Source organism: Primulina tabacum, chromosome 5 (assembly GCF_025594145.1).
Source record: "Primulina tabacum isolate GXHZ01 chromosome 5, ASM2559414v2, whole genome shotgun sequence".
Classification (NCBI taxonomy): domain Eukaryota; kingdom Viridiplantae; phylum Streptophyta; class Magnoliopsida; order Lamiales; family Gesneriaceae; genus Primulina; species Primulina tabacum.
The window spans coordinates 34,038,744-34,110,832 of record NC_134554.1 but is presented as its reverse complement, the minus strand read 5'-3'; the positions used below and the strand labels follow the sequence as shown (position 1 = coordinate 34,110,832).

The 72,089-nt window shown below is 35.4% G+C and overlaps 3 protein-coding genes and 1 non-coding gene across 8 annotated transcripts; 3 read left to right on the top strand and 1 right to left on the bottom strand.

The window, feature by feature from the left end:
• The first annotated feature begins 12,604 nt into the window (after positions 1 to 12,604).
• Positions 12,605 to 15,471, top strand: LOC142547445 (F-box protein At3g12350-like). Its single transcript, XM_075655752.1, has 2 exons — positions 12,605 to 13,660; positions 14,840 to 15,471. The coding sequence occupies exons 1-2, from the start codon at positions 12,809 to 12,811 to the stop codon at positions 15,314 to 15,316; spliced, it is 1,329 nt and encodes a 442-aa protein (XP_075511867.1). The 5' UTR covers positions 12,605 to 12,808; the 3' UTR covers positions 15,317 to 15,471.
• Positions 15,472 to 15,657: 186 nt separating this feature from the next.
• LOC142547447 (LIM domain-containing protein WLIM1-like) lies at positions 15,658 to 17,574 on the bottom strand. Its single transcript, XM_075655753.1, has 5 exons — positions 17,308 to 17,574; positions 16,849 to 16,945; positions 16,713 to 16,756; positions 16,169 to 16,258; positions 15,658 to 16,070 (listed from the first exon to the last, which is right to left on the bottom strand). The coding sequence occupies exons 1-5, from the start codon at positions 17,440 to 17,442 to the stop codon at positions 15,894 to 15,896; spliced, it is 543 nt and encodes a 180-aa protein (XP_075511868.1). The 5' UTR covers positions 17,443 to 17,574; the 3' UTR covers positions 15,658 to 15,893.
• Positions 17,575 to 31,404: 13,830 nt separating this feature from the next.
• TRNAP-UGG (transfer RNA proline (anticodon UGG)) lies at positions 31,405 to 31,476 on the top strand. Its single transcript has one exon. It is a non-coding gene; the product is annotated as a tRNA-Pro (tRNA).
• LOC142547444 (GPN-loop GTPase QQT1-like) lies at positions 31,435 to 38,489 on the top strand. Of its 5 annotated transcripts, none has more exons than XM_075655748.1 (10): positions 31,435 to 31,765; positions 31,921 to 31,965; positions 32,073 to 32,152; positions 32,861 to 32,935; positions 35,385 to 35,465; positions 35,822 to 35,925; positions 36,078 to 36,234; positions 36,339 to 36,426; positions 37,086 to 37,110; positions 37,732 to 38,489. In XM_075655748.1, the coding sequence occupies exons 1-10, from the start codon at positions 31,674 to 31,676 to the stop codon at positions 37,951 to 37,953; spliced, it is 969 nt and encodes a 322-aa protein (XP_075511863.1). In that variant the 5' UTR covers positions 31,435 to 31,673; the 3' UTR covers positions 37,954 to 38,489. The 5 variants fall into 5 exon arrangements, with proteins under 5 accessions (XP_075511863.1, XP_075511866.1, XP_075511865.1 ...); XM_075655751.1 differs by having other exon boundaries at positions 31,436 to 31,765; positions 32,861 to 32,903; positions 37,086 to 37,158; XM_075655747.1 differs by having other exon boundaries at positions 31,437 to 31,765; positions 37,086 to 37,158.
• The last annotated feature ends 33,600 nt before the right edge of the window (positions 38,490 to 72,089 follow it).

The window sequence follows — 72,089 nt, the reverse complement described above, 5'->3', positions numbered from 1 at the left end:
ACGACTCTCATGCCTTCTTTGGTGCTTGACCAACCATGTTTGCATCAGGTTCAGTTCAACTGGTACAGTTGGTCTGGTTTAGTTTAACTGGTCTGGTTCAACTGGTCTTCAGCTGGTCTGGTTCAGTTCAACTGGTCTGGCTCAGTTCAACTGGTTCGGTTCAGTTCAGCTTCAGCTGGTATGCTGAAATCAGCCTAGCTGATTTCATTTTGTGCAGAACCAGTAGATTCATCGTCATTTATCAGCATCTTAGCTTCGATTCAGACTATGACTTCTGAAGATGATTTGTAGATCATCATCTTATATTTTCAACGCATACTGAATCGCTTCATTTCGATAACCGAGCTGAGAAATATGACCAAAATACCGCAACTACTCAAGCCCAACTGATTGTTTTTTTCTTGTGATCAGTTCGGTAATTCAACGATCGGTTATACCATGATAACATCGATCAGTTATACCATGATAACATCTTATTTCGCTCAACTGACGTGAAATACGACTTGTTCCAAATTGAGTTTTCTGATCAGTCAAGTTGGCGGATTATCATTTGAATCAACCAGTTGAGAGATATCTTAAAAACACCAAAGCTCGCTAGAAATTCAGTTTGTGCAGATGTAACATACCGTACTTTTTACTACTAAAATTTGCGGAAGAATTAAAAATTTTCTGAAATACGAAAATAAAAGCAATACGGTCGTCACTACATCTTCCATTCACCATTAAAAATTTGCTGACAAAATGCTTGTTTCAAACATCGTAACCCACATCAAATCAGAGTATTTTAAACTGCATAAAAATCGTAAAAATAACGTGGGCTGATCCTCTAGTTTAGCATCCCGCTCAGTCCAAGCCTGCTCCTTGGTCCCTACCTCCTGTCTCCTCATAAACATCCTCTATAATGGCCTGAAAATTCATGTTTGAAAAGTTGCGGAAAAATTTAAAAATTTTCTTTTTAAAATAATTAAGATGCCTCATTCACAAAATAAAATGATAAATCAAGTTTATTATTCAAATTCGCAGCGGAAGAAATCATTACTCGCCAAAATAACAAGTTAAAGTATCCAACAACTGATAAAAATTGTTTGAACATAAAAATGGCAAGTGATGTAAATGAGGTCCTCGGGTTCCACTACTGCCGACCCAAGCTAGCTCACTGGTCCCCGCCCTCGGCCCCGACATCATCAGTACCTACAACAATCAAGTCTAGTGAGCCTAAAGACTCAGCATGCATATATCGTAAATAACGAGTAAATAATGTAATAAAGTTGCATGGGAGTAAAAATATCATGTCATGAGGCATAAAGTGAAAATAACTTGTCATGAAGCAATTATAATACGTGCATAACTGAACTGAAAATCACAGTGAAAATGTTTGCTCCTTGGAGCCCTGTAATGAAATAACATGTAATAATTTTCTGGTGAGATTATGGTCTACGCAAGTGGCCCCTGCACTGAACTGAACTGAACTGACCGGTAACTGGCGACCGGACCGGTAACTGGCGACCGGGTGAAGTAATGAACGTCTGATCAGACTAATGCCACAATATACTGGGTGGTACATAACTGAACTGACCGGTAACTGACGACCGGATAATATAATGCTCCCATGATAGTGAAATGGCCACAAGCAATATCGCATAAATCTCAAAAATGAATATTTTCTATTTTATGCACGTAATATAATTACATGGCATAATGAAATATCCTATATTATTTTACCACATGGATTGGATCGTTCCCAGGCTCACTGGGACCTAAATTTATCATGAAAAATATGCAAATGGTTTTCTTGACCAAACTTTGTAATTGAATCCAAAAACGAGACAATTACGCCCAACGACTTCGTATTTAATCATGACTCCGAGCCAACCCGAACTAACACCGAACCATCATTTATTCATGATTAAAATACACTTAAAATGATGAAATAATGCTCCTAAAATGACAAGGGCCGAAATTTTGGTGAATAGAGGCCAAAACATGAAACGCTCTTTCGAGAGTCAATTTGGCACATCGCACCGTAATTTCTCGTACGACCTCAAAAATTATCCGAATCATAAACGGCCAAAAACATGACCTTCCTAACTCAATGAGGCAATGTCCTAGTCCAAGGCCATAGGCCAAAAGCCAACCAAGAACTCGAACGAGCCACTGAACCGAAGCAGCAAGTTGCTGTCCACAAAAATACAGCAGCTGTGCTTTGGTTTCCTTGCTTCGTTTGCGAGGCTAATGGCCATTGGGGCTTGAACCACCGATCCAGAACCTCTTACCAACATCCTAGGGTATGGTTTGAACCATGGCTAAGGGCTAAAGAGCCAACCAAGATCCACACCAACACCCACAACCGAGAGGACACATGCAGAATTTAAAAAGGGTCGAAGGGGCTGTTCTTGTTGTTTGATTTAAAAACCGATTCCACCATGGACCAAGCCTCGAAAGGGCGACTTGATCACGTCTTAGACATCACAAAGGGAGGTTCTAATCATGGCTATAGCCCTTAGGGCAGCCAAGATCAGATCCATTTCCTTTTGACATCAAACAATAAAATCGAATGCAATTGGGACATGTTTGGGGAGTTGCTGTCATTTCGATTTCCAGCAAGCATGGGGGCTGAACTAATGGACCAACGTGGTCCTAATCCATCCTAGAAAATGTCTAGATGTAGCCTTGGGAGCGTGGAATCGAACCATCTACCTGTACTCACAAAAACAAGCAAACCGTGAAGCATGTAAGAAAAACAAAATTCTGCACTTCATTTTCGAAAATGGTATAAAAAAAATTGGTTTTTGAGCTTAAATAAATCATGATTATGATGTTTCAAAATACTACTATGGCTTGATTGAAGAGTTAAAAAAAATATAAACATGCATGGTTTCGTTTTGAAAAGAAAACGAACGAAACGCACGACGCGGCGCGGAGGAGATGGAGCGCTTTGCTACGTTGCTTGCTACTCAATTTTCTCTCCTAATTCTTGCTATGATGCTCACGTTTTTTACACTGAAAAGCTCTCAAAATTTTGGTGACGGGGGGAGAGGAATGATGGTTAGGAGAGTGAGGGAGATCCAATAATAAAGGGATACAAATGGTATGACCAAGTCTCCCTCTTTTGAATTTTGAATTTGTTTGCTATGAAATGATTTTTTTTTTCTTTTGGGGGGGGGAATGGATGAGTGGCCGATTATTCCCATGCTAAACTAGTCTAGGATAATGATATAATATTAAATAAATGGTGGTAAATAAATGAAGGGATTATCATGTTAAGAAATGACAAGGAATGGGTCAAAGGGGTGAGTTGTCAAAGAATTGTTGTATCTCCAAGGGGGTGGGACCGAAATTTAACAATTAAATAGAGGGGAAGTATTGTTTAGCTAGTAAATTTTTAAACCTTAAGAGCCTTACCTAACCTTTAATTAATTTAGTGAATTAACACCTCAATTAACGAACCTAAATGAACTTATTTCCTACTCACCTCAAGTTACTAAAATAATTCCTTAAACCTCCTTTTAACTTAAATCAACTTATTAGCTAGCTAAAATAAACTCTGGGAATGATTTCTTAATCTTAAATTCTATCTCAAAACTCCAACTCCAGTCCGACCTCATTGAATTAACTGAAAAGATAAAAAAATTAAACTACTGCATAAAATAATTAACTTTAAAGAAAAGCATTTAAATACTCATGCAATAAAATCATTTTAATTTAAAATACTAGAATTATGCATGGCTTATACGTAGTCTAATTTACGGGTTCTACATCCTCACCTGCATCGATCAAGTCTAGTGAGTCTAAAGACTCAACACGTATAAACTGGAAATAACGAGTATTACGTAATAAAATCACATGCAACTTTAAAATAGGACATACATACTTGAAACTTGAACTTGCACTAAACTAAACATACGTACATTACATAGACGTGCCATAACAGTGAAAACTTTTCATAAACATGCTTGCATACTGGTACATACTTGAACATACATGAACTTCATAATTTTGCGTAGAGAATGTTTCAAAGCAAGTGACACATATCATAATCGCCTGATCAGACTAAACCACAGTACTGGGATGACAAGGACGTATCCACTGCCACATACATGAGATCCCCGTTCATAATTTAACGGGCTGATTGGTCCACGTTCATGATTTAACGTTTTCCAATCACGATCTAAACCCGTTCATGATTTGACGGGGTGGAGAGTTCCTCGGCCACGTTCACCGACTTCCAAACCCATTCATAGATTGGTCAAGGAAATTTAGCATATCTCAAAAATTTAAAAATATTTTCTTGCACGTTGAACGTACTTACTTGACGTTGAGGGATTCGGTGGACTTCGATCGGGGTCGTTGCTGCACATACTAATCATGAATTTACATGCTTAACTTGCATTGATTAGACGTAGGTACACATGCTCACCACCAAACTCCATCAACACTTAAGGCGTTCTATGACACTCGGGAATTGACCTCATTTAAATCAATGTACTAAACCATCACAAGAAATCCCAAAACAAACGATTAATTTTTCCCCAATATATGAGGTACACGGACGCCGGGACTGGGTCCGTGTATGGGTCCGTGTATGTGCGCAAAGAAGGTACCAACAAAAGGAAAGGACACGGACTCCGTGCCATGGTCCGGCTCCGAGTCCGTGTAGACTCGATAGAAATACACTACGAAGGATATAAAGGCACGGACCCCGTGCCCTTGTCCGTGTGGGGGTTCGTGTACTCTCGCAAAAAGGATAGTCAAGAAGAAACAAAGACACGGACCCCGTGCCAGGGTCCGTGTACTCTCGTTGGACGCGAACTCACGAAAATCTTGTACATGTCCTGCTTACATTCTAGACTGGTTCGTACGGACCATGAACCGACACCTCGAGACACATCTTAACATGCCATAACATCAAACCAACTTCCTACAAGCACCCAAAGCAATGACGTCCACCTTACGACACATACAATTCAAAAACGTGGCAATTGACACCAAATCGGTTCCTATAACTTCTAGTGTATTCGAGTGCCTATCAACACCGAACGACATGTCAAATAACAACCCAACATCATACTGATCATACCTAGACGTAGCAACGATCACCCGTTGATTCCCAACGAAGCCTGCAACAATAAAATCTCAAAAACGCATCAATACATAATTTTCTGAAAAACGCAGTTTGAGCAGTCCCACGAAAAACGTCATAACTCACTCAATTTTTATCCAAATATTTCAAATTTACTGTCAAATCGAAGGTATCAAAAATTTATACAATTTTTGTGTTGAAAGTTTTCTCAGAATCACGACCGAAAAGTCTCAGTATTTAAAAAGACAGTAAAAACGAGTTTTCAGATCTAGAAACTATTTCAAAACTGATCCAAACCAATTTTCGCTCAAACGACGAACGTCACACATAAAATTTTACGCATAAAAATAACACGACACATAATATGATGAGATCGATACAGAAATAACAGAATATACGTGCCTTTTGATGATGAACTTTACCGAAACGGCGATACCGAAGCGGAGAAAGAAGCGAGGTTGATCCGGGACGAGCGTGGCACTAAATTCTTTGAAGAAAACTCGACTAAATCTCGCAGGATTTCCTGAAAAAGGGGCGGCTGCTATTCTTCTCTTAGAACCCTAGTTTTGTTAGCTCAAACATAATAAAACTGATTTGTAAATATGTGTGTGTGTGTGTTTGAGGCGTGCGAAAACGTTTTTGTGTGTGTGTGTTTGTGTAGCGTGAGTTTTGAAATAATTAGGGACTAAAATTTGCTCATTTAGAAATAATCAATTTAATTAAAATGCTAATACACCTCTAACTATAACCAATTCCTTAATTAAAATTAAACACACACTCATTTATAAAATTCTCTAATATGCAAGATAAAATAAGCAATGCTAACTTAAAAGTTTTAAAACTCTAAATCCCTAAATTAATAATTTAGGCTTTAAAATACTAAAACTTAATAAATTATCTAAAACGCCTCATTCTTGACTAAAAATTAAAATACCCCAATTTTAAAGTACCCAAAAATCGTCACCGGTCTTTTCCTCGATCCCGCCTCGAGTAATCGCCTGAAACATGAAACTCGAAAACTTTTTAACGTGCATCTCATAAACATAATTAATTTAAAATAATGCATTTAAATAAATCATGCATGGCTAAAACTCAATTTAAACTTAAATAAATTCTTTAATAATTAAATAAATGCATGAGTTATATGTGTATTGAATTTGGGCACTACAGCAGAATTCGATTTCAGTTTGTTTATTGTATTAACAACTTCACACTTGATTATATATGTTAGAAACACAATAACAAGTTTTGTTAACATCAAAATCAAGATTGCGAACTTGAAAAGTTCCAACAACCAGTTTCCAGTTGTTTCACTTACAGACCGAGGAAAAATGTCAGTTCACCCATCATACTCATCTCGAATTTTTCCTGCATTAACTTGGAAAATTTCTCACATAATTTAGGGTTAGTTGACCCAAAAATAATATCATCAACATATATTTGCACAAGTAAAATGTGATCATTTTTTGAAAATTTGAATATAGTCTTATCAATTGATCCAACAGTAAAATCATGATCAGTTAGGAATTTTGAAAGAGTTTCATATCAAGCTCTTGGAGCTTGTTTAAGACCATAAAAGGCTTTATTCAAAGGATAGACATGATCAGGAAGAGAGTGATTAACAAAACCTGGTGGTTGTTCAACATATACTTCTTCCTGCAACTGACCGTTCAGAAATGCACTTTTCACGTCCATCTGGTAGACTTTAAAATTCATGAATGAGGCATAAGCAAGGAACATTCTGATTGATTACAGTCTTGCAACTGGTGCATAAGTGTCATCGTAATATATTCTTCTTCTTGTCTATATCTTTGTGCTACAAACCTCGCTTTGTTGCGCACAACTGAACTATCTTCGTCAGTTTGTTTCTATATACCCACTTTGTACCTATAATGGTTTTAGAAACTAGTCTTAGAACTAAGTTCCAGATATTGTTATGGGTAAATTGATTTAGCTTTTCTTGCATGAAGTTTATCCAGTTAGGATCGGCAAGACCTTCATCAGTTTTCTTATGTTCCAATTGGGAAACGAAAGCTGAATGAATAAATAATTAAACATTTGATTCCGAGTTCTTACCGGGTCAGATGGATTACCTATCACCAATTCTGGTGGATGTGATTTCTTCCATCTGTACTCAGCATTTGTTGCATCCTATCTCAGCAACTGCTTCGGTTGGCAACTGAATATTTTCTTCAATTTCAGTTGCTGTTGTATCAGTTGGTAACTGAGTATTATCATTTTGCTCCACCAACTGATTATCAGTAACAATTTCTTGTTCAACTGATTGATCCAGCACTTCTGGTTCTGGTGTTTGAAGGATATTTCAATTAATGTGATTCTCTTCTTCATTATCATCCTCCAAAATAATATCTGTAAAGCGATCAACTAGTTCAACTGGATCAATTGGCTTATCAGTTAGCACAGATTCATCAAATACAACATGAATAGACTCTTCTACATTTAAAGTGTATTTGTTAAAAACTCTGTAAGCTTTACTAACTAATGAATACCCAAGAAATATTCCCTCTGCAGATCAAAAGCTTTTAAATGATTTTTGTCATTATCAAGAATAAAACATATGCAGCCGAATATTTTGAAATAAGAAACCACGCTTTTGAGTCCATGCCAGATCTCATACGATGTTTTTAAATGATTATTATTAATCATTGATCTGTTCTGAGTGTAACATGCAGTGTTTACAGCTTTTGCCCAAAACCTCTGAGAAATACCAGAATCAGCAAGCATTGTTCTAGCAGCTTCTTTAAGGGTCCGATTTCTTCTCTCAGCTACACCATTTTGCTGAGGAGTTATTGCTGCTGAGAGCTCACGCTTGATCCCAGTATTTTCTAAAAATTGGGAAAGATTTTGATTGATAAATTCAGTCCCTCGATCAGACCTTTTCGATCAATCCCAATTGATTTTTCATTTAATAATCTTTTGAAAAGCTTAACCAGTTGTGCAGCAGTTTAGTCTTTGGATTTAAGAAAGATAACCCAAGTAAATCTTGAAAAATCATCCATGACTACTAAGGTCTATTTCATTCCCCCTAAGCTTATGACTGGTATAGGACCAAAGAGATCCATATGTAGTAGTTCTAAGCATCGGGAAGATGATTTACAACCCTTGTTTTTAAATGAAGATCTTACTTGCTTACCAAACTGACATGCTGAACAAATTTTATCTTTTGAAAAATCTATTTTGGGCAAATCAATTACAAGATCATGGTTACTCAGATAGGCAATAGATTTAAAGTATAGGTGGTTCAACCTCTTATGCCACAACCAGTTTTTAGAAGATTTAGAGGCTATAAAACAAACTGGTGCATAAGGTTGATCAGTCCAACTGACTTTGTATGTATTCTCACAACGATTACCAGTTAGGATGACCTCATCAGTTGAGTCTCTAACTGAGCAAGTGTGTCTGTCGAACTGAACTGAGAATTTATTGTCGCATAACTGACTGATACTAATCAAGTTATACTTCAAACTCTCAACTAGTAAAACATCATTGATAGTAAAATTTTCATGGATAAGCTGTCCAGATACCAGGTGGATTTTTGTTTGTACATGTCACCTGCAATCATACATAATATATGATCTTGGTACCCACATCTATTTGGGTCCTAAACTGATCAGTCCTTTAGGAACCTAGACTTGGGCTAGTCTAACTGACTTTCCAGTTGTTGTGTTCCAAGTAGTTTTTCTCGACTTGTGTGTGCTTGATGTGTAGTGTGAAGATGAAGCAATATGAGCTTTAGCCTTTTTCAACTGGTTGTTCAGCCGATATCTTTTCTGAAGTGGCTTGCTGTTATAGTAATTGGAGTAGCCATTTAAATAGTTCAGGTATTTATTGTTGAACCTTTTTGGTGACCGACTTTGTAGGTCAGTTGAAATTTTTGGGCTATAACCAATACCATACCTTCTAGCCTTATTCTTATGTTCAATAGGCTGTACAACTGGTTTATTTGGCTTTGGTTGTTCTTGTACCACAACTGATTTTACAAAGTCAATATATTTCCCTTTGTTCATGCTCATTTTTGGCTGAATATCATTGGTGGAAGTTTCATCTTGGTTGCCAAACCCTAAACCAGTTTTATCAGTAACTAATTTTTGCTTATCTTGTATTTCAGCTAATACAATTGATGATTTATTCTATGCCTTAATAAGCTCAGTTTTCTTTGAATTCTCAAGTATTAACTACTGAATCATAGATTGATTCTTACTTCTTTCAGCATTCAGCTCAGCAATCTCCCGTTTAAGACTCAACAATTCAACTGATTCATCAGTTTCAGTTTTATCGTCTTTGGCATCAGTTTGCTTTGCTCTGACCTTATCAGAAGATAGGGCAAGCTTGTGATACTCATTGGTCATGTCATGAAGTGTAGAAATAAGTTCATCTCGTGTGAATTCAGTTGAACTAAAGTCAAATACATGTTGACTGGCTGACTCCAGTTTTGTGTCATCAGCCATTAGACACTTGACCTCTTCATCATCATCATTAGAGCAGCTCAAGCTTTCAGATTCTGAATCATCACTGTCAGATTCTGCCCATTTGGACTTGATTTCTCTTCTAGAAGCACCTCATGCTTCTTTCTGTATGATTTCTTGTCATCCTTAGTTTTTCTCTTGTGCTCGTAAGGTTTCTTTCTCTTTTCAGTTGAACCTCGACTATCCTCTTTGGCTTAGGACAGTCAGCAATGAAATGACCAGTTTTGCCACAGTTGTAGCAAGCATTGGGTTCTTTCTTTGAGTTATTTCTCTGATATTGCCTTTGGAAATTTCCTTGATTTCTTTTCATAAATCTTCCAAACTGTTTGACAAATAATGACATAGCGTCATTACTTAACTAATCAACAGATTTGTCAACTGAACCAGTTAGTTCCAGTTTGACAGCAGTTAGGGCAGTTGTAGCAGCTGGTGTAGAAGGTTTCCCTTCTCTGGTTTGCAACTCAAACTCGTAGGCTTTTAAATCAGCAAATAAATCATGAAGTTCGACCTTGTTCAGGTCCTTTGATTCTCGCATTGCCATGGTCTTAACATCTCATTTCTTGGGAAGACCTCTGACTACTTTAAGTGCTACCTCTTTATTTGAATACACCTTTCCGAGTGCATTCAGTTCGTTTACTATGCTGCGGATCCTTTCATCATATTCATGCATGATTCTCCAATCTTCATCTTGATATTGTCAAACTTTTGAACAGCAACAGATAGCTTATTCTCCTTGGTTTGCTCATTTCCTTCGCAGAGCTGAATCAGTTTTCTTCCAAATTTCCTTAGCAGTTTTGCACATTTTTATTTTGCTGAAGGTGGCTTTATCCAGCGTCTTGTACATAACATCTTTAGCCACGTTGTCCAAGTTGGTTTTTATCTTGTCTTCAGCTGTCCATTCATCCCGGGATTTTTCAATGCGGTGTGGTGCCTCATCAGTTATGACAATGGCAGTGTTTGCCTTCAATATTTTCATGGGTCCATCTATAATAACGTACCACATGTCATCGTTTTGTGCAGCTAAATGAGCATGCATTCTGATTTTTCAATCATCAAAATCTTCTCTAGAGAACATTTGAATTTTGTTGAATGAAGACATGGTAATCAATTTGTATATTGGAATATTCAAGAACAAGATTCAACTGTTCTGATACCACTTGATAGGATCGTTTAAGGGTGGAAGAGTGTTTAGAAGGGGAGGTTGAATAAACACTCACAATTTTCACAACCTTTTCGACTGATGAGTCAGTTTAGTGATAAACTGATACTCGGGAATCTTGTAAGTCAATATCAATCAGTTAACAATAAAAGTGCATAAATAAACTGACTGATAGATAGAATAAAAACTGAGATAAGAAGACAGAAGATTTTATGGATGTTCGGAGATTTCAAACACTCCTACGTCACCTCTTATATCACAAGGATAAGATATTCACAAAAAAACTTTGATTGATACAAAAATTTGTACAGACTCACTTCAGTTTTGGATTTAACAATGCCAAACTGAAACTCTTAGTTACAAAACAATTTACAGTGCTCAACTGGACTGAAATAATTTAGCACAACTGATCTCTTCAAGATCAAGTATTATAACAATAACGGTTTGTGCTTGTAAGCTTGAAGTATAATCTTGAATGCTATGAATGTATACAATAAGAGTGAGCAAAGATTTCAGCAGAGTAACAGTATATCAATTGGGTTGATTCAGATTCAGAGTTGAGATTCAGAGTGTTGTATGTGTTTCTCAGCTGCTCTTCTCTGCTATTTATAGGTTTTGCCTCCAACGGTAATATTAAATACGATTTGAAACTTTGTATCCGTTGTTTGCCACGTCAACATTCTTCTGACAATCGTACACTGCAACTTTTCTAACATGCGGCTATCCCTCTACTTGTTGCAGTCAGCTTTTGTGTAGTTGTTGGTTGAACGTCATTTTCCTTAACTGATGACGTGTATAGATGAAGGATCAGCAGATAGAATATAGCCGATAAGCTTACAACTGATTGTAGTAACTGATCAGTTCCAACTGATCAGTCAGTTGTCTGTATAGTTCAGTTTGCTAGTAGTAACTGATCAGTTCTAACTGATCAGTCAGTTGTCTGTATAGTTCAGTTTGCTAGTAGTAACTGATCAGTTCTAACTGATTAGTCAGTTGTCTTCGAGAAACTGCGCACTAATATTCAGTTATGGACAACCGATAGTTTGCATATTTTAGATCAGTTTCTATCAGTCTTCTTGATCAGTTAGTTCAATCTATTAAACGCTCAGTTTGTCAAACTTCCGAAATTCAGTTTCCAACAGACCCTATCAAGACCGGTCGCATTATTTGTTAGTGTTTTTTGGAAAAAAAAAAACTAAATTGTTTATTCACCTTCTCTAAATATATCACTGATCCTAACAAAATAAATGGTGGGCCGATCACTCCATGATCTTAACATGTAAGTCTACCGTCTGGCCCGTTTTGACTAGTCTTTAAATGGATCGCTAAAATCGTAACTCAACTCGACTTTCATAATTACAAGTTGGGACAACCCGACAAACCTAACTCAAGTGACATATTTAATATGAACGTCTAACTGACATTATTTATAAAGTAATATCCTTAGTGTTTTAGTTTTTTTCTAAAGAATTTATTTTCATCATAATCTATATTTTTTTTCAATATTTTTTTAAAAAAATTGAATATTAGAAACATCCAATTATTATATAAAAAATTGAATATTAGAAAAATCCAATTATTATATACATAAATTAATTATTTCTTAAGGCTTTAATTAATAGTTTTATCCATTATTTTGTGTGCATTGTATGGCTACACTTTCTTCTCTCACGTAATATTTTAAATTTCACAAAAAATTTGTGAGTTCGTCTTTTGAATCAATTTTTTATGATTGATATTCGACTTGATTCAATCCATAAAAAATTTTATTTTTTATGTGAATTTTATTATTTTTAATGACAATTTTTTTAAAAAAACAATTTCCGCTAGATAAATTTTAATCACAATTTTGGACCGGAAATCTAGTTTTGTAAACCTGCGTCTGCGAGTCACAAATGTGTGCGGGCCAAGTTATAGATTCGATGATTTGAAGGTGGAATGTGCCATTTTGGGATTTGGGGATAAAGTCCAAATTTCGGTGGAGTGTCCAGATTTCTCACCAGTAAATCTCCATTCTTCAGTTACCCAAGGCTAAAACCAAGAGTTATACCCCAAGAAAAAGTAAAATCGGAGAATTTAGAAATGGAAGCAATTCCCCCGTCATCATTCAGCGATTTCCCCGACGATGTGCAGCTCTGTATTCTCTCATTCCTCCACCCGTCAGAGCTGGCGGCGTTTGCCACTACGTCCAAACGGTATGTTACCCTGTGCCAGGACGACCAACGCCTTTGGCTCTCGATGTGCGACCGCCGATGGGGATCCCAAACCCAAATAACGAAATGGGGAAGTGGGAAAATCTCTTACAAACATCTCTACAGGTTTCTCGAAGAGTACGAGAATCTCATCGGATTCTGGCGCCGCTGCGGGGATGCCACCACATCATATCCACTGCTTGTGTTCTTTGAGTGGGGCCCGTTTTATGTCACCGGTTCTAGGATTTCGCCATCTAAAGATCGTGGATATGGTGTAATCAAGAAACCCTTTTTATGGATGAGTGTTACATCAGATGGGGAGCCCTTGAATTATCTCGATTTCAATGGGAAGTTTCCTATGACCCCGGGGAATATAGTGAATTCTGAAGAGTTGGGGCTTGTGGAGAATGAATTGATTCAGGTGAGTGTAAGTTTTACGGACAAATGCCATTTGGTTGTGGAGGAGAATTCAATGTTGTGGGGGTTCAACAGATTTTCTAGCTCGGAAAATGTGAAAGGGGAGGTGTGTGATGATGTGTTCGGGTCTCCACCGGATCGATTGGTGCATGAAATTTATCAATATTTTGCTAACAGGACGAGTCCCAGTGGGAATGGGGGGTCAAGAAGGCAGAGGAGGAGGGAGAAGAAGCAGGGAAAGGCGAGGAAATGGGAGCCAGAACATTTTGTGAAAATAGTTAATTTTTCACCTAAGCCATCCCGACCATTGCAAGGACTATGGAAGGTATTAACTCTTCCACAGAGAGGCTTATCTTTGTGGCTGATTTGTTGTATGTAAGGTGTGATGCATTTTGTTGATTTGGAACTGACCTTGTTAATTGTCATTAAGTTGTGGGATTGATCCATTTGTGTCTTGGGTTAGATTCTAGAATGAAAATTTAGCGGCATGTTGGACTATCAGCTATTTAGCTTGAGAGGCTTTTATTTTCAATTGCACTTGCACCGCGTCATAACCTAAGCTGTTGTGGCCCCTTTGATGCATTGTGCATGACAACGAAGCCTTGTATTGGTGTCCTTAAGGCTCAAAAGTCAAAACACCCTTTTAGAATCCCTTAAAATATAAGATTAGAAATTCCAAAATGAAATGCAGGATAAAGGGTTTTCATTTTCACTTCATCTGTAAAGAGTTATAGTAATAAATTTTCTTCACATTTTCTAATTCCTATGTGCAATCTTTATGGCACTTCGCTTCCATAAAATGTGTACGTCACTTTGCACAATGTGTCGTAGTGCATGTCATACTTCTAATAACTATGGTGATATGTGGCTAATGCCGGAGGAAAATCTTTTCCACATTGTTGTTTCCATGTATCCTAAGTTGCTCTATGTTGTCTCACATATGGGAATGCATTCCTGGATGTGTGTCGTTGCCTTGGTTTGTTGTTACACTTTCTTTTTGCACGAGTCTGGATAGAGTGTTCTTATCTCAAGTTGGAATCCTTCATATTTATCATTCAGTTGTTAACATTGATGCAGTTCTGTACTATTTTATTTTTTCAATTTGGTTACATTCTATTTTCTCAAATCAAATGAAAATGTTTCTTCTTTGTTGCATTTGATAATTATCTCGGTTTTTCGTTTACTTCAGCTGTTTAAGCTTTTCAAATGATTATGCAAACACATCATGTGACTCAAATCCGAGAACTAAGCCCTAAATATGAATACATTCATTACTGACTTCACATTTTAGCCTCACTTTTGAGTCGTTTGACTAATAGTCAACTCATGACTTACCATCAACTATGTGTTTCTCTTTGTTGCTAGAGACCTAACTTTCTTATATACTCATCATCTGTATTTGCCTATATTATTAACCAAAGTGCATATGCATGAATCTTATTTTCTACATTTTTAAGATGGTGGCAGTTAAGCTCATGGCTTTTTTTTGTGTTTCTTGTTTTAGGGTATATGTGAGGACTTGAGCTTAGATTTTTATCTGGTGACCTATGATGACATTGGGGCCATTGCTTGCCGTAAGGTTGGTGGGGAGACGTCAAGACCTCTTACGCATCACGCCCCAGTATTTTGGACTTCGAGTACTACTTTTGTCGAGTCTCCATTTTCCCCAAAAGAGGATCATATATACAATTGTCGCTTGCATCTTCGTCCAGCTGTTGAGAAAGATCAAAGTTATGACTATTCGCGATCTTCAGATGATAAAGCCGTCTCACGAATGCTTTATATCAACTCGAGTTATGACTTGGTTATTCCAGATTTAGCTGCGAATTCGATAAATTCTCAGCAGGTTGAGGGAAGAATTTGGCAATATGAAAATGGGACATTCGGTTTTGGGTTTCTTAGAGATAGTTACATCATAGACCTGAAACATGTTGCAAAAAATGGCCGACTTCTAGATACAGTAGATACTTCAAATTGTTGATATTTCATCTATCCCCCTTGTTGGGGTAAAATAGAACCTGTGGATCTTTACCTTAGGATTTCCTGTGTACGTTATATACTATTTGCATTGTGCTTCATTATAACATTTATCAATCAAAATTGGTACCATGATTCTTTTATGGTACTTGATATAGTTCCTCTGTGTCAAATTTCCTTTATATTTCATTTAATTAATCTTGAGCGATTATTTGCTCCCTCGTCCAACACACACAAACTTTTGGGAAATGTAATCTCTAACATGAAAAAAAATGCATGAAAAGTATGTGGTTTGTCATTTGCCAACATACAAATGGAAGAATCAGTCTTGATCTAAATCACACGTAAACCAAAACAACATTTGAACATTCCATAAACTCATGCAATGAACAAAGATTATCATTCAAGAAGCTTCACACACATAAAATTCGAAACTATGAGAATCCCACTGTATTATCAAGCGTATAACTCATTCTTGATTGCGAAAACCGAATCGCGTCGAGGAAGTTATAATCAATACTGATGAAGATAGGACACACGACAATATACGGGATACTTTCAGATCGGATTGTTGTCAGGAGCTACTCATGGTCACCTTCAAGCTGGCTCAAGTTGCCTTTCTCCTTGATAAGTTGAGTATGGTGGTGTTTGCAGTAAAGGCGCCCCTCGTGTGCTATATAATTGGATGGACTGATGACGCATCCTCCATGGCTGCACTTGAAACAGCTCTTGTGGTAAGCTATTCCATTCACAGTCACCTGTACAAATTTATGCTATGATCTCAATATATGGTTTATAAGGAATTAACACATTACTTCCCAACTCTTTTAGATACATCTAAACGACATATATTTACCTTCTCGGTTGGGTAGGCAGTTTTCTGGCAGGCCAGACATTTGTCTCTTGTTCCAGCAAACATACTTGAGACCTTATTTGCGTTTGGTTTCTGCAAAAAAAATGAAGATTCTTACCACATTATTTAGATTGAGAGTGCCAATCATCTAACAATATCCCAGGAAGAGTCAACCCCCCTTATCTTCTTGGGCAACATCGCGTGTGGCAAGTACTTGTTAGAACAAAATCTATAAGTGATGGTTCTGGAGCAATTCAAATATTTCAAAGCATTTCCAATCATTATGTCACATAGATCGCTACACAGGAGGACAAGATATGTTTTTCTCACAATTGCTCCAACTTATAACTAGCACAAGTCGAAGATGTGATCTTCCCTCTTGTACCAATCATAGCACCAAATGTTTATTGCCGTAATGAAAGCATCCCAAGAATTCCCACAAGACACCAGGTTCCAATTGTTTATTGACGGCCCAATACATATCTCCTTAGTTTCCGCCTATCTAACCTCAAGATTATCCTCGAAGCACATCAATAAGCCCTCTTACCTCGATGTCGCCAGGCTTCTCCGGTTTCACAATCTTAGGTGTTCCTGATCAACATAACTAACAGAGTATCAGTATTCTTTCCTTGCAAATCAGAAAAAATATAACTGGCTATATATATATATAAGTTTGTCATTACCTTCAAAGCTTTTGTCTAGACTGCCAGTTCTCTTGAAGAGCTGATCAAAGTGTGGCCTACAGTACAGAACTCCCTCAAAAGAATTGTAGTTCGCTAGCTGTAATTTTTCATGTTGCCACAAGAATCATTGTTAGCAATATAGCTGAATCTTTACTTCATCAATTCGAGAATTAGGTGCTCTGAACTTGATCTGCAGCAGATCCATTGAAGCAACTTTTATATCACAACTTTCAGATCAACAAAAACTCGGTTCCTTGATCCGAACAAATTACAGCTAAACAATATACTCAAAACATTACATGGGAATCGTTCTTTGTTAAAACTTGTGACTCTTCCAAATCAAAATCTTTAAGTTCCATCCCTAATCAAGATCAACCTACTTACAAAGATCTATATGTGAAACCTCATCTAAGGATCCAAGATTAGCATATCAAAGAGAACAAAAATCTAAACACACACCTTGAGAGTCCCTTTGCAGTGGTGGCATCTGAAGCAAGCTTTATGATAGATTCTATTATCTGCAGTTAACTTGTCCACAAGATACACAGTTTTGTCACATGCCATGCATTTTTGTGTAGTTCCTGCAAATGCCATGTCCGCAGCAAGATGTGTTGTTTGGTGCACTGTGAGTGTCCTGCTGGTGAAGTCTGAAGATAAGAGGAGGGAAGGGGACAGAGAAATATGAAGGGGATTGTGGAGACCAGTAAGCAATCAATTTGTCTTATTTTTCATGTTCCAACCACCTTTACTATATTCTTTTTTCTACTTTTTTTCCCTCTCATGTGCTGTAAAAATTATTTTCCTTTTGTTTCAAGATTCATTTTCTTGCCTCAAGAGTAATTTCCACTCCATTTTCAAACTATCAATATTGCTTTGAATTTAAATTTTCACCATTATTTCATGTTCCTATATTAGATTATTGCATAAAAAAAACACCATTCTAAAAATTTATAATCACTTAAATACTGTTTCACTGAAAAGAAAAGGGCATCTTCTAAAATTATGAGACATCAATTTTAAAATCTTGTGTTACAAGTGTCGCATTGCAATCTTTATGTGAATACTGACGTGAGCAACAACTAGAAATAATAGTTTCTTGTGTTGTGAAAAAGTAAAAATTTATGGTAAAAAGTAAAAATCTCAAACTCTCAAAATTTACCAAACTACACACTTTATAATATTTTTATCTCTACTCAATTGTGAATTTCTTCACAAATGGTGAGGCTATTTATAGAATTTTTTTACAAATAATCCAAAAATAAAATACATCATTACCTACATCATCACACACTAATTTTCAATATTTACAACTCTTATTTTCAACATTCAAATATTCAATACACACATTTTAAATATTATTTTTCAACACTCCCTCTTGTGATGATGATCATAATGATTGTATTCATTACGTGTTTTTATAGTGCCTCGTTAAAAACCTTACTAGGAAAAATCCATTGGGATAAAAACCATAGTAAAGGGAAAAGAGTGCAGTCACGTAAACTCCCCTTCATGTTGACATGAATAATTCTTCACAAATTTCGTAGATTGCGCATCCCAATATTATATATGTGATTTCTGAATATTGTCATAGGAAGTGCCTTTGTGAAGAGATCTGATGAGTTTTCACTTGATTGAATGTGACAAACATCAATACATTTATTCTTCTCAAGCTCCTTGGTGAATGTAAAGAACTTAGGAGGAATATGTTTAGTTCTGTCGCTTTTTATGTATCCTTCTTTCATTTGAGCAACATATGCAGCATTATCTTCATATAGTATCACAGGCTTCTCGTCGAATAATAATCCGCATGAGATTTGGATATGTTGGGTCATTGATTTAACCACACACATTCACGACTTGCTTCATGTAGTGCAATAATCTCGGCATTATTTGATAAAGTTGTTACGAGCGTTTGTTTCTGTGAACGCCAAGAAATTGCAGTGCCTCCACGAGTAAATACATATCCAGTTTGGGAACATGCCTTGTGTGGATCAGATAAGTATCCAGCATCGACATAACCAATTATACTTGGATTAGCATCTTTTGAATACAAAAGTCCCAAGTCTGTCGTTCCTCGTAGATAACGGAATATATGTTTAATTCCGTTACAGTGTCTCTTTGTTGGTTATGTGCTAAATCTTGCCAACAAATTTACGGCAAAAGATATATCAGGCCTTGTACAATTTGTAAGATACATAAGAGCACCGATAGCACTTAGATATGGTACTTCTGGACCAAGAATATCTTCATCATCTTCACATGGACGGAATGGATCCTTTTCTATGTTTAATGATCTAACAACCATTGGAGTACTTAAAGGATTTGATTTATCCATATTAAAACGTTTAAGAATCTTTTCTGTATAATTTGTCTGGTGAACAAACATTCCACATTCTTTTTGTTCAATTTGTAAACCCAGACAATACTTGGTTTTTTCAAAATCCCTCATTTCAAATTCTTCCTTCAAGTATGACACAACTTCTTGAATTTCCTTATTCGTTCCAATGATGTTTAAATCATCAACATATACGGCAAGAATTACGCATCCGGATGTTGTTTTCTTAATGAAAACACAAGGGCATATTGAATTATTTACATATCCCTTTTTCATCAAGTGATCACTTAGTCGATTATACCACATTCGACCGGATTGCTTTAACCCATATAATGATATTTGTAATTTCACAGAATAACATTCTCTGGGTTTTGAACTTTGTGCTTCAGGCATCTTAAATCCTTCAGGGATTTTCATATATATATTACTATCAAGTGATCCATATAAGTAAGCTGTAACAATATCCATAAGACGCATTTCTAAATTTTCAGATACTGCCAAGCTAATCAAATACCGAAACGTAATTGCATCCATCACGGGAGAATACGTTTCTTCATAATCAATTCCAGGCCTTTGAGAAAAACCTTGTGCAACAAGTCGAGCTTTATATCTTACTATTTCATTTTTCTCATTTCGCTTTCGAATAAAAACCCATTTGTATCCAACAGGTTTTACACCTTCAGGTGTAAGGACTATAGGTCCAAAAACATTACGTTTATTTAGCGAATCCAATTCAACCTGGATGGCTTCTTTCCATTTTATCCAATCATGCCGATTTTTACATTCACCAAAAGATTTTGGTTCATGATCTTCATTATCATTTATGATGTCGATTGCCACATTATAAGAAAATATATCATCAATTTCTTCTATATCTTTTCGGTTCCATATTTTTCCAGTATTAATGTAATTGATAGATATTTCACGATTCTCGTCAGTTTGTGTTTTTGACAGAACATTTTCATCATCATGTGTTTCTTCAGGAACATCATTCTCTATTTTGTGATTATTATGTGTTTCTTCAGGAACATCATTTTCTCTTTTGTGATCATCGTGTTTCTCTATGAATTTTCTTTTTCAAGGATTTTTATCCTTGGAACCGACTGGCCTTCCACGCTTCAGGCGTTTAATGACATCATGAGTATCTTCAATTTGTTTCTTCGGAATTTCAATTCGAGCAGGGGCATTTGCAGCATGTACATATGATTTAGTTACCCCTTTTGTGTCTGCAAATGCATCTGGTATTTGATTTGCTATTCTTTGCAAGTGCACAATTTGTTGTACATCTTTTTCACATTGTTTTGTTCTTGGATCCAGATGTAACAATGATGATACATACCATGTAATTTCCTTTTCGGTATGTTTCTGTTCTCCCCCTAACATTGGGAAGATTTCTTCATTAAAATGACAATCAGCAAAACGTGCAGTGAACACGTCGCCTGTCTGAGGTTCAAGATATCGAATGATGGACTATCATAACCGATATAAATTCCAACCTTTCTTTGAGGTCCCATTTTCTTTCGTTGCGGTGGTGCAATAGGCACATACACCATACATCCAAAAATTCTCAGATGAGAAATGTCTGGTTCTTTACCAAATGCAAACTGCAATGGGGAGTATTTATGATATGCACTTGGTCTGATACGAATTAATGCAGCAGCATGTAAAATTGCATGTCCCCATATAGAAATATGGAGCTTTGTTTTCATAATCATTGGTCTAGCAATCATTTGCAGACGTTTAATCAATGATTCAGCCAATCCATTCTGTGTATGTACATGAGCAACAGGATGCTCAACAATGATTTCCATAGACATACAATAATCATTGAAAGTCTGGGAAGTAAATTCACCAGCATTATCAAGTCTAATTTTCTTGATTGTATAATCGGGAAATTGATTCCTCAATTTTATTATTTGAGCAAGTAATCTTGCAAATGCAATATTTTGAGTTGACAATAAACATACATGTGACCATCTGCTGGAGGCATCAATCAATACCATAAAGTATCTGAATGGTCCACATGGTGGATGGATTGGTCCACAAATATCACCCTGAATACGTTCAAGAAACATTGGTGATTCAGTTTGGATTTTGGCTGGTGATGGTCTTATAATAAGTTTTCCAAGAGAACATGTTTTACATTGAAACTTATTATTCTGAAAGATCTTCTGGTCTTTCAACGGATGACCATGTGTATTTTCTATAATTCTTCGCATCATTGTTGAACCAGGATGTCCTAATCGATCATTCCAATTGATCAGTATTGAAGAATTATCAATTACCATATTTGATTCAATTGGACTTATATATGTATAATGCAATCCAGTAGGTAGCATTGGTAGTTTTTCAACTACATATTTCTTTCCTGATTTGTATGTGAAAAGACACATATATTTCTCATTCCCTTCATTTATTGTTTGAGTATCATACCCATGTGAATATATATCATTAAAACTCAACAAATTTCTTTTTGATTGTGGTGAATATAGAGCATCATTGATCAAAAATTTTGTACCATTAGGTAACAAAAATTGTGTTATACCATATCCTTTAATCAAGTCTACAGGACTTGATATTGTATTCACCATTGTTTTTGTTGGTTTTAGTTCCAAGAAATATCTTTTATCTCGGAGGATAGTGTGTGTTGTATTACTATCGAGTATGCAAACTTCAACTTTGTTCATAGCATTTTTCATGTTTGAACTTCAAAAAAAATATGCAATGTAAAAAATTATTGACAATACGTATGCAATAAATTGAAAAATACAACACATATCATAATTGTACAATGAAACATTATCATATGAGTACATGAAAAATAAATTATTTTACAATTATATTCTACCAATATATTGTTCATTTTCAGAAAAATCATTGAGAAAATCTCCAGCATCAATATTTTTCATTTCTATTCCATCAGCATATTGATTCGCGGGCTGGAGCTTGAGAGGATCGAAGACGTCAGGTTGCCTGAAGGCTTCGGAAATCATTTCGTGCGTCTGATTCGGGTGAACGCACGGGAACCCAAGCTGTATTGATCATTTCCAGAAAAATCATTCAGGAACTCTGCAGCATCAAAATGAGTTGAATCACTCAAACGGCCACTGTGTTCAGTGAAGTTTGTCTCTTTTTCTTTCCCCTTTATCGATTCTTTATTGAGCTTGCAAAGGTGCTCGGGGGCTGGACAAATACGAGACCAATATCTTGGAGTGCCGCATCTAAAACAAGAACTTTCAAATCTTTTTAAGTGATTTTCATTTACACTCATGTTCTCATGATACCTTTTCGGTGGGTGGTTCGTGACGCCCTTTTGAGATGAGTTATAATAATAACTATCTCGATTGTTTTCAAAACCACGGCCGCGACCACGACCACTTCCACATCCCGTCCACGTCCACGTCCATGACCACGACCTCGACCTCGACCAAAACCTTGTCTCTTGATTTGATTTTGGTTTTCAGGTTTAAATTCATTTTTACTCACAGCATTTACTTTTGGAAATGCTGTTGATCCAGTGGGTCGGGACTGATGATTTCTCATTAATAGCTCGTTGTTCTTTTCCGCCACAAGAAGACAGGCGATAAGTTCAGAATATATCGCAAATTCACGCACTCTATATTGTTGTTGTAAAGTTATATTTGATGCGTGAAACGTGGAAAATGTTTTTTCAAGCATTTCTGATTCCGTAACCTCATGTCCACAAAATTTTAATTGCGAGATTATTCGATACATCGCCGAATTGTAATCACTAACTTTCTTGAAATCTTGGAATCTGAACATATTACATTCATCACGGGCGGTCGGAAGTATAACTTCTCTTATATGTTCGAATCTTTCTTTCAATCCTTTCCACAGAGCCATGGGATCTTTTTCGATGAGATATTCACATTTTAAACCTTCATCGAGATGTCGACGCAAAAATATTATAGTTTTTGCTTTTTCTTGTGATGAAGATATACCATTTTCTTTAATGGTCTCGCTTAGACCCAATGACTCAAGATGCATTTCTACATCGAGAGTCCATGGCATATAATTTTTTCCCGTGATGTCGAGCGCAACAAATTCGAGTTTTGTCAAATTTGACATGGTGGTACTAAAAAAAATTACGATGCATTTTATTAGTTAATGAATATTGCAATACAAAGTAATGGATAAACAACAAATACAAGCATTCGTAAAAATAAAGAAAACACACGAGGAGGATATTCTCCAATAAATACAAGACTCGTGAGTATGATAACCAAAATAATTAAAAATAATCTTGAGAAAGACATCTTCTTTTTTCTTCGAAAAATTTGATGAAGAATAATTTTTAGAGAAGAAGAGAAAGTTGGAGTGATTGAATATGTTTGTGAGATCATATTTATAGGGCAAAAACTAGCCGTTTTGTTACCGTTTATGACGTTGGTGTACAAAAAATAAAGGTATGTATTTGTATAATTTTATGTTAATAATATGATGTATATGATATTAGTCATGTTTAAATAATTATGTATATCATATCATATTATTATAATGATGTGTCATAAGTTATTTTAGTTTAAAAACCTTATAGGCTTTTATACTTGTCGTATCCCTTACCGGGAGTGTGGGATGTCGTCTTAACATTCTCCCAGGATTTATAACAAGTTTTTGAAAAATTTATTTTTATTATTTCTAATAATAACATTATATTATATATTAAATATATACACAATAAATAAATAACACTAAAATAAATATTATTACTTTTGTTACCTTTTTCTTCTGTTTTGGAGCTTGGAAAAATATGGAGGACTTTTAGAGCTTCGTCCTGATAACGTGTTGTGAAAAAGTAAAAATTTATGGTAAAAAGTAAAAATCTCAAACTCTCAAAATTTATCAAACTACACACTTTATAATATTTTTCTCTCTACTCAATTGTGAATTTCTTCACAAATGGTGAGGCTATTTATAGAATTTCTTTACAAATAATCCAAAAATAAAATATATCATTACCTACATCATCAGACACTAATTTTCAATATTTACAACTCTTATTTTCAACATTCAAATATTCAACATTCAAATATTCAGTACACACATTTTAAATATTATTTTTCAACATCTTGGCTGGTTTTTGCAATTTTTTTGTATTATTATTATTTGTTTTATTTCATGGTACTAATAATTGTTCCTCGCAGTTTCATTGAAACCACATGCTTTGTAGGAGCCCACATTGGTTGTCTATTCTGCCTTTATTTATCATGCAAGATCCATCACCAAGGGCCATCGTTGAATATTAGGGAAATGGCCCACATTTGGATTCTTTCTATAACACATTCATTTTTATTTTATGATGGATATAATTAAATTCAGATTCATTCTCCTATTTAATTTTGCTTTTACTTCTCAAGTAGCCTGCATCAACTACATTAGATTTCATCTTAACATGTAAATATGTAGGTGTGTTGTTTTCTCGCACACAAGACGTAAAACAATTTTTTTTTCACTTTTTCTTGGGTGTCGTATGATTTAAATCATTCATAGGGTGTTCAGATTTGATTTAAATTTCCGTTTAATAACGCAAATCAGTCTGAGATTAAAAGAGTTGACCTTTCTTGTAAATCCTTGCGAATCTACTAGAATCAACCATCTTCTTCGGTCTCCTGAATCAGGATGTTTATATCACATTCATTTTTATTATATGATGCACATAATTAAATTCAAATCCATTCTTCTATTTAATTTTGATACATTAGCTTTCATTTTATCTTATCTTAATATGTAAATAAACTAACTTTACTTTAAATCTAACATGCATATTGGTGTAAGCCACTGTCGATATATATATATATAAAGTTATATCGCGATTATTATTTTTTTTACAATTTTTGTATAATCATTACATTAACGGTAGAATCGAGCATCTAAGATTATATTAAAATTTATATTTGATGATAATTGATTAAATTAATTTTTGTTAAGCTGATTTTAATTTTTTCTTTTTAAATACTAGAACATAATGCAATATATGTTTTCGATAATTGTGTAATGTAGATATACTTCTTAAAAAGATGAGATTTTCCCCACATCTTAAATTGCTGTCACATTGAAGAGGTGGAGGACCATCTGTGGTTTTTAAATTCAAACAAAAGGAGAGTGATATTCTGTTTCCACTTGCAAAGATATGCCTTTCACCACGATGACACCAGTGGTGATCTGATCTGTCTTATGATTTCTTTGCACATACAAACTTGTATAAATTATGAATGGATGTCTATAGTTTCAAAAGATAGAAAAGTTTTTTTTTATGTATGTAAAAATAGGGACATATAATCTTTCATGAATCTACTCACATATATATATATATATATATATACACTAGAAATAATGTACGTGCAACACATATATTGAAGTAATTAGAATTTGAAATAAAATTTGTTAACTCAACAAAATATAATGATAATAATATTGTACATTTTGATCATTCGTGTTAATTAGCATATGTAACTAATTTAAAAAAAAACATATTTTTTTAATTTTTAAAAAAAGATTTGGACTACTAAAATTTTTTGAATAGGTCTCTTGTGAGACGGTCTCACGAATCTTTATATATGAAACGGGTCAATCCTACCGATATTCACAATAAAAAGTAATACTCTTAGCATAAAAATTAATATTTTTTCATGGATGACCCAAATAAGATATATGTCTCCCAAAATACGACCCGTGAGACCGTTTCATACAAGTTTTTGCCAAATTTTTTTCATATCTTTTTTATCATATTATTTTCTTTTGTTAGTTGTCATATTCTCTCAATAATGCATATATTTTATTATAATATTCAATTATTACAATTTTTTTTACAATCAAGGATATGCAGTTTTTTATTTACAATGTTGTTTGATTATAATTCTTTTTCATGTAAATTGACGACAATTTTTGCTTGATGCTTTTACTTTCCTAGTCACTTTAATTTATTAGACACTTATACTTGATAACTTATAAACTACACATTATTATTATCAGGGGTTAGCGAAATTTCGGTTAAACCGAATTAACCGACCGAACCTAGAAAATTCGGAAATTCGGTTCGGTTATTTCGGAAATTTGGTTTTCAAATAAAAAAAATCGGTTATATCAGTTAATTCGGCTCGGTTACGGTTTTCAAAATTTTGAAATCGGCTAACCGAATTAACCGATATAATAAATACTATTATTTAATAAATTTTTATTATTTATCAATTTTAATATTTATTTTTAATTTTTAATTTTAAAATCAGCCCTAATTCTAAAGAAAAATTTGTGATGTATGTGATTTTATCTTTTTATGTAGTTGTATAGACTGTAGTGTTCAAAAAAATTACATATATAATTAAAGTTAAATCACAATTTTTTTAAAATTAAAATCCCGATTTTAATTCGGTTCGATTTCATCGGTTATAAAAATTAATTCGGTCGGTTCGGTTATTGCTAAATATTTCGGTTCAATCCGGTTATGACTAATTTGATTTGGTCGGTAACAGAACCAATCGAATACTCACCCCTAATTATTATAACAATCTATCATCACATAAAAAGTAATGGATTGATTTAAAAAAAATATTGATTAAATGTTGTCATTTGTTTGCAATTTATAATAATAATATTTTTGACAATAAATCATTTTTTTACTGACTTTTATTACAGTTACATTAATATTTCATATAAACTCATATAAATAATACTAATGTCATATTGGTATTACTTCCAGAAAAATAATATATTTAATTTTTCTAATTGTTTAAATGTCTTAACGGGAACATTTGTGTACTCTTATTTGAGAAAAATTCATTGCATTTATAAAGTTTGAACGGTAAATATAACTTTATAGTATACATTTAATTTGGAAACTGAATTAATTGTATAACAAACACTTCTTCCATTTCTAATTTTTTGTGTAACTCAAAAGAGTTAATATTTTTTTCTTTTATCTTCTTCAACTCGTTGTAAAAAGTTATAAAAAAATATTTATATCTAGAAAAAAATTTATTTATTGTTTTTCTTGTCTATATAATTTGTTATATGTGAACATATTCTACTTCACTGTCTTAATTGTCATATATCTTTACTATATAATTTGTGTACAATAAGTTCATTTTGTAGTTTTTTTATTACCTGGACTTAAGTTGATATATTAATATGTGATATACATAAATATAAGAATTTTCAAATTCAATTTACTCACAATGATTTTTCATAACAAATGTCAACTCAAAATAATAAAAATTAGGATTCATAATTATTTTAAATATGATATAAAAATAATACGTGAAAACTTTTTTTTACATTTTAATTGTAAAATATAGTGATAAATGCATGTAGGTGCACTATTTCATTGTAACAATTATAATTTTATTTAAATATCTTATTTCTCACTCAAGGATCAAAATTTGTTTATTTCTTATTTTGATTATCGACAAATCCAATATTTCATTTGAATGTTTTTGTTAATAATATTTACATGAGTTTTATTGTATATTTATCCAATTTGAAAGGGATAAATTATAATTCAATATATAATAATATTTGAAAAATGTAGAATTTAAAAATCGAGTAACATGTAAGGGATCAATTCAAAACTAAAAGTTGATGCAACATGTTTCTTCTAGCTTTACAATCAAATAATATAGGATCGAGCGTTTATCGCTTTACCAAAAGCTATAACTGATAGTAACTATGCAAGTCAAATCTTAAAATCATACAAGAGCTCAAGCGCCTACCCATTGTGGACAATTATTGTACCAAACAATCTATCTCCCCTAATAATTGCACCAATTGCAATCAATGAAAATCAAAGTCGCGATCTTGGCTCTGATACCAATTGTAAGCTCAAGCGTTTACTGTTTTATCAAAACCTATAGATTATGGTAACAGTGTAAATCAAATATTTTAAATAGTACAACAGCTCAAGCACAACATTTCAATTACTCTATCCAACATGATCAATTATTATACCCAACAAATAAGTTTATGCAAATAACCTTTTACTATATCATATGAATTTATAAGAGATTTGAGTAGAATATATACTTGATATTCTACATGAGTAGCAGAGGGAAAAAAAATCATTTTTCATTTATTTGAAAATTTATATTTTAAAATAAAAGAAAAATCAGAATATATATATACATACATACATATATATATATACGTGTATGTATAGCATGTTGACAAAACCCCGAAACCCAAATTAAAAATTGAATTAATACATTCATATTCATCATTAAATTTTACTATTTAATTTTAATAGATTTAACATGTTTATCCATTAAAAATATTGAAAGAATTGTTTATACAATTTAATAAAAAAGTCTAAGTACATCATTTTCTGATTCCGAATAACAATCACATTATTATTACGTATAATGATAAATAAATTATTATTTTTAGTTTATCATCATATTCTTTAAATCAATAAACACATTTTCGAATATAGGATGTTAAATTTAATATTGACATTAGATAATTATAGTATTAATTCTAACATTTTTTTTTATTCTTCTCAATACATTACTTTTTATATCTTCGAATATATTAATATATTTATTATTGTATACAAAGTATACTAATTATTTGGTTTATTGATCACGTTTAAGATTAAATGTTTAGAAAAAATTCTAATATATCTTTAAAAACCAATAGATGATGAAATTAAATTTCAAATCAAGAGAAAAATTAAGAAAATGTGGACATTATAGTGCATAAACTTTCGCTTTGTACAATGACAAAACATAAGGTGAGACCAAGTGATATACTTATATATATGCGTTACATTCAACTTAGCCCATTATAATATTTTTATTAACCCACTTTGTCTTTTGTTTTTATTTCACTAACTTTGCAGTGTGACTCATTCGAGTATTAACTTTTAATTTTTTTAGTACATAGTGGCCTCCACTCTCACCGACTTCAATCTTTTTAAGTCGGTATTAGTAGTTTATAGATAATAGACAATTATTTAGTTTTTATTTTATGTCTTTTGATTAATTGTGTAATTTTTTATATTCTACCTAATTCATTTTTAGAATTTTTATTGAATTTTTATAATCATGATTAGAAGTTTTGTACGCATACAATATAAAATTAATATATTTTAAAATGTTAATATTGAAGTGTCGAATAAATGTATTAAATCATTATTTAATAACTTTTAGAAAAAACAATATACATTATAATTCATATTTAAAGATTAACATACAAATAAAGAATTACGATGAATATCTTATAAAATAAATAGTGTTAGTCCAAAAAGATTAAATATGATTATTGTAAATAATTTTTTCTTAATTAATTAGAAAATTTTCAGCAAATACGCTGAATTAATTAGAATAGTTTTCAATAAAGTATGTCGATAAATATTTTTTTCCATATGAGTTGGTGATTGAGTCCTTATGAACATTTAAAAAAATGTGTCTTTAGTTATAGTAACGATGTCTTATAATTTAGAATATTAAATGAAACAAATTATCAACATAAAAAATTAATTAGAAAATTCAAGAATATGTGATTACTCAATCAGTTTAATTGACACGCTTTTTAGTTTGCTGATTTAATAGATGTTAAATCCACAATCACTGAGTTTAACAAGAATTCTTGTATAATAAAATATAATTATAATAAATTATTTGATTGTATATGTAATAAAATTTTGTATATTTCATATATGTTTGATTTATTTCATTTATAAGGTTGAAATTTTATATATTATGATATAAGATTTGTTATACATCTAAACATCGATAAATTCACTAAAAATTTATATATTAATTTCCGCTACCATATAGTTATGGTTTTGCCCCATAATTTTGTGTATTCGTTTGTTTGAATTTATTATTCCTCATTTTACCAAGATCCATAATATGTCAAACATGAAAGTGAATATTAATTTAAAGAGATGATAATATTGATATGTTGTAATGAACATATTTACCCCTCACGATACTGATAAAACTAACTTAAAAAAATAATATGTTGACGAACATATTGTTAGGAATCCAAAAATACAACTCAAATGTCAACTTTGACACTCAATTTTGAATGAATGCCAAAATGTCTCAACAACCCACAATTTGTGTACAAGATAGTAACATCACAATTTTGAAATCAAACTAATATTTTCCATTTTATATCAAGAATTCATGATTGAAAATCGATAATATTAGATATATAGATATTTAATATAAACTCGTGCGAGCACATTTAGGCTCACCTTTAAATGGGTCGACAAAATTTCAACCCAACTAACTTAAACTGTTTGGCGGTGCAGGCCAAATCGACAGACTCAACCCAAATTGACGGCTCAAATCACAACGATCTTTTACAGTGTTTTATTTAAATAATTTATAAATATAAAATGCAAAAAAATTTTGGTTGCAAAAAACTTTAATTTAAGCACATAAATTCTGGCAAACTGTCACATGCGGACATGAAAAAAAATTAAGAAGACACAAAAAAAAATTCACAATTCGATAATGAGTTATTTCTAAACTTTAAAAATTTAATTTGCATAATGAAATGATAAATAAAAAATCTAAATCATTGAATTAAAAATAACATATTATAATGTGGGTAGACATGAAAAAACCAAACATTAATTTATATAATGAAAAGATATCATTGGATAAAAATAACATATTATAATGTAGATAAACATAAAAAATAAAATATTAATAATCACACATATTTAAAATATGAATAAGGAGAAAGAAAAGACACATTTAAAATAAGTAATTAATGTAAAGCAAACAATTAATAAAGAGATAAAGGGAAATTCACATATAAAATCACATATTTATATATATAATAGATATATATATATATAGACACATATATATACATATATATAGATCGTTTGATTTATGAGATGTGATTATAAAATATGTATAATATATTATTTATAACTTTAGTTATTATAAGAATTAAGTCAAACGTTGTATAAAACAAAAATGTGTAATTAACTAATGTTGTATTATTTGCACCAAACAGATCTTCCTCGGTATTGGTTCATCAACATGTATGCTGGCTTGCTTTCAATTTCAAGTCAATTTCCTATATTATATCACTCTTTGAAGCATGTAATATCATTCCATATATGATCAAGAGCAAAAAATAAGAGTCTACCTAATTATGAGTGTCACAAGCTCCCAATAAATTCTGTAGCTATAGCTTATATTTTTTATTATACATATTAAGAAAGCATAAACCTAAGGCATCCAGGGCATTTGGTCTAGTGGTATGATTCTCGCTTTGGGTGCGAGAGGTCCCGAGTTCGATTCTCGGAATGCCCCTTTTTTTTACGCATTTTTACTTTTATAATTATAAAATGTAGAATTTTAATTGAAATCGAAAGGGGTTTAAGCCTTTTTGTGCAGCTGGAATCTTCCAATCCATAAACCTAACAGCAATTCCAATCCGAAACCGTTGGAAACTACGATTTTTACACACAGAAATTGTGCAAGTAAATAATAGATAACGAAAGAGAAAGATGGTGTTTGGTCAGGTGGTGATAGGGCCTCCGGGCTCCGGAAAGACGACATATTGCAATGGCATGTCCCAATTCCTGCCACTCATCGGCAGGTAACACTAGAGCTTTTCTGAAGGACGATAGCATTATTCTTTTAAGTGCCGAAGCATTTAGAATCTCAAAAATGTATTATTAAAATTTAAAATATGAGTTGGGTTTTCATGTTTGCAGTTGTAATTAATTAAATATTTTCTTTAATGGATTGCAGGAAGGTCGCTGTAATTAATTTGGATCCCGCTAATGATTCTTTACCGTATCCAATTATTTGGTATTTTAGTAGCTTGTGATAGAATTGCTCATTAGTTGTGTGTTTGTATGCGTTGTGATTTTGGTCGATGAGTTTATTCTTATCTAATAAAGATATGATTGTGCTATAAACATTGAGGAGTTGATTAAACTTTCCGATGTCATGGCTGAGCATTCTCTTGGTCCGAACGGAAGTGAGTGCATTATGCTGTGTTTCAGCTTCATGTGTTTGGAAATATTTTCGGTTTTTTACTATCTTGACTGCCAATATTTTCATGTGATTCAAGTTAGGTGCCTTTCGAGGTGCACTGTAAAACTTTTGTTGGGCAACATCAGCTAGCTTCAAGTTCCTCTTTCGATGTTTTGTTTAGATGGATTTGGACACCGCAGCTCCTTTTATTGATTGACTTATACTTGTTTTTCCTGTTAATTTTTTTGTTCTAAGCTTGTTTGTAAACTCTTTCTTGAATTTGTATATAGTCAGCATTTAGGAATGTGATTCGTAATATAACGCCTTGATCATTTCATGGTCTGAAAATGACTATGATAACTGCCGTGTATAAATGACTTCGGATGCAGAAACTTTATCCGGACTGACAAATTTTCATGGTTTTAAACAACAAACATGCGTTGTTAATAATATTTCCAGATTGCTCAGGCTTAAAACCTACATGCTACATTGTGTTTTTTTGTAGATGCCTCTAACAAATGTTTCAAAAAAGTTTGAAAACTGAATACTCCTCGTCTGCATAATAATTCCCACCTTTTCTGGTGTAGTGAATATTTATTGCAAATGTTTTTTCTCTCTGTAATTTATTATAATGTGACTTGTAAATATGTGTTACGAGTCATTTTGATGCCTCGGATCCTGAATCTGAAAAACAGTTTACTATGTTTTATAGGTCTTATTTATTGCATGGACTATTTGGAGAAGAACATTGATTGGTTAGAATCCAAACTGAAACCCTTGCTCAAAGGTTACTTGCTATAGTATTTAATTTTCTTTTTGATGCATTCTTACCCATATTTGGAGTTTCCTGTCTGCAGCAGATTTCTGAATGATTCTTTGATATATTTGTCTCACCCCTTAATTTTCGTAATATTTAATTTTTCGTTTTTCTGCATACTTACACATATTTGGAGTTTCATGTCTGCAGCTGATTCTGAATGATTCTTTGATTTATTTGGCTCGCCCCTTATTTATCGTAATCAGGGAAATAAGGAATTTCATACCATATAATTGTGATACCCTTGTCCCACATCTTAAAAATTAAAGATTTAAAATGAGTTTATAATGGGTTTACAATAGACTTCTATAGCAACTTGGGTTAATTATTTTCGTAAAAGCGAGGACAGATACGAAGTAGTTGCTATAGGGGCCCTTTGTGCAGACACGCAGCCGTGGGACCAGGCTCGGGGCGTAACAGAATGGTATCAGAGCCGGTCACCATCAAGGAATATCGGGAAATAAGTGTTATGCGGGGCAAAGTGCTACGTGCATGGGAGCCACCTCTTGAACCTGCGGGGCAAAGTGTTACATGACTGGAGCCACCTCTTGAACCTGTAGGAGCCACCTCTAGTTTCTCGGCGTTGGTGGATCGAGTGGTTAGGCCACGACGAGGACGTCGCGTTCTGAAGGAGGGATGATTGTGATACCCTTGTCCCACATCTTAAAAATTAAAGATTTAAAATGAGTTTATAATGGTCTTACAATGGACTTTTATAGTAAATTGGGTTAATCATTTTCGTAAAAATGAGGACGAATACTAAGTAGTTGCTATAGGGGCTCATTGTGCAGTCACGTAGACGCGGGCCCGTGCCTGGGGCGTGACAATAATCTTAATGTATTCTCTGGTTTGTTATTCATTCAGTTGATTCAGTTCAAGTGTTTACAATGTGGATCAAACTTGAATTAAAACTCGACCATTTCATTGGGTCTCTATCACCTTTACATTGACAAAGAAAAATAAGACATAGTATTAAAGGCATCTCCAAGTATTATTTGTTTTAGTTTTTTAGGCTGCTAATGATCGCTAACAAAAGAACATTAGGTTTGCTGATCTCAATCCATAAGTGTTTCTTGACCATGTTTTGTAACTTGTGGCGAATCTAGGATATATTCTTGTTCTTTTGTTTGTGGATGGTACGAAAAGTCTAACACTTGAAAGCTTGTACCTTGAGTAGTGATTTATCATTAGAGTTCCTTAATAATTATATATGGATGGTTCATGATAGATAATCTGAAAGGGGTTGAATGAAAAACTTCTTGTTTCTTGGCATAGTTTAACAATAAATGCCTATTACTTGCCTTAATTCATTCTTTAAATACGAAGGTTAAACTTTACTTCATGTGATATTTATTAACTTGAGTTAGCAAGTTGAAATATTTTATCAAACATAAAATGCTTCCAATATGCATCATAAATATTAAATATTAAGTGCAAGTATAATGGAAGAAAATGCAATCAAATATACAAGTGTATAGAGGTTCAAATGCTGGATCTTTCCACTCTCTTCTTCCATTTGGGAAGAATCTACTAGTTTGACTACTTACAATTGACATCACCTAGAAATTACTTTGTTCAGCACTCCAGCTAACACCTTTCATGATTTATCTGGCACGATCACTACTTCACTAGTGTAAAAGATTAGACAATCACTCGGGCAATTTTACATCCAACTCTAACTCGATTAAGTGTTCTAGAGCTTTACACGAAATATTCTCTCGATACAGCAGCTTTCATGTTGTTTAAAGTCTAGATGATAAGACCACATCATTTAATCCAATAAGTTAATTTTTCTTTTATAAAACTTTATGGCAAAGGGAGTGTTTATTTGGTTGAACTCTTTGATTTGATCTTCTATTGCTAGCTCGTTCAACCTTCTTATTTAGGCTTTCAGATCATGAATTTGTAGGTTTAAATGATAAACTAGTCATTAGACATGACAAACTACCTGCTGTTAGAGACGCAATAAATTTGCAGTTGGATAAACTTTCTGAAATGTCTGCACTTCCCCAACTGTCAAATATGTCTTGGAAATCTGTCTTGAATCGCCCATCTGTTTTTATGCCTTAGGTACTTCTATTTTTCGAATTTAAAGTGTCAACATAAAAGTTGGAGCACTGCTGTTTTTCCATGTGTGGGCAAAGTTTATGAAATGCTGCGTGAAAAAGCTGTAGCTCTCCACCTTTTCTCGATATTCATACTGACTCATTCTATTTGGATGAGGCGATACATGCTTAATCAACTGCAGCATGTCTGTCAATAAGCTCGCTGTTCCGTTTCTATGTCAAACACATATTTCTGTTGATTTTTATCCGGCATACAATGGTTATTAGGACAAGTTGTTCAGACATAAATTTTAGGAGTATGAGTTGCCCTTTCTAAACGTTTTTTTTACATATACATCATTTGGATCACATAGTAACGAGTTATAATCAAAATACTCAAACGTGCTTGGAGATGACCGCTTTACTGCCATTCCAGGATGTTATCCTACCAGATGGTAAGCTGTGCTGTCATTCCAAAAACTACGCCACCTATCTGTTTTGCTCACCTTGTGGCAAATGACCTTTCTTTGCTGTTTTTGATTCTCAACGCATGAACTCTCTCTTAAAGATTTTCCATCTAAACATCAATATAAACTTTAACCAACCTTTTGGTGAATCATTAAACTTCAAATGATTATCTATTAATACACACTTGATAAAATATGTTAGCAATACAAAATAAGTTTTTGTTATCAACAAAACAAACCTTGCTTGCATTTCCAGAATCCAATGTTCATTTAATTTGAGATTCTTGAATGTGTTTCTGCCAAGTACTTCCATCAAAAAGTGTTTCCTTTCTTAATTTTTGCAGATCACTATCTTCTCTTCGATTTCCCTGGCCAAGTGGAACTGTTTTTCCTTCACGAAAATGCAAAGAGAGTTATCATGAAACTCATGAAGGACTTAAATCTCAGGGTGTGTCTTATTTTCCTAGTTAATTATTACTTACACACATCCATTAAATCCATCTAGATTTTCAATGCGCATTGACACTTGAACCAATAATTGACCGGCTAGTTGATATGATTCTTGTATTAAACTCTTGATATGATCTCTACCTCCTGCAGTTAACGGCAGTGCACTTAGTCGATGCCCATCTTTGCAGTGATCCTGGAAAGTATGTGAGTGCATTGCTTTTGTCTTTGTCTACTATGCTACACTTGGAACTCCCGCATGTCAACGTTTTGTCTAAGATTGATCTTATCGAAAGCTATGGAAAGCTTGGTTAGAACTATCTTCTTTCCACACCAGTTACATGTAGATTTGTTTCCGTTCTAGTACATATCCCGAACACGCTTTTCTAACTTCATTGTTGGATTGTTTTGCAGCTTTCAACCTTGATTTTTATACCGATGTACAAGATCTATCTTATTTGCAGCACTACCTCGATCAGGATCCTCGATCGGCTAAGTACAAGTATTTACAAAGTCTTAAGTGATATATGCATGTTTAGGTTTTTTTATTTTTTTTAGAAAATACTAATTGTGTCCCTCTTCTTCGTTCTGTTTTTCCAATAGGTTGCCATTTAGTATATTAAGTCATTTTTTGTTAGTCTTACCGGAAGAAATTGGCACCAATTTATCAGCTTGAGAACATATTGCTCACTTTTCAACCGTGCTATTTTTTTCATGTATTGTTGATTTGATAAAGTGATGTATTGAATCATGTCAATTACTACCTTTATGCTTGTTATGAAAATTTTAATTCATATGATTTGGCCTTCTTTAACTCACAGGTGCATTGTAAACACGTATATTTTAATTTTTTGTCCGTCCTATTTTGCAAATTCTCAATCTGGATACCATTTTCTTGTAAAATGTATATGTAACACATCTAGGAGTTAGTTATAATTTTTATTGAAGGTACACATAAAAAAAAAAGCATAAAAAAATTGTATGACTTTGTTTTGTGTAACCGGTGTGTACAATCATTCCACCATCCTTTTTCTTAATCAGGCAATCCCTTTCTGATTTGCATTTTAGTTGTGGATGACAATTTTCTGATTCCAAATTTGCTTAGAATTTAAGTAATCTATGGCTGGCTTATGCTCAATTTTGTTCAATTTTCTGGCTCAGGAAGCTAACGAAGGAGCTGTGCGAGGTGATAGAAGATTACAGTCTTGTCAATTTCACGACTTTAGATATTCAAGTATGTGTATTCACCACTGTTCTAAAAGGTGGTGCCTAGGACCGCCTAGGCGGTAGGTGGTCACCTACCACCTCGATTTTTAGAAAATCGGTGGCTCTAGGTGGTGCTGGAAAAATCGGCCACCTAGGCAGTCTAGGCACCGCTTAGGCGATTATAACAAACTGTCTAGGCGGTTCGATTTTTTTTTTTTAAAAATTGAATTTTAAAATATAATTTTTTTAAAAAAATGGTTAAACAAATTTATGCATATTTTGTTGAAATATATGCATATAAAAAATTTATGCACATTAATAAGCATGGTTGAAAATTAATAATGAAAATGTTGGAACACATTCATGCATAGTTTAACTAATTTTTTGTATTATAAAATATTTTATGTATTTTTATAATTAATTAATATATTTTAAAAAAAAACCGCCTAGACGCCGTCTAGGTGGCCGCTTAGGCACCTAGGCGCTAGGCGGTGGGTGGCCGCCCGCCGACCGCCTAGCACTTTTTAGAACCTTGGTGTTCACATCTCCATTAATCCATACTTATTATCCATGCCCTTATTCTTTAAACGTGATTTTTCAGGATAAAGTGAGTGTTGGAAATCTCGTTAAACTTATTGACAAGAGCAACGGGTATATATTTGCTGGCATTGAAGCGAGTGCGATCGAGTTTAGTAAAATCACAGTTGGTCCCGTTGATTGGGATTATTATAGATATCCTTTTTCTACTTGGATGTTTTATCTAGCTATATGGATTTCTAAATTGCTGTCTTCATGTCTTTTTTCTTTACTTGCAACTCACTAGCATATCTATCCTTTGTACCCACAAGATTGAAATTTTCCTCCGGCATGAACTGGATTTTTTAGTTCTTACATGTTGATTCATATGTGGAAGTGTTAAATGAGTAGAGTAGTGACCACTGGGCAAGAGTAATCGCTCTCCAGTTACTTGAATGTGTGTTATACTTTAGTAATAATCACCTCTCTATCTTGTGAGGCCGCACCTTGCATTTGGCACAATGATCAAGCCATAAATTTGAATAGATTCGAGTTATGTCGTCATTACTATATATAACTGAATGCCATTTATTTGATATTACGATTGCGATTTGCCCTCTAATTCTCCTTTCCATTGAAATGTTTTTCCCCATCCCCACTTTAGAAAAGAAAATATCGAAATTTTGATCACATCTCTGCCTAAGTGGTCATAGTGTTGACATTTTGACACAATATCTTCAAAGCTGTCTGTATATAGTGCATGCCTGATCGCCTGATTAACGTCTTCTTTTACTTGACCCTTCTCTTGTATGAATTTTATTAATGTTCCTTAACTTATGAAGGTTCAAAGTTGCCGCCATACAGGAGAAGTACATGAAGGATGACGAGGTTTTTCCTAACAATGAGGACCCTGAGAATCATTAAAATCAGCTGTGGTAGAATCGTCGCGGTGCATACCTCTACGCTTTACCGGTATATTTCTCACTTCTGAACTAAGATGCAGCTAATTTGGTCGTTCACAACATGCTTGAGTATGATCTTGGAGAAGATTTTGTGCCCAGCCAATGTACTTTTTTTAGAAAAGTGTCTATCCACAGTAAATTTGTTCCAAGGCTAAAAGACGAAGACTAAGTGACGCCATTTGTATAAATTTGACATTTTTTTTTGTACGAAAAGGCACTATTTTCATGAGATTGAAAATCAGTTGCTTACTGGTAGGAAAATCTCTGGGGTCTGGGATCTTTAGCCATAAAGAAAATGTAAAATTCCATTGACTTTCATGCTATATCTGGTTAGTTTCATCATTCATGGAAAGGTAATAACCAAAACCAACATTTGACTTTAATGCAGCTCACACTCAGAGTTATATTTTCCAAAAGTATCTTTCTAGAATTAGAAAAGGCAACTCGGAAGTATAAAGGAAAGAAAAGGCGTAGTCGTTAGCACGACTTAAAAAAAGAAGAAGCAAACTCATCAGTTCCATGAAAAGCGTGATTCAACGGCACATAAGATGGTGCTTCTAGATGCCTTGGGCAAGAGGACACAGTGTGGACGGATTGAAGATCAATCCCACAGATTCAGATTATAATAAATCATGTGACAAATAATAATCAACTTCTAGATAGAAAATTCAATTGGATCAACAAGTCATATGTGCACTCCAAGCTTGACTTTTTTTATATAGTTATTCATATAAAAATGTATAATCGTGTCGATTTGGGGAATGTTTAGCAGAAAAAAATGGGGCGAAACAAAGTTGATACGACGATTATATGAAGAATTAACGAATATACGATGAATTTTATGCTTAATATCCTCACCCTTGTTAATGATGTGATTAAATTTTTTCATATTAGGTGACTATGGTTTATGCTAAAATTTAGAAAGTGTAAAAATTAATTTTATGAAGTTTCTTTTCTTTCCAATTGATGATATGAATATCTTATTTGGGTCATTCATGAATAATTTATGAAAAAATATTATTTTTTATGTCAAAAATATTACTTAATATTGTAAACTATGGACAATGTTAATCCGTTTTACAATAAACTTACTATTACTATTTGGGTTAATGAATTGAGTTCTTGAAAACTTTGAAACAGGGAAAAAAAATATGTAGCTGCAAATAAGTCAGACTTAAAAATAATATAATCTCAATTATTTCTGAATATATCTTGGTAGTTATAAGTGATTCTTTAAAAGAGGGCGGACCTAAGCGATTCAATTCATAATGATCTAGGATGGTATGAGACCGTGACTGAGTCAGGAATATGATTTTATCCGACCTAGAATTTTAAATTTTAGAATATTTTAATATTTTAAATTGATCTATCCGCATTAATATAAAATTAATCCAAAATTATACAAAATTTATGTATTTTTTTTACAAAAATTTTTTTTTGGTCACCCAGGCTAAAGTCCCGATGTCAATCACTGTGGCTCCGCCACTGGCATGAGAGTCTGAAATTTATCTACTCATTACTCATTATATTAGCCATTAAGAAAATATATGTATAAAGTCTAAGGTTCGTTTCGTTGGATTTGAAATTCGCTGTAACGGTTGAAAAACATAAATAGTTTATCGTTCACCGTCAAATTGATTTAGTCGAATATATTTGTTATTATACATTCGAATTCTTTAGCTAGTAGGAATTTGAAAACCTCATGCACTTGAGTTAGATTCATGTATCGAGCTAGGCAGGTTGCTAGAAACTAATTTGTGGTGAAGTTGTATTTCTTGATATTAATTGATAATTGGTAAATGTTCATTGGACGTGTCGCATCATGTTTAGCTTAAATAACCATTAAACAATGGTTTGGTTTTATGGACTTCAGGACCGATTCAAATAAAACTCTCACAAACTTGATGGATACATCAAATCTTATCTTAACTATGTGCCCATATTTAAAAAAAATAATAATCTATATTATACTACAATTAAGGAACCTAATCCATCTGAATAAAGTGTATTTTTGGCCTTTAAAATATTATAAATTTTTAAACTTTTCGATGCACATTTTTATCGATTTCCATGTATAACAATCAATCAACATGTTCCAACGTAAGTTTAATTAGCATGTTTCATTTTAGATAAAACCGCAATTTCAGTATTTTTTTTTTTTCCTTTTAGTCATGTGATGTTTTTCTAGTTTTTTTCACTCAGAAAACACTAAATCTATCAAGTATTTATTTGGAATCGATATTCTCTTACATGACTCATATAGTAAAAATAAAACCTAAATTATACACATTAAAATCTATCTAAGAAAAAATAGATAGAAACGACAAGCTCTTTTTCTTTCATTTTAAAATATTGGGTGTCGTTTTATTTTAATTTTTTTCTCTTTTTTGTTTAGATTTATTTTGATATGTGTATTATGGGTTTATTCTTGTTACAGAGCTACGTTAAAAAGTATCGATATCAGATAAACAATATTCGAACGAGTCAGTTGATATTTTGTTATAACTATACAAAAGATTCAAGTCACTTGATAAAAACCAACCGATTTTTTATCAGAAAAGAACCATACAAAAAAGTTCAAGTCAATAAATAAAAAATCAAACATCTGTATAAATTATAAAACTACAAATCAAAACATATCAAATTACATGCACAAAACCTATTGTGTAGACTGTAGTACTACCAGCTAGTATCATTATCACTGGCTAGTAGCTAGTAATATTGCACCTCTGTGCCTGTGGAGTAGTTGCGTGGAAACTTTAATATTTAAATATCGAATTTTAATGCACTATATTATATTAAAGAATGTAAGATAGAACTGCTTTAAAAATTTTTTTTTTAAAAAAATTGCATCAATAAAACTAAAATAAAAAACCCAAACAAATCGAAAATTGAACAAATAAAATTTAAATAAGGTAATATTATATAATAAGATGGGCATTTTAGGACACAAGCTATGGATTTATATTTAAAATACTTTATCCATATATTATAAAAAAATTCTAAAGTTCAAAACCTCTATTTCCCAATAAATTTGCAGAGAAGCTTCCAGGAATTATTATATATGTATGAGATATACTTTTGTGTTTGCTTGACCAAATCCTTTGAAGAAGTCTCCTCAAATGGCTCCACCTCAATATATACATACATTTGATTCGTGCTATAACTTCCTTTGATTCAATCATACCAGCAAAAACCCATCATCAGTTTGCAAATGTTTATCTGTGGCAGCGGAAGCTTCGGCCATGAAGACGAAAACGAACGCTACACCAGTCCATGTTCGACCCCGAAGAGATCCAAGAAGAACACGAATTTATGCAGAATCGGCAAAGATAGCGGCAACAAGAACCCTTATGCGGACAGGGGTCTGGACAAATTCTACGCACTTTTAGCTGAACTTGACGACAAGAAACAGGAGATTTACACTCAAGTTGGCTCCGACGAGATATCCTTGGTGCGTTTCGTTTACTCGAATGATTCCAACCAGGTGAAGCCCATCGTCGTGAAGACTAAGGAGAAAAGTCAAGAAAAGAACGCACATGGTTTTGTGAAGAATCAGAGAGGCAATGATCCGGACATTAATCCTGCTGTTGTGCAAGTGCGAGACAAGATTGAAAGCGGGGGGATCCCTGATAAATTAGAGGCAAAAAGGATGTTCACGACTGGTTTCAAGCTGGAGAATCTGAGGCATCCTTATTACTATTTCCCACTGATTTTCGTGCTGATTCTTTTGTTTCTCGTTGTTCATGGGAGATCTTTTGCGATTCTGTGCACCTCGATTGGCTGGTATCTGATTCCCATTGTAAATGGTGCGAATTCATCGGCATCATCGTCGAGTACGAGGAAGCTGAAGAGTAAGAAAGATTTGGCAAGGAAATTTAGTGAGAAAAAGATGGTAAACAACGAAGGATCATCTTCTCCGATAAGTGTTCTTAATGGGCTAAATGCAGATAATTCACCTCAAGAACATGATATTGAACGTAGAAGAAGCTTTTAATAATTTTTTTTTATTCTTCATTTTTTTTTTGTGGCTAAAATCTTGGGAACTAGCAACCCAACAATCTCGAAGGAGAGGAAATGAAAATATTAAGCTTTTTTTTTCTTTTTCTTTTTTCATTTGCAGATAGACATAGATTCTTGTTTTACCAAAATTAACAAGGTTTGAGTTCCACCTGATCAGGATTAATGTACATATTGGATTTGTTCTAATTAGGTGCATCTTTTGGTGTTTTATTATTTGATATTGTGTGTTGAACAAGGTTTCAAGGCACACCTTGTATTCAATTTGAGCAGCTTTGGATTGACGAGAAATGCATATTTGGAACTAGGGTAAAATGACAAACAACTCTAGATTCAAGGGCTCTTGTTATAGCACAATGTGGAAAAAGATCGTTTATATCGATATTGATAACATCTTTTTCTCAAAGTATTCTTGGTTTGATGCATAATTTGCATGCATTTATTTTTTTATTATTATTATTATTTTGAGTTGAGAACGTAATATTGTTATAATTGAGTCTGGAATATGAAATCTTGATGTCAGAAACACTAAAATTTATCAAAATATTTTTTTTTGTTTTGAATATTATAATTTGCATATATGGTCATATACTAATCAACTATATATGTTAACTATTTTTTTATTGTAAGCAATCAATGGGGAGCCCCCACATCAACTAAATCACGTAATTATTTTACGTTTTGTTTCCATTCACGTATAATCACAGGATTTTAAAACGTGAAAGTCAATTTTTTATATTTTGGTATGTATCATTAATTAATTCCACTTGTGATTAAATTTCAACTATTTTTTGTAGTTTTGTCAAACGCGTTGCGTATAATCTCAGTTAAACAATTTTTTTGATTTATGTTTGATTAAATATTTTTTTATTTATCACTTTTTCATATCAGAATTTATACAAATTCTGAAGATTACATATAAAAATAATGATCGATCATCCCAATATAGTCGTGTGCTTACAATTTTTCACGTCTCGGGGCCTAGGTCGTACAAACACGACTTTACAATGTGTTTTTATAACAAAATCATCCTTATTTTTATGAAAATAATTAATATAAGCGACTATAAGAGTCGATTGTAGCTTATTGTTTATATTTTTTAACAGATGTAAAATAAAGTTGATAAAACTTTGTTTTTGAAAAATAATCATCCACGATATGTTTTGAAAAAACAATTCAATTGAGAAGGGTTTTTTTTAGAAACAAAATTCGATTTATATTATTTTCCATAATTGTCTGACGAACGATTGTAAGTAAGGATTATAATATGCTATTTTTCATTCGAGTAGGTCTCTTGTGAGACGATCTCACGAATCTTTATCTGTGAGACGGGTTAACCCTACCGATATTCACAATAAAAAGTAATACTCTTAGCATGCGTTTGGTATGCATGATTAGGTGGGTTTATGACTTTTAAACCCACCTAATCCAATGTTTGGTACGATTTTTATTTAACCAAATCAATCCCTCCTATGAATGATTAGGTTGTATTAGGTGTGATTAAATAATATTTCCTTCACTCCTAGGATTATTTATCCTTCCTCTATCCTTACCCTTTTTCCAATTTTACCCTTTCTCTTTCACCAACGTCGGACCACCTCCACCGCGGGACCGCCATCGATCCTCCGCCGGACAGCCGCCGGCCATCGGACTACTCCGTTGCCGGTCCGCCGCTGGCCGTCGGACCACCGCCATTGCCATGCCGCCGCCGACCTCTGCCGGCTGTCGGACCACCTCCTGACGCCGACCAGCCGTCTACCGCCGTCGGACCGCTTCCTGCCGCCGACCGCTGACCACTGTCGGCCACTGATCGCCGTCGGACCACCTCCGTTGCCGGGCCGTCGCCGGAATGAAGAAGAAAAAATAAAGAAAAGTGCAATTTTGTCATTTCATCATAAAATTCAAAATTATATCATACTTAAAAATCATACCAAACATAATACTATTTTACATCATATATTACATTTCTATCACAATCATTTTTTTTATCATTTACGTACTATCATTAGTTTATTTTATCCTCCTACCAAACGCAGCCTTAGTATAACAAGTAATACTTTTTTATGGATGACCCAAATAGAGACTCGTCTCACAAAATATGACCCGTGAGATCGTCTCACACAAGTTTTTGCCTTTTTATTAAAAATTATAAGATATCGGATTTTTTCGAGTTTTTTTATTATATGTGAGAGTAAATAATATTATCAATCTTCAATTTCTCCGCTCTATCTCGTCATCGGCCGCTAATTAGTTTATCTCCTTATGTCGTGGCACGAAAATAAACAAATAAATGGGTATTCTCTAGAAACAACATCTAACTAACGCTTGTATTAATTATATATATATATATATAACGCTTCTTTCTATTCTTTGAATTGAAAGACATATATAAAATATATAACTTTTTTTATGATGATTGACCTATAATCGTTACTTTTCGATGCGCAATAGGTAAATTTTAGACTAGTGCAGTATCATGAAAACGACGCACTCCATTCTATAAATACTTATGTAACGTACCGTATTTTTGCTACTAAAAATTTGCGGAAAAATTTAAAATTTTCTTAAATAAAGCATGAGCCTTCAAAATCTGATAAAAATAAACTGTACTTCCCACAAGTTGCAACTGAAGATAAAGTTTGACAAAAGTATTTGCAAAAATCTCAAAAACCAGCAACATAAATCAGAGTACTTTTAAAAATTTCATAAAAACTTCAAAACATGGGCGGTCCTCAAGTTTAGCCTCCCACTCAATCCAAGCCAGCTCCTTGGTCACCACCCCTAGCCTCCTCAAAAACATCATCACCTGCATCGATCAAGTCTAGTGAGTCTAAAGACTCAACACGTATAAACTGGAAGTAACGAGTAGTACATAATAAAATCACATGCAACTTTAAAATAGGACATACATACTGAAAACTTGAACTTGCATAATAAAACTGAACATACGTACATACATACTTAGACGTGCCATCAACATAAAATTTTCTTAAACGTGCTTGCATACATGAACATACTTGAACATACATAAATTAATCATTTTGCGTAGAGGATGTTTCAAAGCAAGTGACCCATAACATAATTCGTCAGATCAGACTAAACCACAATACTGGGATGACAGAGACGTATCCACTGCCACATAAATGAGATCCCCGTTCATAATTTAACGGGCTGATTGGTCCACGTTCATAATTTAACGCTTTCCAATCACGATCTAAACACGTTCATAATTTAACGGGGTGGAGAGGTCCTCGGCCACGTTCACCGACTTCCAAATCCATTCATAAATTGGTCACAAGATATTTAGCATATCTCAAAAATTTAAAATATTTTCTTTGCACGTCGAACATACTTACTTGACGTTGCGGGATTCGTTGGACTTCGATTGGGGCCGTTGCTGCACATACTAATCATGAATTTACATGCTTAACTTGCATAACTTAGACGTAGGTAATCATGCTTACTTACGAGTTCATTCAATTCCTTAGGACGTTCTAAAATTCCCATGACCCGACCTTGTAAATCATCGTACTAAACCATGACATCAAACCCCAAACATGCTATATAAAATGTTTCCCAAAATATGAAGGACACGGACCCCGTGCCTAGGTCTGGGTAGGGGTCCGTGTTCGTGCGCTAAAATGTGCCCTGCAGAAGGAGGAAGACACGGACCCCGTGTCTAGGTCCATGTAAGGGTCCGTGTGTGTGAAGGCCCTCGAACTCCTTGCTTGAAAATTTGCGAAAAAATTTAAAATTTTCTTTTTAAAAGAACTTAAATGGCCTCATTCATAAAATCACTGGTGAATCAAGTCCAATATTTCAAAATATTGCAGCGGAAGAAAATCAAAGTTTTGCCAACAACAACGATTTAAAAATATCCAACAACTGATAAAAATTGTTTGCGAAGAAAATAACAACTGCTGCTCTGAGGTCCTCGGGTGCCACTACTGCCGACCCAAGCTGGCTCACTGGTCCCCGCCCTCGGCCCTGGCCTCATCAGTACCTACAACAATCAAGTCTAGTGAGCCTAAAGACTCAGCATGCATAAATCGCAGGTAACGAGTAAAAATCTGAATTTAAAATATGCATGAGATAAAATATTCTGTCCTGAGGCATACTGAAAATAATCTGTACTGAGCAATTATAATACGTGCATAACTGAACTGGAAGTCACTGTAAAAATATTTGCTCCTTGGAGCCTGTACTGAAATATCTGATAAAATTTTCTGTTGAGATTATGTTTTACGCCTGTGGCCACTGCACTAAGCTGAACTGATCGGTAACTGGCTACCGGGGAGGCTGAAACTGAACTGAGCTGGCCGGTCACTGGCGACCGGGTGGTACCATACTGAACTGATCGGTCACTGGCGACCGTATAAAAATAACACTCCCACATAGTGAATGAACCACAAGCCATATCGCATAAATCTCAAAAATAATCATTTTCTATTTAATGCACGTAAAATAATTAACTGGCGTAATGAAAATTCCTGTAATTTTACCAACTGGATTGGATTGGATCGTTCCCAGGCTCGCTGCAACCTAACTGTGCCATGAAAAATATGCAATAGTTTAAACATGACCAACTATGCAATTTACGTTCAAAAGATGCGACTATGACGCCTAATGACTTCGCATTTAATCATGACTCCGAGCCAACCTGAACCGACACTGAACCGACATATAGTCATGATTAAAATACGCTGAAAAATCATAAAATAATGTTCCTAAAATGATAGGGTCGAAATCTAGGTGGAATGGAGGCCAAAACACGAAACGCTCTTTCGAGAGTCAATTTGGCACATTGCACCGTAAATTCTCGTACGACCTCAAAAATGATCCAAATGACGAACGGTCCAAAACATGACCTTCCTAACTCAATGAGGCACTGTCCAGTCCAAGGCCATGGGCTAAAAGCCAACCAAGAACTCAAACGACGCTTCTGAACAGCAGCATACTTGCTGTCAAAAAAATACAGCAGCTGCGCACTACAAGACTTGCATTGGTTTCGAGACTATCGGCCATTAGGGGCGTGAACCACCGACCAGAGACTCTTACCAACATCCCAAGGAATGATTTGAACCATGGCTGAGGGCCCTAGGCCAGCCACAATCCGCATCACACCAAATCTTAACCGAAGGGTCCAACCGAGAGCAACATACATGCGTGTGTAGTGTTTATGCTATGATCGATGTCTTGCGTCGTTCCAGTGGCCATTTGATTGACCATGGCACGATCTAGACATCTAGGAGCATGATATGAACCGTGGCTAAGGGCCATAGGCCAACCAAGATCCACACCAAGCCACAAAAGAAACGAACCATATGCTGAAAAATGGAAGGGCCGAATGGGGAAAGGGGCTGTTCTTGTGGATTATTTAAAAACCGATGAGCCATGGACCAAGCCACCAAAAGGGCAACTTAGTCACGTCTTAGACTTGCTAGGGAAGTAATCCAACCATGGCTATAGGCCTTTGGGGCAGCCAAGATCAGATCCTTCCTCCATGACAAGAAACTGAATATTTCGAACAACATTTCTGCACCTATGGGGACTTGCTGTCATTCTGAATTTCCAGCAAGCATGGGGCTGGTTTGAATGGACCAACATGGTCCTAATGCATCCTAATACATGTATATAAGCCGCCTTGGGAGCCTGGAGTCGATCCATTACCTGAAACTCACAAACCAAACGAAACCGTGAAGCTTGCCAAGGAATTCGAAAATTCTGCATGTGTGGTTTCCAAAATATTTTGACATGTATCTCGGTTTTTGCTTGCTAAAACATGATCATGTACTGAAAAATAAATGATAATATGACTTGATTGAGGTTTGAAAGAAATCTAGACATGCCTGGTTTCGTTTCGAAAGAAAACGAAAAGAAGAGACGAGACGGCGCGGAGGAGACGGAGTGGCTTGCTTCTCTACCTTTCTTGGCTCTCGATTTTTCTCCCTTTCTCCCTAGCTGTTATTCACGTTTTTTCTACTGAAAAAGGGTCTTATTTTCGGTGGAGGTGGAGGGGGGAGTGATGGTTATGAAGGTGAGGAGAAGGGTGCACAAAAATAGGATCATATCAAGACCAAGTCCACTCCCCTTTTGAATTTGAATTTTGAATTGATATCAAATGAGTTGGTGGATGCTTCTAGGAGGTGGTGGCCGAAATTTAGCTTGATTCTAGACTAGGATATGTCCATTTATTTAATTAAATTGTGCTCCCAAAAATCCTAGAATTATCCTACTAATTACATGCAAAGAATTGGTCAAAGTTGGTGAGTTGGAAAAAATGAATCTTCTAGCACTAAGGGTGGCCGAAAAATGCATGATAAAATAAAGGGAAATGTTGATTATCTAGTCAACTAATAATCCTTGAAAGCCTTACTAATCCTTTAAATAATTTAGTGAGCTAACCCCTTAATTTAATAACTTAAATGAGTTCATTTCTTAATCACCTCAAATAATTAAATTAAATCTTCAAACCTTCCTTTCTAACTTAAATGAACTTAGTTACTAGCTAAATTAACTTCTGGAAATATTTCTCAAATCTTAAATTCTATCTCAAAACTCCAACTCCGGTCCGGCCTCACTGAAAATACTGAAATGCTAAAAATCAATCTACTGAACTGAAATAATGAAATAATTAACTTCAAACAAATGCATTTAAAATAATCATGCAATGAAGTCAATCAAATTTAAAAATCTAGAATTATGCATGGCTTATACGTCTACTGACTTACGGGTTCTACAGTGTGTGTGCGCAAATTGACACCGAAAAGAATACAAAGGCACGGACCCCGTGTTCTGGTCCGTGTGGAGGTCTTTGTCCGTGGGCAAAAATGACGATCAAGAATAGACAAAGACACAGACCCCGTGCCAGGGTCCGTGTTCGGGTCCGTGTATTATCGTTGGACGCGAACTCACGAAAATCCTGTACGTGTCATGCTTAACATTCTAGACTCGTTTGTACGGACCAAGAACCGACACCTCGAGACACATCCTAACATGCCAAACATTGAACCAATTACATACAAGCACCCAAAGCAACGACGTTCACCCTACGACACATACAATTCAAAAACGTGGCAATTGACACCAAATCGGTTCCTACAACTTCTAGTGTATTGGAGTGCCTAACAACACCGAACGACATGTCAAATAACAACCCAACATCATACTAATCATACCTAGACGTAGCAACGATCACCCGACGATTCCCAATGAAGCCTGCAACAATAAAATCTCAAAAACGCATCAACACATAATTTTCTGAAAAACGAAGTTTGAGCAGTTCCACGAAAAACATCATAACTCACTCAATTTTTTTTCAAATATTTCGAATTTCATATCAAATCGAAGGTATCAAAAAATTCTACAATTTTCACGTTGAAAGTTTTCTCAGAATCCCGACCGAAAAATCTCAGTTTTCAAAAGAACAGCAAAAACGGGATTTGAGATCTAAACTTATTTCAAAACTGATCCAAATCGTTTTCCGCTCAAACAACGAAAGTCACCCATGAATTTTTACACATAAATAACAACGCAACGCATAATATGACAAGATCGATGCAGAAATAACAAAATATACGTGCCTTTTGATATTTAAAATACCGTAACGACGATACCGAAGCGGAGACGGAGTGAGGGTCGATCCGAGACGAACGTGGCGCTAAAATTCTTGAAGAAAACCAACGAAAACTCGCTAGGAAATATAGAGGGTTGGGGCGGCTGCTTCTAGGAGTAAGAACCCTAGTAATTCTCCTCTCAAAAGTAATAAAAACTGAATGAAATAAGTGTGTGTGTGTTTTGATCAGTTCTAGGTGTGTGTAAAAGTGTGTGTGTGTGTATGATTAGTAATTTAGGGAAAAATTGCTTAATTAAATAATAAATAAAACTATTTAAAATACTAACACTCTTTAAACTTTACTAAAATCCCTCAATTAAAATAATGCACACAAAAATGCTAATTTTAAAAGTTTTAAACTCTTAAATAACTAAACACATAAATAAGGCTTTAAAATGCTAAACTAAATAAATTATTTAAAATGCCCCTTTCTAGCTTTTAAAATAAAATACCGCATTTTAAATTGCCAAAAATCGTCCCCGGACTTTTCCTCGATCCCGCCTCGAATAATCGCCTGAAACATGAAACTCGAAAAACATTTTAACGCGCATCGCATAAACATAATTAATTTAAAATAATGCATTTAAATAATTCATGCACTACTAGGACTCGTTTTAAAATTAAATAAATGATTTAATAATTAAATAAATGCATGAGTTATACGTGTACTGAATTTGGGCACTACAGTTCCTCCCCCACTTATATAAATTTCGTCCTCGAAATTAAATCTTATCGAACAACTCCGGGTTGTGGTTCATCTTCTGACTCCCAAGTGACTTCCTCCACTGATTGGTTCAGCCACTTGACTTTGACCAGCTTGGTCACCTTATTCCGAAGTCTCCGCTCCTGTCTGTCTAGGATCTGGACGGGTCTTTCCTCATATGACAGGTTTGGAGCCAACTGCAACGTCTCATAACTCAGAACATGTGAAGGATTAGCTAGATACTTCCTTAACATCGAGACGTGAAACACATTGTGTACCCCTGCCAGATTCGGCGGAAGGGCAACACGATAAGCTAGTGTCCCAACTCTGTCAAGAATCTCGAAAGGTCCAATAAATCTCGGACTCAGCTTGCCTCTTTTTCCAAATCTCATAACACCCTTCATGGGCGCTATCTTTATAAAAACTTGATCACCTACGGCAAACTCGAGATCCCTTCTCCTCTTATCGGCATATCTCTTTTGGCGACTCTGGGCGGTCTTCATTCTGTCTCAAATCTTGACCACCACATCTGCAGTCTGCTGAACTATCTCCGGGCCAAGTTCTGCTCTTTCACCAACTTCATCCCAATGAACTGGTGATCTGCACATCCTTCCATACAACGCTTCGTAGGGAGCCATACCTATCGATGATTGGAAACTGTTGTTGTATGTAAACTCCACTAGAGGTATCTTCGATTCCCAAGTCCCTTGGAAATCGATCATACAGGCCCGCAATAAATCCTCCAAAATCTGGATCACTCGCTCAGACTGGCCATCTGTTTGCGGGTGAAAGGCCGTACTGAAAAGCAATTTCGTCCCCATGGCTGCATGTAGGCTCTTCCAAAAGGACGATATGAACCTCGGGTTCCTGTCGGACACAATAGAAACTGGGATCCCATGCAATCGAACAATCTCCCGGATATAAAGCTCCGCATATTGCGTCATGGAGAAAGTCGTCTTTACTGGTAAAAAGTGCGCTGATTTAGTGAGTCGGTCCACTATAACCCAAATGGAATTCGATCCTCTGACTGACTTTGGCAACCCAACCACAAAGTCCATTGTAATATTCTCCCATTTCCACTCTGGGATGGGGAGTGGCTTAACCAATCCTGTTGGCCTCTGATGCTCTGCCTTCACCTGCTGACAAGTGAGGCATTCAGACACAAATCTGCGGATGTCTCTCTTCATCCCTGGCCACCAATACAGGACCTGTAGGTCCTTGTACATCTTGGTACCTCCTGGGTGAATAGAATACGGAGATGCGTGTGCCTCTGCTAGAATATCCTCTCTGATCAAATCAATACTGGGCACCCACATTCTACCCCTGTATCTCACAATACCATCTGACACTGTGTAGAGAACACTGCTCTTGGCTTCATACTTCAGTTTCCATTTCTGTAACTGCTCATCTGAAGGCTGGCCCGCACGAATACGGTCTAGCAAAGAAGATTGGACTGTCAGATTAGACAGCCTTGGAGCTCTTCCCTTGCGAAAAACTTCTAAATCAAACCTCTGAATCTCATATTAAAGAGGTCTCTGTGCTGACAACTGTGCTACAACTGCCACTTTCCTACTCAAGGCGTCTGCGACGACATTAGCCTTTCCCGGATGGTAGCTAATCTCGCAGTCGTAGTCTTTCACCAATTCTAACCACAGTCTCTGTCTCATGTTCAGTTCCTTCTGCGTGAAGAAATACTTGAGACTCTTGTGATCGGTAAATATCTGACATTTCTCGCCGTACAAGTAATGTCTCCAAATCATCAACGCAAAGACAACGGCGGCTAATTCCAGGTCGTGAGTCGGGTAGTTCTTCTCATGCACTTTCAACTTCCTGAAAGCATAAGCTATAACTCGACTCTGTGGCATCAGTACTGCGCCTAACCCGAGCTTAGATGCATCGGTGTATAGCACAAAATCACCTTGCCCTATTGGCATGGCTAACACTGGCGCTGAAATAAGAGCTTGTTTCAAAGTATCGAAGCTCTTCTGACACTCGCCACTCCACACGAACTTAACATTCTTCTTGGTCAGCGAAGTGAGTGGCACTGCTATGGACGAAAACCCCTGAATGAACTTACGGTAGTAGCGGGCTAATCCCAGAAAACTGCGGATCTCTGATGCATTCTTCGGTTCCACCCAATCTCTAACCGCTGCTAACTTGGTTGGATCCACTTCAATCCCACTGCTAGATATAATATGACCCAAAAACGCTACTTTCTCCAACCAAAATTCACACTTACTGAACTTCGCAAATAACTTGCGACTCTGCAAGGTCTGCAAAACTGTCTTCAAGTGCTGACTGTGCTCCTCATGGCCGTTCGAGTATATAAGAATATCGTCAATGAACACTATGACGAATTGGTCTAAGTAAGGCTGGAATACTCGGTTCATCAAGTCCATGAAAATCACTGGAGCATTCGTCAGTCCAAACGGCATCACTAAGAACTCGTAATGCCCATACCTGGTCTTGAAGGCTGTTTTGTGAACATCTGCCTCTTTCACCTTCAGCTGGTGATACCCTGATCGAAGATCTATCTTAGAGAACACCGTGGCTCCCTGCAACTGATCAAACAAGTCTTCGATCCTGGGAAGTGGGTACTTATTCTTGATCGTTACCTTGTTCAATTCTCGATAATCGATGCACAGCCTTATGCTTCCATCCTTCTTCTTCACAAAAAGCACTGGTGCGCCCCAAGGCGAGCAACTAGGGCGGATAAATTCCTTGTCGAGAAGCTCCTGAATCTGCTGCTTGAGTTCTAACATTTCAGCTGGAGCCAAACGGTATGGTGCCTTAGTGATTGGCATAGTGCCTGGCATAAGATCGATTGCAAACTCCACCTCTCTCTCTGGTGGAAGACCTGTGACGTCATCAAGAAAGACGTCTGGGAAGTCTCTGACTACTGGCACTTCTGATAAAGACGGAGTGGGTATGTCAGGTGCAGAAATAATGTTGGCCAAGAAGGCCTGACACACCTTAGAAATAAGTCTCCTAGCCTGCATGCAGGAGATCATGCGAGGGAAACTCCTCCATCTGGCTGGCTCAAAAAGAAACTGCTCCATGCCTGGCGGTCTAACCAATACTGACCTCTTCTGAAAATCAATCAGAACTCTGTTCTTCGTCAGCCAGCCCATCCCCAAAATAATGTTGAACTCTGGCATTGGTAAGACAATCAAATCAGCATACACCAGGTGGCCGTGCAATTCTAGATCAATGTCTCTGACCACACTAGTAGCTGACATCTCTTCCCCTGATGGGACGGTTACTGAATAATTCACATCGAGTCCAATGGTCTTGATATCCAAGTGACTAGCAAATGTTTCCGAAATAAAAGAGTGGGTGGCTCCTGAATCTATCAAGGCTTGAGTAGCTAATCTCTTAATGAAAATATTTCCTGAGAGACGTTAGCACAACACAAACTTACATCCCAAATTTTCTAACATTGACCTTAAGCATAGAAGAAATTAATACCCCAAGCAACTCAAAATATCACTAGCACACTAATAATCCCAAATAAAACTCCACATGCAAGGAAAAGTAAGACTGAGCTTAGGTAGAAAAGTTTACCTGTCAGTAAAGTCGTGTCTGGGTTCGCCTCTTGTGCGTGCATGGCGAACACTCTGCCCTAAGTTGGCTGCTTCCACTGAGGGCACTCTTTTAGCATGTGGTCGGTAGCTCCACATTTAAAACACTTGCCTGACCCAAATAAGCACTGTCCGGGATGCTGGCGGTTGCATTTAGGGTACACCGGGAAATTTCCAGGCTTTTGAGGCGCCCCGTGCTGCTGAATCGGACCCTTGCCTCTTGGCGGTCCCTGGTAAGGCTTCTTCCCTGGCGGCCCCTGATACTGTTTCTTAAACTGGAGCCTCTGATGCTGCTGCTGCTGGTGTTGCGGTGGTGCCTGATAGGGCCTCTTGCCCTGCCTGTCCGCCTCGATGTCCCTTAGGTCCCTGCTCTGCTGCCAAAGCTCTTGACACGGCAACCGTGTAGGTAGTAGGACCAGCAACTCGGACGTCACGGCGCACGACCGGCCGTAACCCATCCATAAAATGCCTCAACTTACTCTGGGCATCATTAGTTATCAGGGGTACAAAGTGACAACCCCTCTCAAACTTCCTGACGAACTCTGCCACATTACTGTCTCCCTATCGCAGTGTCATAAACTCTCTGGTCAGATGGGAACGTACTTCTTCAGTGAAGTACTTAGAAGTAGAAAACCTCCTTGAAACCATCCCAAGGCAGCACTTGTAAGTCTACTGCCACTAACGCACTCTCCCACCATAATCTGGCGTCCCCCGACAGAAGAAACGTGGCACACCTGACCCTATCTGCATCGGTCAGTTTCATGAAATAAAAAATTACCTCGATGGACTTAATCCATCCCTCAGCTATCATCGGGTCAGTGGTACCCAAAAACTCCTTAGGATTCATCCTCCTGAATCTCTCATACACAGCCTCCGGTCGGGGCCTCACCCCTGCGTCAACTGCGGCCTGATACCCCGCAAACTGTGCGAATAACTGCGTCATACCTGCAAGCATTTGTGCCTGCATATCGAGGTGGAGGAGCATCTCTCCTCTCCTCTCGGGGCTCCCTGTTCTCATCCCTTGCTTCACGATCGATCACACGTCTAGGAGGCATACTGTTCCAAAATTTACCCAACACATAAACCCCAAATGCATGAACACGATATGGACAACATAAGATGCACGTACTTGAACTTTTAAAACTTGCACATGCTGAACTCAGAACATAATGCTTACTACATATCATAAATTTGAAACCTTAAAACTTACAGAATTTAGGTGTGACTTCATGAGCTTCTTGCGATTGGCAGTAGGCATAACCCTTTACAAGAACACCGCTCTGATACAAACTGTAACGTATCGTACTTTTGCTACTAAAAATTTGCGGAAAAATTTAAAATTTTCTTAAATAAAGCATGTGCCTTCAAAATCTGATAAAAATAAACTGTACTTCCCACAAGTTGCAACTGAAGATAAAGTTTGACAAAAGTATTTGCAAAAATCTCAAAAATCAGCAACATAAATCAGAGTACTTTTAAAAATTTCATAAAAACTTCAAAACATGGGCGGTCCTCGGGTTTAGCCTCCCGCTCAGTCCAAGCCAGCTCCTTGGTCACCACCCCTAGCCTCCTCAAAAACATCATCACCTGCATCGATCAAGTCTAGTGAGTCTAAAGACTCAACACGTATAAACTGGAAGTAACGAGTAGTACATAATAAAATCACATGCAACTTTAAAATAGGACATACATACTGAAAACTTGAACTTGCATAATAAAACTGAACATACGTACATACATACTTAGATGTGCCATCAACATAAACTTTTCTTAAACGTGCTTGCATACATGAACATACTTGAACATACATAAATTCATCATTTTGCGTAGAGGATGTTTCAAAGCAAGTGACCCATAACATAATTTGCCTGATCAGACTAAACCACAGTACTGGGATGACAGGGACGTATCCACTGCCACATACATGAGATCCCCGTTCATAATTTAACGGGCTGATTGGTCCACGTTCATAATTTAACGCTTTCCAATCACGATCTAAACCCGTTCATAATTTAACGGGGTGGAGAGGTCCTCGGCCACGTTCACCGACTTCCAAACCCATTTATAAATTGGTCACAAGACATTTAGCATATCTCAAAAATTTTAAATATTTTCTTTGCACGTCGAACATACTTACTTGGCGTTGCGGGATTCGTTGGACTTCGATTGGGGCCGTTGCTGCACATACTAATCATGAATTTACATGCTTAACTTGCATAACTTAGACGTAGGTAATCATGCTTACTTACGAGTTCATTCAATTCCTTAGGACGTTCTAAAATTCTAATGACCCGACCTTGTAAATTATCGTACTAAACCATGACATCAAACCCCGAACATGCTATATAAAATTTTTCCAAAAATATGAAGGACACGGACCCCGTTCCTAGGTCCGGGTAGGGGTCCATGTTCATGCGCTAAAATGTGTCGTGCAGAAGGAGGAAGGCACGGACCCCGTGTCTAGGTCCGTGTAAGGGTCCGTGTGTGTGCGCAAATTGACACCAAAAAGAATACAAAGGCACGGACCCCGTGCTCTGGTCCGTGTGGAGGTCTGTGTTCGTGCGCAAAAATGACGATCAAGAATAGACAAAGACCCGGACCCCGTGCCAGGGTCCGTGTTCGGGTCCGTGTATTCTCGTTGGACGCGAACTCACGAAAATCCTGTACGTGTCATGCTTAACATTCTAGACTCGTTTGTACGGACCAAGAACGACACCTCGAGGCACATCCTAACATGCCAAAACATCGAACCAATTACATACAAGCACCCAAAGCAACGACGTTCACCCTACGACACATACAATTCAAAAACGTGGCAATTGACACCAAATCGGTTCCTACGATTTCTAGTGTATTGGAGTGCCTAACAACACCGAACGACATGTCAAATAACAACCCAACATCATACTAATCATACCTAGATGCAGCAACGATCACCCGTCGATTCCCAACGAAGCCTGCAACAATAAAATCTCAAAAACGCATCAACACATAATTTTCTGAAAAACGAAGTTTGCAGCAGTCCTACGAAAAACATCATAACTCACTCAATTTTTATCCAAATATTTCGAATTTCATATCAAATCGAAGGTATCAAAAAATTCTACAATTTTCACGTTGAAAGTTTTCTCAGAATCCCGACCGAAAAATCTCAGTTTTCAAAAGAACAGCAAAAACGGGATTTGAGATCTAAACTTATTTCAAAACTGATCCAAATCGTTTTCCGCTCAAACAACGAAAGTCACCCATGAATTTTTACACATAAATAACAACGCAACGCATAATATGACAAGATCGATGCAGAAATAACAAAATATACGTGCCTTTTGATATTTAAAATACCGTAACGACGATACCGAAGCGGAGACGGAGTGAGGGTCGATCCGAGACGAACGTGGCGCTAAAATTCTTGAAGAAAACCAACGAAAACTCGCTAGGAAATATAGAGGGATGGGGCGGCTGCTTCTAGGAGTAATAACCCTAGTAATTCTCCTCTCAAAAGTAATAAAAACTGAATGAAATAAGTGTGTGTGTGTTTTGATCAGTTCTAGGTGTGTGTAAAAGTGTGTGTGTGTATGATTAGTAATTTAGGGAAAAATTGCTTAATTAAATAATAAATAAAACTATTTAAAATACTAACACTCTTTAAACTTTACTAAAATCCCTCAATTAAAATAATGCACACAAAAATGCTAATTTTAAAAGTTTTAAACTCTTAAATAACTAAACACATAAATAAGGCTTTAAAATTCTAAACTAAATAAATTATTTAAAATGCCCCTTCCTAGCTTTTAAAATAAAATACCACATTTCAAATTGCCAAGAATCGTCCCCGGTCTTTTCCTCGATCCCGTCTCGAATAATCGCCTGAAACATGAAACTCGAAAAACATTTTAACGCGCATCGCATAAACATAATTAATTTAAAATAATGCATTTAAATAATTCATGCACTACTAGGACTCGTTTTAAAATTAAATAAATCCTTTAATAATTAAATAAATGCATGAGTTATACGTGTACTGAATTTGGGCACTACAACTTACCTCGCATTCTAAATTCAAGACACACCATCAGCAATGTGAGGACCAATATATTTATTTGAATGAATTACTAATTAGACATGATTAAAAATTTGTTAATGGAACATCATTAAAAAATTGATTAATTGAGGATCAACATACTGGGAACCTCGGAATTTAAAATGGATCATCCAATCTACTTCAGATTACATTAACTCAGGAAATCCAACTAAACAAATGAAATTATGACATATGACAGATAAGATTGAATTCAAATATTCCGACCTAGTTTATTTGCTTCATACACCACTTTCCCTCGGTTTCTCTCTTTCGAGTTTTAGCCATATAACTTAGTTTTTAGCCAATTTTTAGGACAATATAGTGTCGGAAAGCTTCGGAGCCAGTGTAGACTTGAGGAAAGGTCGGTGAACCGGGACACACAAATCAAGACGTCATAAGCGGGCTGACGACGGACGCGAGTATAATCTTAAAGTCTTAAATAGTTACTTAAGGAAAATTATGAATAACTTTGAAGCATGTTTATTAATTATTGATCTTGCTTGATATTGATTTCAATATGTTGGTATTAGTCTAGGTTTAGACGAGTATACTTTTTTGTCAGATTTTTTTAGTGAGTTACATGATGTACTGACTGAGATATTCAAACGTAGTATATACACTTATATGCTGCATATTTATTTGTTGCATGATACATGTTTTATTGCTTTGACATATTACGCATTACATATCACGCTTGATATCTTTTGAGATATACCTCATTTGTTGGGGGTGCTCAGCCATGTTTTGCATTGTGGATGGATGTGTATCGAGAGCTACAGCGTCTGACGGGATCCGCGAGCACTGATGTCCCTTGATATTATAGGTTCACGTCTGCCTATGACAGATCAGAGACTGCACAATGAGGTATCTCTAGACTGAGCATGAGATTCTTGAGTTTATCCTCGATATCCGAGCATATTGCATTTCATATGCATCATATCAATTTGTATGCTCATACATTCTCGTATTGAACAATTGTCGCTCACGTCTTTGTTTTCATCTTGGAAACCTCATTCCACAGGGAAGGTCTTAGGTTGGATGGTTTGGACGGCCAAGACAGTGGCTAGAGCAGTTGGATTTTTTGTGGTGATCAAGTGGAGGTTGTATATGGTTTCTCGTATTCTCGTGCAGAATTATGATTTCGATATTGGTTGTATCAACGTCTAAGACTGTGATTTTTTTTTGTTTTTGTTTAGGTTGTAAGATGATTAAGTATTTGGTTTTTGTTGTTTAATTATTGTTATCAAGTTTATTAGTCTGTTTAGTAGTGGCTCATGTAAGGGCGATACATTTAGTGGTATCAAAGCATACAAATATTTTTGGGACATTACTAATTCTGTTTCAACTGGCGATTTTATTATGGTCACCTCATCACGTGGACATTGACTGATATCATGTCCAACTGCTAAACACCAACAACATATAATATCACAAGTACTAGAATTTGAGTTGTTAAATGTACCCTGATATTCATATTTGGTAGTTTCACGTATCGACTCATTCATTGGCCTAGCAATGATTTTCTCTTCCAAGTTCGTCCTCCACGTGGATGCCAACGACTCCCTATGCACATCAGGTTCACCTCTTCGGCCTACTCCTCTATTCTCCTCACATCGCCTATCAACATAACGATCCACCTGCAACACTATATTTCCTCCAAATCTACTACCTCGCCTATTCTCATCAACATGCCAATTACATGTCTCCTCGTCTTCACACCTCCTATATTTTTTTCGTAGAGGCTTAAACTCCTTCTCCCACATTCTATCCAACCCTCCTAACATTAATTGAAATTGACGATCGTCAATCATTATACCTGCAATAAAAGGTTAGTATAAAACAATAAAGAATAAAGTTTCTCACCACGAATCCTCACTGGTCACTCCAATGAAAATTCACTCGACCCTCTTTTTTTTGTCCTCACTACAAAACCTCACACGTCACTCCAAGAAATAAACATTCGCCCTCAAGTATTTTCACTCGATTTTGAGAATTCTCTCGTAGGGTATGCTTTTCAGGCTTTGTAGCTTGTGTGCATCAAACTCACAAGTTCAAACTTCACGACACTTGCAAACTGACTTACACGGACTGCGTAAAACAAGAAATTTGATTTTTTTTTATTTTGAGAGTCTTTTGAATATGACTCACAAAAAAAACAAGATACAGTGCTAAATAATAGCACAATAATATTTTTTTTTTGATTGTGAGAGACACTTGAATATGAATCCCAAAAGAGAATAGAACAAAATACCAAAACCAGTCTGTGGCAAAATTTCGGAATTTTTGTATTTTTTTGGGCCGAGTACAACTCGAAAATTCCAAACAAAAAAAAGAATCACAAAATTTGAGAATCAAAGATTCACGAAAAAGACGAAGAACGATAGAACAAAAAGTAGATCTGAAAACGAATGAACAGATAACACAGATATGAAAATTTAAGAACAAGATAAACTTACTTGAATTCAATGAATCTAAGCTCTGATACCAAATGATATGAATCCACGTACGTAAGAATAGCAAACACGATTAATTAAGAATCACGTCCTCAATTCAATATCGAACAAGGGTTGTTGTTGTGTCCCGATCTTTTGATTCAAGTATGACGTGATTTTCACCCCTAAACTACGTGGTTAACAAAGAATAACAACGAAACAATCAACACTCAAACGAACTTTCAAAGAACTCGTCTTTGACAATCCGTGTAAGAACGATCGACAAAAGCCACAAAGTAAAAGACGAGTTCTTTGAAGGTCGTTCTTACGCGGATTGTCAAAGACGAGTTCTTTGAAGATTCGTTTGAGTGTCGATTGTTTCGTTGTGATTCTTTGTTACTAAACCACGTAGTTTAAGGGTGAAAATCACGTCATACTTGAATCAAAAGATCGGGACACAACAACAATCCTTGCTCGATATTGAATTGAGGGCGCGATTCTTAATTAATCGTGTTTGCTATTCTTACGTACGCGGATTCATATCAGAGTTGTTTCAATTGTGATAGTTTTGTTCACATGAAGAAGGATTGTCCTAGCTTGGATGTAAAGCCCCCTGGGTGAACTTCGGCCCAGGCATGGACGAACTTCGGCCATGGACTCATGGTTGAACTTCGGCCCATGAAAATTTACTCATAGGACTCTCCACACCAGGTTAGTGGAGTGATACATCTCCAAGTTTCGAACATATGACCTCCTGACATAAGTACATAGTTCAAAAAAACTTGGTATGAATTGAGCTAGTGGGTTCGAGACTTGGAGAGATATCACTCCACCAACCTTGTGTGGAGAGTCCTACGAGTAATGTCGCATGTGGAAAGCCTGTGAGGAAAAATGCCTTAGTGGGAACCCAAGATGGGACAAGTCCCCCAAGGGAGCCCAAGATCGAGATAGCTCATGGTCGTTACATTGGAGGATATGAGTGGATGCGGAAGGCTATATGGTAGGGTCTTACATTGGAAAAAATTTTGAGACCACTGTGCAACAGAAATGTTTTCCTGCTCAAGGTTCTCGTTGTGGAGGAATATTGCAAGGATCTCAACAACGCCCACAATTCTAAGGGCAAGAGTTTGCCCAAAACCAAGAGCAAGCTGTTGAGGAAAACGAAAGAGCCATTGCAGGTAATTTCTTTTTATGTGGTATTCCTGAAAAAGTATTAAATGGCATTGGAGCATCACATTCATTCTTAGGAACATTGTTTGTTAAGAAGTATAAACTACCCTACGTATCATTAGATACTTAATGTCAGAGTCTACACCTATGGGACAAGATGTTTTAGCTAAGCATTACTATTAGATTGTTTGTTAGAGTTTGAAAAAAAAAATTTGCTTGTCTATCAATTTGATGATATTGACCATGAAAGATTTTGATTGTATAATGGTAATCAACCTATTGACTAAGTATATAGCAACTGTAGATTGTTATCAATGTCTCGTTCAGTTTCGTCCAGAAAGAGACGATAATTGGTTCTTCTACGGTAAGGGAGCTTGGCCTCCAATTCCAGTAATGTCTGCTGTAAATGAACATCGAACTTTAGCGAAAGGAGGAGAGGATAACTCATATATGTTGTAGGTGTATCAAATGATGTAATTGACGTGAAGAATATTCCAGTTTTCAATGAATTTTCTAATGTTTTTCCCGATGAAATTCTTGGTTTTCCTCTAGAAAGGGAAGTAGAAGATGAGATAGAATTAGTATCAAGAACCGCACCTATCTCCAGAGCGCTTTATAGATTGGCACCATCGGAGAATAAAGATTTGAAGCAACAGTTACAAGGTCTTCTTGACATGGGGTACATTAGAACCAATGTGTCTCATTGGGGAGCACCAATGGTATTCATTAAGAAGGATGAATCTATGTGACTTTGCATAGATTATCGGCAGTTGAACGGAGTAACAATCAAGAATAAATATCTGTTACCATGGATAGATACTTGTTTGATCAACTACAAGGGACTTCAATGTACTGGAAGATCGATTTACGGTCTTGATATCATCAGGTTCGAGTTAATCAACATGATATCCCTAAGACTGAATTTCTAACAAGGCATGGGTATTATGAATCTTTAGTGATTTTGTTTAATTTGACGAATGCTCTAGCAGTATTTATGGATTTGATGAACCGAGTATTTAGGGAGTATCTCGAAAAGTTCGTCATTATCTTTATTGACGACATATTGGTATACTCTTGTAGCCTTAAAGTGCATACACAATATTTAAGTATTGTGTTTCAAGGAATCACCAATTGTATGTTAAGTTGAGCAAGCGCGAGTTTTGGCTAAATCAAATTTTCTTATTGTGACATGTCATATCCAAGATGGGATATCAGTGGATCTTAGCAAGATCGAAGCAGTGTTGAGTTGGGCACAGCCAGAATCAATTCAAGAGATAAAAAGTTTTCTAGGTTTGACAGGTTATTACGGGATACCCAACTCGGGAATTTTTCAGATTTCCATTCCATTGACACAGCTTATGTATAAGAATGTGCAGTTCGAGTGGACACAAGATTGCAAAAATAGTTTCAATGAACTGCACAAATGTTTGACAACATCAACAATTTTAGCCCTGCCATCTGGATCTGGAGGGTGCATTGTGTACATTAATGTGTCACTTCAAGGACTTGGTTGTGTTTTAAGCCAAAATGGTTATGTGATTGCATATATATTTAAGCAGTTGAAAAAACACGAAGAGAATGATCAATTTTAGGATCTGGAATTGGCAACGATTGTATTTGCTTTGAAGATTTAGCGATATTATCTCTACGGAGAGAGATTTGATATTTTTATTGATCCCAAGATATTGAAATATATCGAGAATGGGGATGAGTGAACGCGAGGGCTTGGTTGCAAAAACAGGAGGCGGCGGTAACTGAGAAGGACAGTGTGTCATCCGGAGTGAAGGGAAATGATATGGGAGTGTTGAAGAGGTTAGGTGAAGGATAATTTGTGAAATTTGGAACAATTTAAAAAAACATGTTTATGGAGAAAGTTTGGGTAAAAAGAAGGAAGAAAGCTTGACAAAATCTTGTTTTTTGAAATTAGTTATGAGACCATTTGCAAAATTGGTCTTTGTTTAACCATGCTAATGGTCCAATTCCCTAAAAGTTTTTGTGGGCCAAATGGTAATCGAATGAAACATGCAAATAAGTTCGGTTGGATAAAAGAATTATATACATACATGCATTTTCTTCAATGAACCAATACCTGCATAGACATTTTTTTGACCTAATTATTAGTTGGCCCAAATCCATAAGAAGGAATTGTCTTGCAATTAATTGATAAAAACTCATTAGATGTTTAGATAATTTGAATGAATAGGAGTGTAGAATGAGTTTCTAAGGCAAGATCGTGGTCTAGGATAGGGGCAGAAGTGAAGCACTCCCTAGAATTGAACAAAGTGGTCAGCAGAGACCGAGGAAGAACTCAACTCAATCGCATAAAATCTGCAAAATTTTATTCTTCATCTCCAAGCATTTTTCATGATTTTCAGTCTATTTTCAGGTATTTACGTCTTTTTCATTCTAAATTTTATTATATTTTCTATGTTTGAGAATTTCTTGTGATTTGTAAATACGTAATCATGATATGAGTTTATTTGTTTAATTTTCATATTAGTTTCGATTGTTTTTAGCGTCATATTTTCTTAGCAGATTAAAACTAACAATCAAATTTGAGATTCAAATTTGTTTGATTTACAAAAGTTAGATTTTACGTTTTTTCTTATACAAATTGATGTTTGCAGATCCAAATCTACAAGAATTTGTGCAAACAACACCAGCATTCATGTACAAGAAAATGGGAGAACTAGGCATAGAACAGGAAAAGTTTTTACAACTGTTATTGCACCAAGTGTTTCCAATATAAGAATTTGTTGAGTTGTCTTGGCGTTTTAGATGGAATAAATATATGTCTTGGTACTTAGGGTGATGAGCCATATACTTAGTAGGTTACATGTCAGAAGATCGAGAGATATTAACAATTTAATGATAATTTCAATTCAATATGTCCTACGTTAATCTATGTTCACCAAAAATTATCTTTTTTATTTCGTAATTTACTTTTTTTGTTTTTTTATCCTATTGTTGGATTCACAGATTATATATTAAGATGATGAGGTTTTTGGTCAATCATCTACCAAAAAATCGTGTCAACCAAATCGGACCTAAACTTAGACCCGGAAATAATTTGGGCCAAGTCCGACCCGATGGCAAGCCCAGACGAAAGAAAGAAGAAACGAGCAGCAAACCCTAGCAAAGGCCGTCACCGCCGCCATCTTTTATTTCAGAACATATATATATATAAGACATGATTTCCCCGTTCTCGAGCTCTTCTTCACCAGTTCTTGCCAAATTTGGGGCACGGACACAGCGGATCGTAGCTGAATTCAGGTATGGTGCTTATATCGGAAGAAATTAATGGCCTGAAACTCAGAGTGTTCAAGTGGAACGAACGTCTTCCCAAAAAAACCAACTCAGATTCCCATGGATTTTTCTTCCTCAGAATTTACGAGCACATGATCAAACAAGGTCAGAATGGCGTGATCAATATTGAATTCTCAATGGCCCCGATCTTAATCCCGTTCGATCTTGTTTACTTGTCTTGCCATTGCTACATCAGGAGATTATCCCGTCTGCTGATCTCGTACCCGAAGACGTTCCCTCCGGAGAAAATCGAATCGCTTGCTAAGAACATAGCTGATTTGATACTCACGGGTTTTAGATTCAAACGGACAACTTTTCGTGGGGAGGGGTCCAAACCCGTTATCGTGGTCGAGATTTACAGAACGAAGACACTAGGACTTCACCCAAGTCGGCTCCGACTCGGACGATTACTGGCAAGAAATCTACAAAAACGAAATAGAGAAGCAGCTCATATTTCATGAATGCCACCAAAACAATCTTGAAGATGGCATTGTTTCGGAAAACGGCGAGGAAGAAATGGGAGAATTGTCCAATTGCGATGAAATTTGGAAGCTGGCATATGAAAACGAGGTCCGGGATATACTGAGATCGATCAAATCTCGTATGAAGATTTCCCAGAAGAGATCTCTGAAAGCCATTAGAGACGATGAGCCAAAGGGTCTGTACGAGGTGAAGCCGAGAGTGGAGATGGAAGTGTGCAGAGTTGCAGAGTTAACAACGGAGGAATGCCCTGTTTGCTTGCATAGGTTTGGCTATGGCGTGGAGATAGTTGAGACGCCTTGCTCGCATGTATTTCATGCACAATGTATATTCGCTTGGTTGTTCAAGAACATCTCCTGCCCAATGTGTCGATCGAATTGTATTAAATTTGTTTGATTTTGATGCGTAAAAAATTGGTTTGTACATACCAATCAAATAAGCAAGTTTTTTTTTTTTTTTTTTTGACGGGATAAGCAAGCTTTTTCTTGATTACAAACTAGTTTTTCACAGGAGGAGCCATGAACAATTATTTTTTTTAATTAATGATTAAAAACTGAGATGTCTATTGTTTTCATATACATATAGATCTTAACAATGAAATACCGAATAAAAGAGCTATTTTTGTCTTTCGGCTGATAAATAATATCACGCTTGTATTAGACAATGAATGTCATAATATGTTTATCAATTATATCATATACACATATAAATTTATGTATTACGTACAATAATGTGGTTTTAATTTCAATAAGGGGTCATATTCTAATTTGAAATTTGAAAAGTAATCGAATTGACGTGATACAATAACATATTCATTATAAATTGGTACAATAACATATAAATTATATATTAATTATTAAAAATTTAATATGTTAAATGGATACTTACATTATATATAATTTTCTCATTTGGCAAATTCATTTTGGGAGATTTTACTAAATTGAGCATACAAATTTGTGTGTGTACATATATGTGATGCACGAGATGTTAGTTTATATAATTAAATATTAAAATTATTAAGAATGCATATTTGAATAAATAATTAAAATTAAAATCCTAATAAACTAAATGGATTATAGATCATACAATTAGAAAACAAAAACAATTACAAATTTTGAAAAACTTCCTTAAATATAACATTTGTCGTTGATTTTTTCGAATTGCAATCACCATCACATATCAAAATTTTTAGACCCTTAGGATTCGTAACTCTGGATATAACAACATACAACTAACCATGACTAAAAACAGGGTTCTTAAAAAAAAAAAAAATCCTACATGAGACAATGATTGCCCATGACTTTTGTTTATTGTTATTGCGTATGATACAATCAAAGGATACTGTCTTCGTTGAAATTTAAAAGGAAGTCTTGAATCAGAAGGCGTCAATGACATTCTTGGAATAAGCACTTTATGACCTGCATTACTTCCGGTTAGAATTTGTCCTTCCAAAACATGGCTTCCGAGCCTTGTCACGATCAATCTAGTGTCATTGCATAATCCAAGAGAATGATCTATGTTCCGCAGCAACATAACTGAAGTTCCAACCTTCAAATTTAACTCGTGATTCTGTACTACAGAATATCTTATTTCATTTAAGAATTCAGGGGTATGCACATCATTTAGCAGATCAACATTTCTATCTGACTGACACGTCGTATCAGAACTTAAATACAACCTTCCCTCTGAATGGTTTAAAGATATCATGTATTCATTTATGGACTGAACGACATCAAGTGTTGGTGCCAAAATAGCTCTTTGCTGAAAATATGCATTAATGTTGATATTGTGTAATCGCATATTTTTCGTCAATCTCAAAACTATACAATGTCTCCAAATATATGAAGAATTGATAGTGGCGTGAACAATATCTTGTCTATTGCCTTTTGGAATAACATGCAATATTTATCGAAAATCGCCACCAAAAACAACCGTTTTGCCTCCAAAAGGAAAATGAAGGCTTGAATGATTGATAAATCTCATTATATCTTTCATGCTTTTATCCAAAACTTCAAAACAAAACTTATGCGTCATTGGAGCCTCATCCCAAATGATAAGTTTAGATTTTACAATAAGCTCTGCAAGATGACTCTCTTGTTTGATATTGCATGTTGATTCTTTATTGGGATTAAATGGAATTGCGAACGGGAATGAGCAGTTCTTCCACCAGGCAGTAGAAGAGATGTTATACCACCAGATGCCACAGTCAAGACAATTTCCCCCTTCGATCTTATGTATGCAGACAAAGTCTTCCAGACAAATGTTTTTCCAGTACCTCCATATCCATATACAAAGAATACTCCTCCCTTATTTGAAACAACTGCTTTCATTATTATATCATATACATGACGCTGCTCGAAGTTCAAATTATTAATGATTTTATCATGTTCTTGCAACAAAGATCTTCTATCAAACCGCAACTCATAATATATTAGTCTATTTGGTGAAAGACTGAAAATATTGATAACTGGGAAAAGGCATTGATTGGAATTCACGTAAACTCTTTCCATAGCTTTGCAAATACCTTTTCAATAACAACCAATGCATAACTTCTTATTTCATCCTCATTTAATTCCAATACTACAAAAAAATAGATATACATATATAAAAAATTTATTAGTTCATGCATACTTTGGTGTTGCAGCAAGTTACGTCGTTTACATAAAATATCATCAGATAAATATGTCCAACATGACTCCCAAAAAACTTCAGGTCGGCTGATACAATTCAATGATAATAGAGTAGAAATTAAAACTTCAGAGATTGTGCTAAAGCCCAATGACTTGCCTCAATAATGCCGTCGATATACTCCTTGTCATCATTCAACAATCCTAATGCATAGCAAGCATTGCGAAATGAACGGTATTGAACACCGTTAACAAAAGTTATATCATCATAGCACGTGGCACCACGGTTTACATTGAGAAGACATCTTAAATTGTACATTTCCCCACAACCAGGAGAAACGTAAAAAATGCGTCTGATTGAAAATCTCTGTTTCATAGGAACAAATTCTCGTGTTTCTTGCTTCCAAAAAAACTTCATTGGTAATTCAACATATGTTAATTCTCGTGCCTCTGGATATTTCTTATTAGCTTCCATCCAAGCAAGAAACATGCTATGGTTAATAGTATGTCTATCGAGAACAGTATTGATTTCATCTGAATCTGAAAAAATAATATTTTGTTCGTTCGGAAAATGAAAGCTCAGACGCTCGACAGGTGGATCTTTGTATTGAATATCAAATCCAAAAATTCTCCACGCAGCCTCACACGGTGAAATATATCTGCAGTCGTAGTACATCAACATGTTTCCCTAAACTATCATCATCCGAGCTCTTATAGAATCTGACAATCACACGATCATGTCCTTTATTTATATAGTCGAACAAATATTTGATAGCTCGAGATTGATTGCACCATTCAACATTCATATGGGCTCCATATCGAATTAACAAATAACGATTATGGGGAACAACAAATCTGTTATCAAGATTAACACCATTCTTGATAATTGTTCGTCCATTATCTTTGCGTATATAACTTTGGTATCCGTCCTCGTCAATTGATGTCACTTCAACGAACTTTTAAGGAAAATGCTTTGTACAACGACCGGTAGACATGCATGGAGAGTTCTTTCTTGTTTCGCCTCATGAACCGTGCATCATTAGATCCCGTACTGCACCATAATAAACATGAGCATTTTTTTCATCAGGAATTTCAGCAGAAATGATATGATCTATTGCCTCAGCTACTGGATATTTTTCTTCTTTACAGAGGAAAAGCAAAATGTGGGCGTGCGGTACTCCTCGCTTTGGAATTCCACGGTGTATGTTACTAACAATATGAGAATAATAATTAATTACATTTACTAAAAATATTAAGTTTGTAAAATCCAAAATAGTAGTACCTTATATATAATTACAAAAAAAAATAACTTTTTTACCTGCTTTAACATTTCTAAATATTTTATTCTTTCTGAGATCTTTAATCAAGGCATCCAACTTCATTTTAAAGATTCTGCAAACAATATTTGGACAGTCTTTAGCCCTCAACCCATAGTGCTCGATCAATCTCACAATTTCTAGCTATTTTGGATTACATGTAAATGTGATAAACAAATCTGTGTAACCGGTCCATTTACATATAGCCATCGCATCTTGATAGTTCTGAATCATATATCTTGCCCCTCCAGTAAAAGACGAAGGCAAGATAATACGTCTTTCTTGTGTAGATGCGTTTGTTTCACCATGCAAAAGTGCATCATGAAGACCTTTGTACATTTCACATCTCAATTGTTTTTTAGGCATCCGAATATATGTCAACCTTGCAGATTCAACCATTGTGTATGCATCGACAATGAACTGTTGAAATAGTCTTGTCAAAAACAAAATACTCGAAGATAAAAAATATCTGTTATGCAGTCGATAAGCAAAAAATTCTCTTAGACTCACCTTTTTTCTTCCTCATTACTTGACTTAGATTCTGAAATTGGAATATCTTCTCTATAACCATCCTCACCATATGGATATTGGAGAGCAAGATACGCATGATTCAACTCATTGATATGTTTAATGTAGAGCCCAAAATCAGTACACGTATAACCTATGCATTTATTTAATTGTTAAATTATTTATTTAAATTTAAAATGAGCATTTGCCATGCATGACTTATTTAAATGCATCATTTTAAAATACTTATGTTTATGTGATGCACGTTAAAATGTTTTTCGAGTTTCATGTTTCAGGCGATTATTCGATGCGGGATCGAGGAGAAGAGACCAGCGACGATGTTGGCAATTTTAAAAGATGGTATTTTATTTTTAGTTAAGGATGGAGCATTTGAAATAATTTATTTAGTTTAGCATTTTAAAAGCCTAAATTATGCATTTAGTGATTTTAGAATTTTTAAAGCTTTTAAAGTTAACATGGTGTATTTTATTTTGTAATTAGGGGATTAACTTTTAAATAACATTTTTAAATTTTCATTAAGCAAATTATACTCCCCTAATTAAACACACACACGTTTTCACACTAATCACACGCACACACACTTTTACACACACTAAATAACGCTAAACACACACACACACTTCAATTCAGATTTTTATCATTTTTGGAGAGGAAACCTAGGGTTCTTCCTCATACAGCAGCCGCCCCTTCCTCTGATTATTTCCAACGAGTTTTCGTCATTTTCGTTGCAAGAAAATAGTGCGACGATCGTCCCGGATCAAGCCTCGCTTCCTTCCCACATCGGTATCGTCATATCGGTATTTATAATCATCAAAAGGCACGTATATTCTGTTATTTCGGCATCGATCTCGTCATATTATGCGTTGTGTTGTTATTTAAGCATACAAATACATGTGTGATGTGTAGGAGTTTGAGCAATGATGTTTGGATCAATTTTGAAACAGATTTTGGATCACAATTCACGTTTTTGCTGTCTTTTCAAAAAACTGCGATTTTTAGGTCGTGATTTTGAGTAAACTTTCAATATAAAAATTGTAGAACTTTTTGATACCTTCGATTTGATATAAAATTTGAAATATTTGGATAAAAATTGAGTGAGTTATGGCATTTTTCGTGAGACTGCTCAAACTGCATTTTTTAGAAAATTATGTATTGATGCGTTCTTGAAGTTTTATTGTTGCAGGCTTCATTGGGGATCAACGGATGATCGTTGTTGCGTATAGGTATGCTTAGTATGATGTTATGTTGTATTTGGGTTGCCGGGTAGTGTCGATAGGCACTTGAATTCATTAGAAGTCGTAAGAAGAGATTTTGGTGTCCAGTTCCGTGTTTTGAGTTGCATCGTGTCGAAGGTTGGATGTCGTGAATTCGGAGTGTGTGTGCGGGTTGTATCAAAGTAGTAGCATCCTAGGATGGGTCTCGAGGCATCGGGTCATAGTCCGTACAATCATGTTTAGAATGTTGATCATCACATGTATTGAATTTTCGTGGGTTTGTTATCACCAAAGGTACACGGACCCAGACCCGGACCCAGGCACGGGGTCCGTGCCTTTGTTCCTTCCGTAGTGTCATTTTGCCGAGTCTACACGGACCCTTACACGGACCTAGGAACGGGGTCCGTG

Bases quoted from the DNA above. Each gene is read 5' to 3' on its own strand.
- LOC142547445 (XM_075655752.1), top strand. From the start codon at position 12,809: ATGGAAGCAATTCCCCCGTCATCATTCAGCGATTTCCCCGACGATGTG. The intron at 13,661-14,839 runs GTATTAACTCTT...TTCTTGTTTTAG, and splicing joins CATTGCAAGGACTATGGAAG to GGTATATGTGAGGACTTGAG.
- LOC142547447 (XM_075655753.1), bottom strand. From the start codon at position 17,442: ATGGCATTTGCAGGAACTACACAAAAATGCATGGCATGTGACAAAACT. The intron at 16,757-16,848 runs GTAATGACAAAC...TATGTTGATCAG, and splicing joins TCTAGACAAAAGCTTTGAAG to GAACACCTAAGATTGTGAAA. The intron at 16,071-16,168 runs GTAAATATATGT...AAATTTGTACAG, and splicing joins CTGCCTACCCAACCGAGAAG to GTGACTGTGAATGGAATAGC.
- LOC142547444 (XM_075655747.1), top strand. From the start codon at position 31,674: ATGGTGTTTGGTCAGGTGGTGATAGGGCCTCCGGGCTCCGGAAAGACG. The intron at 31,766-31,920 runs GTAACACTAGAG...AATGGATTGCAG, and splicing joins TTCCTGCCACTCATCGGCAG to GAAGGTCGCTGTAATTAATT. The intron at 32,936-35,384 runs GTTACTTGCTAT...TGGATCACATAG, and splicing joins ACTGAAACCCTTGCTCAAAG to TAACGAGTTATAATCAAAAT.